Genomic DNA, 62,876 nt, shown 5'->3' on the forward strand with positions numbered 1-62,876 from the left:
ACCTGCCCCGGGCGGGGCGCTCGCTGCATCGGGCGCGGCCCCCGCGGGTGCCCGGGCGGGCAGCGCGGCACCTCCGCCGCGGTGTTGAACGGCAGCGCCGTGCATTCAGCTCTCGCTGCCATTGGACCCGGCGCCTGGCTCCCGTCGGCAACGCGGCGGTTGCGGGACTCCTCCTGTGAGCACTGTGTGCAGGAATCGTGGTCTCCTTTGCCGCTGGGGGCTTCGGGGTTTCTGCTTGTTTGTTTCTCGTTTTCGGTTTTGGAAATAGATTTTTCCCCCATCTGATTATTTTCCTGCTTTTAGCACGTCTCAGCGCAACTTTCGAGTATTTTTTGCCACTGCTGCCTAGTTAGATATTGCTCCTCGAATATAAGGTCTGCATATGGGTAGAGGAAGGGATATATATGAAGCAGATTAAATCTTCATTTCTACACTAACAGATTTTCTTGAAACAGTGGATTAGAAACTCCACGCTGTAACAAAGTAGAATTGTGTGTTTGACCAGGTGTAATAAAATGTGTGAAATTGTTCTTGTAATAGCCCATGTCAGTGCTGAAATAACGTAGCTTTTGGCTATTGTAATTGCACGTGATCACATTGTAACCACATGCGTCTTTGACTGGATGCTGTGAACAGGGCTTATGGTAGAAATAACTACAGTGGTGCAATGTTTCCAACTTTAGACGTTGGAAAACAGAAATTGTGACTCAGTCGCTCTTTCTGTGCATAGAATTTTTGCTGAGTGGATGTTGAGCTTTCTTGAATTTATTTCTGGCACGTGTAGAAACTACCTCAAGTAAATTTAAAGTTGCAGGCGATCTGCAGATCTTAATCCAGATTTAAAACCAGTTTGGTAGTGTATTTCCTTCATGAGCTAATACAGTTTTGATGTGTATTGCACAGCACTGATATGAACTCACTTTATGATTGTATATTTAATATACATCTAAATGTGCTGTATTCATTTATAGATAGGGTAAGTTGGAAAAATCACATACAGCTTCGGATCTCATTTCTTTCTCCCCACTCCATCTGTTTGATTTATATTTCTGTTGTGTTTTTATAGATGAAGGTGAAGAAGCTTTTGGGGGGGGGTAGCTTTTTGTGTTGCTGGCACTTAAGATGTGCTCTATTGAAAAAGCAGGGCATCATTTTCAAAAGCAGCCTCATATTTTCTATTTTAACAGCTAATGAGTTTTGTGTTCTAGGCTCTGCCCTGGGTGATTGTGGGTGTTTGTGGGGAAAGTGTTTCATCCTTAAAGGAAAAGTGAAAAGCAGATCTTGTTATTCCACAGGTCTCAAAGCCTGTACAGAACAGTTTGGGTTTTTTTCCCTCCAGTTTAACTTTTACATAACATTTTAAAGTGCAGAGTTTAAAGGTTGGAAGCAGATATTTTCTAGGTGTCAAGAACCTTTTCATGGAATATAAATTGCCTGCCTCCTGAGCTCTGAAGTAGTTTCCCACATGCATGTGGCAGTTGGCTTGTGCAGTGTTTCCTTGAGCAGTACCTCAGTCCTAGCATCATAAATGTGTCTTATTAAATGCCCAGTTCAGTTAAAACTTGTGAATTTGAGTTAATTCTTTGTAAAGAAATATAGTTGTTCTCAAGCAGTTAACTCCTATTGATGGTGATTCACTCCTGTCCGTGGTTGTCACCAGCTAGACATTGATACCATCAACTTGTATTTAATTCCATACACAATATGGAACAACATGCAAACATCTGAAAGGGGGGAATGGCATTCAGAAGTGGCACCAGAATTGCTTATTATAAATTCTCACAGTGAGAAATGTTCAGGCTGCTTGAAAACATGAAGTTATTAATGAACTGTAGTTAGTGGTGATGTAATATTTAACCTTTGAGATAGACACACAAAAGTCAATTGTATATATGAAGTAAAGGTAACCCTCTTTTTTAATTCCCTAACTGGTGATGAGGCTAATCATAACACTACAAATGTTTTCTTGTTTGATTAAGTTATTTGCATGAGTTAGAAGTAGCTAAGGTTTTGCCTTGTGCTTTGCATTCATTTATTTAATCTTAGCTGCATGGCCTTTTGGGGGGTTAGTCTAGTTTTTTTCCTCAAGCTTACTCTTAAACTGGTTTTTCCTTCTTGTTTTTTGTTTCTGCCTTATACAGATATTTAGAAGTTCCTGGGACTGAGGTGGGGGGAAACAAAGAAATCCCAACCCCACAAACTTAGTCTTCTTTAGTAAAGATATTTGGGGAAAATGTGTTTTTTATTTAACATTTTATTTTCCCTTTCTTTCTCCTTTTTCATTTGCAAGAAGTTTTGGATGTCTGGGAGCTCTTCCTTTCTGGCCAGAGCAAGTGACATCTGCCTTTCTGTCAGGGATGTGCCATTTGTCCTTCTGAAAACTTCTGCGCCTTTTGCCAAATGCTGTTAAGAAAATGATCTGAAGAGTTGGGCCAATATCGGAACAAAGCACTTCGAAATATCAAGCAAAGTAAGGAGTCCTCTTGTGGCAAAGCATTCTAAGGAAATGCAGTTTAAAGGTGTCATAGCTCTCATGTCTATAAGGCCTACTTTATATACACACATGCAGCCTGGATTTGTTGCCTCTTCCTAATTGCACTCTATAGTACTTGTTAACTTTTAAGTTTTTAATGTGGAGAAGTGTTGGACAAAGGATTTCTCATGAGACTTAATTACTCAGACTGCATTGGAATAACTTTTCACTGTGTTTTCCTTTCTTTTCCAGAATGGTGAACACCCATAGAAGGCTATCAGAACTGTGTAGAATTTGCATTCGATTTGAGAGCTTGTAAGAGTACTCATCATGGAGAAACAGCAGCTTGTCCTGGGTAGCCAGGACAGTGGGACTGTGTCTGGTGCAGCGCCTGCTTTTTTTGTCATCCTGAAACAACAGCAGGGAAATGGTAAAGCTGACCAAGGAATCCTAGTAGCAAATCGTGATGCTTGTGCTCTTGCCAGCAGTGTATCAGCTCCAGTAAAACCCAAAGTCAAGACCTGTCTCCCAGCTGACTGCATCTCAGGGGGCATTACTGTCACCCTAGATAACAACACCATGTGGAATGAATTCTACCATCGGAACACAGAGATGATCCTGACGAAGCAGGGGAGGCGCATGTTCCCATACTGCCGATACTGGATTACAGGTCTGGATGTCAGCCAGAAGTACATCCTAGTCATGGACATATCCCCTGTGGACAATCACAGATACAAATGGAATGGCCGTTGGTGGGAGCCCAGTGGGAAGGCAGAACCCCATGTTCTTGGAAGAGTTTTTATTCATCCAGAATCCCCTTCCACTGGCCACTACTGGATGCACCAGCCAGTATCATTCTACAAACTCAAACTTACCAACAATACCCTGGACCAGGAGGGTCATATAATCTTGCATTCTATGCACCGCTATCTGCCACGACTTCACTTGGTGCCTGCAGACAAAGCCACAGAAGTCATTCAGCTCAATGGCCCAGATGTCCATACATTTACCTTTCCACAGACAGAGTTCTTTGCAGTTACAGCCTACCAGAACATCCAGATTACCCAGCTGAAAATAGATTACAATCCTTTTGCTAAAGGATTCAGAGATGATGGGTTGAATAGTCGACCTCAGCGTGATATGAAACAAAACAGTAACCTGGACTTGGAAGGAGGTGATATTTTTAGTGCTGCTGGCATTCATGGTCGTCCTTCTGATGCATTAGATTTGCATCAGAGAAGTTTAGATGCTTCATTCATTGGTCAAAACTCATCAGACACTGACATGGACAAAGATTCCTTTAATGCAGAAAGGGACTTCCTGGGTTTCCTGGACACTGACCTGTCTTCGGGTGAGATGCCAAAGCTAAAACAAGAGGTCTCTGAAAGGTGGGTTAACATTCTTTTTCTTTAGCACAAGTACTGGTTGGGTGGGATATTTGGTGAGACACTAATAACAGGATGATCAGTATCCAGAATTTCAAGGGTTGCCTGACCTGAAATGGCAGAACACTTAGTATTAAAAGCTTTTCTTAGCTTGAAGTCTTCTGTCAGTGTGGACTTTGTAATGTGTCTGAGGAGAATAAAAGTTTGGTATTTTTTTTCTATGTTGCTCTATCTCCCTTTGTAGAGCAGCGTTGAGGGATTTCTCTTAACCCTCTTAACATTTTAGAAGACTAATTTTTCACAGTTGCAAACAGCCCATTGTAGTCATTGGAACTTTTTACTGTGAGTGTGGTGAGGCACTGGCACAGGTTGTCCAGAGAAGCTGTGGCTGCCCCATCCCTGGCAGTGTTCAAGGCCAGGTTGGACGGGGCTTGGAGCAACCTGATCTAGACAAAGGTGTCTCTCTCCATGGCAGGGGGTTGGAACTGGATGATCCTTAAGGTCCTTTCCAACCCTAACTATTCTGTGATTCTATGAAAACGTTGTTCTTTTTAGGATTGTTTACTACAGCAACATGCTGCCCTGGTATCTTTGTCTCTCATTAGAGAATGGTAGGGGATGTGTGGCGTGTATGGATATTTAGGTTGGGTGTGTGTAGGGATTTCTACAGGGCAGTTCTAACTGGCAGCACACCACTGTTTTGTCAATAACTGCTTGTGGGAATTTATTCCACAAAGCAGCATGAGGTAGCCTGCCTGTTGGTAGTCAGTTGCCTCATGTTTGCTCTGAGGTAAGAGAATCTGCACCTTAGGGAAGTACTTTAGAATAACTGTTACACTCTTCACACCATAATTTGCTCTGTGGTGATTTTAGGTCTGTGTACTTATACAGTATTGGTTTTTTGAACCATTCTGTTCATATCACAGAAACAGTAGTAAAGCAATCTAAGTGTATATTGGGAGTCTACCTGTCGCATGGAACCTGCTAGCTGTGTTTGTGTAGGTAAAACAAGCTTGGCAGAACCTATTATTTTACTCTACTTTCACTTGGCTTCCAAAATCTAAGCAATAAAATAGAGCCAATCTAGTAAATAGTGAATCTGTGTCAAGAGATGCTTAGAAATACTTTGAACCTGAACATGAAGAAGTGATTTTTTTAAAGAGGTTTCTCTCCTGCCATATTTCTTCATTCTGTTTGTAAATACCAGGCTTAATCTGCCAAAGATTTAGTGACAAAAGCAGCCTTATGTAGATCAGTACACCAAGCAGTTATTCACCTGCAGGATATCAGGATGATGTTAATGGTGTAATTAGAGGTCAGTTCTTGGCGGAAAAAAGATATAATTATCCAATTTGTTTCAAAGGCTGTATTACTATACTACTTCAGTGTGTTTTAAAGGGGGCTGCTCAATGGCTTTTCTCCTTACAGAAAGCATCTCCTTGGCTTTTGTGTAACTGAAAAACTTCAAAGTCCTCCATTCTTCAAGACTTCATTAAGTATAGTTGTAATAATTCTTAAGAGTACTAGAGTTGTTTTGGGATCTAGTGTACCCTCACCTCTCTTTTGCAGTGTTCTGCAGTGTTGCTGTATTAGGCAGAAGAACATCCTCTACACCTCTTACATTCTCCAAACATATTGTTGTAAATTCAAGAGAAACCCACCTTGAAGACTGAAAGTACACTGATTCTAGAGAGGATGGGCTTTCCTGAGTTCCTAAGAATACAGCATGGAAAAGTGTTTAGATAACTGCATATTGGAATTAAACCAGTAAAACTCTGAAAATAATTACTGAAAGGTTTATTTTCTCTTCTAAGTGATATTTTGTTTGTTTCTTTGGGGTCATCTGCAGTTGAAAAAAATTAATATTTTGATAATTCTGTTTGCCTGAAGAGGGTCATTGAAGCAAATTATTTGGACAGCTGTTTGAATTGCACAGCTTGGGGGTTCTTTGGTTCCCTTCATTCCCAGGGAGTAAACCCCCATGGTTTTAAGGACTCAAGAACAGATGATGCAAGTTGGCAGACTTAATTTCTTCTGGTCCAGAGCATGTTAGATGCATTCCCTGGTTTCACATCCAAGACAATTTATCTCTGAAATGCGCTAAAAGCTGCACAGACGAGGAGAGGTTATAAAGGGCTTTTCTCTGTTCTTGGCTTGGAAGCATCTGTCATTTGATGAATAAATGTTACCACCATCCTGGAACTCTCCTCAAGCATTGCCCAGCTTTTTGATTTATGGTTTTGTGATCTGTGGCAGCCAGATTCTGTGCTTGGAAGGAGAAGAATTGATCTCATCCAAGAAACAGAACTGTCTCTGTATGTGCTGGGGACTTTCAGAGCATCAGTTCTCCTTTTTCCTTCATATCTGTTCACAATGTTTTCATGCTGTGCAGTTGAGATCCATTCACAAACATGTCAACCTTTCAAGGACAGTGTTGAGTGAGTGGCATTTTTCTTTATGAAACCAGACACATTAATACTTGCATATTAATGAAGACTGAGCAGTTATTTTTTTGTCATAGGCAAGCTATTACTGTTAGTTGATAGGCACTGTCTCGCTTTCATACAGGGTAGTGAGTTCTGCTGAGTTTAGATTTGGGTGAGAGTCAGAAGCTGGGAGCTGTTGCCTCCCAGATAATGCTCACTAAAGGTAGTGGAGTTCCTAGTGTGTGGTATTGCCCACCAAAGCTCGGTTTTTCTGACACTTTTGAGAATGAAACTATTGTAAAAGGTTGTGTATACCTGAGAACAATTCTAATCTTGAGTTAGGAGCCCACTTTGGAAATAAAGGGCTATTTTCTTTATACAAGGTAGTATGGTTGGTTGGTTGGTCTTTTGTTTGTTTTCCCTGTGGCCTGGTAGTATGTTCAGTTTCATCAGATGTATTGTAAAGAAAAGAAATGTTTAATTTGAGTTGTGAATGCTTCTGTACAAATGGTTATGCTTGGAACACTCAGATGTTGGGGCCATGGAGGGAACCACAAGGAGATTTCACTGGTTCTTAAGTCTAGCAGGCTGATGTACCCTTTGTCCCTTCAATGTCTTTCAAATTTCCTACTTCAGCAATACAAATACTTAATGCTCCATTAGTCTTGTTTTTCTAATTTGGTTGTCTTGTGTTTAGTGTGAATTTGCTTTTCTTCCCTCCTTGCCTTCCTTTTGGAAGAAGAAGGCAATTGACCTGACATCTAACCTAGAATCATAGAATATTTAGGGTTGGAAAGGACCTTACTTCCCCTGTTCCTTCAGTTTGAACCCATTACCCTTTGTGCTGTCGCTACAGCCCCTGATGAAGAGTCCCTCTCCAGCATCTATGTAGGCCCCTTCAGATACTGGAAGGCTGCTGTGAGCTCTCCACACAACCTTCTTTTCTTCAGGCTGAACAGCCCCAGCTTTCTTCGTCTGTTCCTTTTGTACGTAATACATTGTTATCACAGTTATGTTGTTATATTTGAAATTATTATTATTATTATCATTAACAAATATTGTTATTTTTAATAAAATAAGATTAACAATTTGGGTAATAGCATCCTTAAAATGAAACATCATGTCTCATTAAAAATACATTTCTATAAAGGGAGTATTGGAATACTACCTGATATGTTTAGTAAATAAGTACTGGCTGTTGTTTGATGAGGTTGTCTCCTGGGTTGACCCTGGCTGGACACCCTGTGCCCACTAAAGCTGCTTGGTCACTCCTCCTCCGCAGCTGGACAGGGGAGAGAGAAAGCTCCTGGGAGACAAGGACAAGAAGGGTTCATTCACTGGTTACTGTTGTGAGCCAAATAGACTTGACCTGGGGAAATTAGTTTAATTTATTACCAACCAAATCACAGTAGTCCTCCTCCCACTCCTTCCTTCCTGGGCTTAGCTTCACTCCCTAATTCTTCACCTCCTCCCCTCCAGCAGTGCTAGGGAATGGGGGTTGTAGTCAGTTCATCACATGTTGTCTCTGCCACTCTTTCCTCCTCAGGGAGGACTCCTCACACTCTTCCCCTGCTCCAACATGGAATCCCTCCTGTGGGAGACAATCTTCCACAAACTACTCCTGTGTGGGTCCTTCCCATGGGCTGCAGTTCTTCACAAACTGCTCCAGTGTGGGTCCCCTTGACAGAGTGCAGTCCTTCAGGAACAGACTTGTTCCAGGATGGGTCCCTCCCATGGGGTGCAGTCCTTCAGGAATAGACTGCTCCAACATGGGTTCCCTGTGGGGTCACCGCCTCCTTTGGGCATCCCCCTGCTCTGTCATAGGATCCTCCCTTGGCTGCAAGGAAATCTCTGCTCTGGAGCACCTTCTTTCCTACTTTGTTGACCTTGGTGTCTGCAGAGCTGTTTCTCCAGTACAGTCTCACTCTTTCTGTCTGCAATGGTTGTTGTGCGGTACCTTTTTCTGCTTCTTAAATGCATTATCACAGAGGTGTTACCACCATTGGTGATGAGCTCTGCCTTGACCAGCAGCAGGTCTGTCTTCGAGCTGGCTGGCAATTGGCTCTGTTGGGCATAGTGGAAGCTTCTAGCAGCTTGTCACAGAAGCCACCCCTGTAGATCCTGCCCCGCAACCAAATCCTTGCCAGGCAAACCCAATACAGGTTCATTGTGGATTCAGGTTTCTGGTCTTATGCCTTAGCTACTTCCTGTTGTGATAAAGAGCCAGCTTCTGAGATGCCCTTAACAAAGCTCTGACTGCAGTCTTTTCACTGATGTATCTGTCCCTCAAAGAAGCCTATCACTGGAGTGCAACTGGCCGCACTGTTAGTCTCCAATATCTAATGCATGGTATGTCAAATTCTGCTTAGGTTAGTGCTGGATGTAAGATGGAGCATAATTCAATAGGATATTAACATTGTGTGAAAGTTCAAACAACAGTTGAGCTTAGTTGTCTGAATGTGGCTTCAGGATGAATTAACTAGAATTTTAGTGAAATCCTGTAAACTGAAGAGCATAAAGCACTCAGTTTATTATTTGCAAGCACAGTGGCTTCAATATGAGATACACAGCAAACTAAGGCCACTTCTGAACACTTAAAACATGATAGCTTAGCATGAATTCATGCTGAGTCTCAAATAGGAGGAAGTGCAAATGTCACCCTGATATTCCTGGGGAAGGAAATTGTGCTGCTGCCTTCAGATAGGAGTTGGACTGGTTTTAATGATGGCAATTTCTTCTTTTTTTGGAGCACTTATAAAAATATAAGCTTGTAAACAACAGTTTATTTAGCAGACACATGTTTTGGAGCATTTTGGCTTTTTATTTTTGCAGTATGTAACCAGGGACTGTGGGGGATGAGTTTGGGTAAAGGAGGACATTTGATGAAGATTTTGTGTTTTGTTTTTGTCCCCTCCTTCCCACTCCAGTCCCATTGCGAGCAGTTACGAAAGCAGTTCCCATGTGGCATCCCCGTTGGACCCAAATGGACACTTTAATGTAGTCGTTAAAGAGGAACCAATAGATGACTATGACTACGAGTTGGGTATTTGCACACAAGGAGTAAGTGTGAAGCAGGAAGAAGACACAGATGAAACGGATGAGTATTCCAACACTGATGATGATGATCCCATCCTACAAAAACACCTTATGAGACATGATGAAACAGATGGAACTGATGGGGAATTCAGGTCTAGGAAGCGTGTATTAAACAGTCCTTCAGGTGTTGCCAAAGCAAAAATGTTAAAGTTGGATAGTGGGAAGATGCCTGTGGTCTATTTGGAACCTTGTGCAGTCACAAAGAGCACAGTGAAGATATCTGAGCTGCCACAGACCATGCTTTCCTCTTGCAAGAAGGATAAATCCCCTTTTAGTGCAGTGTTGGATCCCTTGCCTGTGTGTTTTGAAAATCACAAAGGCTCTTGCTCAGGCACAGATGCTGTTACTGAGGAGTTAGTTATGAAAAAACAATCTTCTGGAAATAAAGTGTCAGAGAAATACTCTCCAGTCAGAGAGGCCCAGTGGGCTCTATCTAAATCACCTAATTTTAATGTCAGAGGCTCAGTAAGTTGTCAGTTTTCAGCTAAAGAGATCTGTGGAAGAAAAAGGTCTGGCATACTGAAGAGCCGTATGTCCCTGAGAGGCTCTGGTAGCAATCAGAACACCCTCTCATCAGTTACAACTAAAAGAGGAAGGCCACGGAAACTGAGGATTTCCAAAGCTGGTCGACCACCTAAAGGTATAGGGAAAGCTGTAATAACGAGCAAGAATGCCTCACTGGGGCCTGGGAATATCCTTCCAGATGTTAAGCCAGACCTTGAAGATGTTGATGGAGTCCTCTTTGTGTCCTTTGCATCAAAGGTAAAACCTAGCTGTTTTGAGTAAGATACAAAACCTTTTAGAATGTCTCATTTTTAAGCCCTTTGTACTTCCAGCTGAAGGTATATTTTATTTTAAACTGAGTTTTGAGATTTAGGGCATCTTTCCAAATCTGTTCTTATCCTCTCCCTATATTAATCACAACATTTTCTAACTTAGCATCTTGGGGAGAAATAGTGGGATCTGGAGTTCTGTATAGGAGAATGAATGCGTACTTGTTTGTTAAGCAATCTCATGTTTTGATTATGTTGGTGATTTGATGTGGCTTAGTTTGTATCTAAGTCAGTGTTTAAGTATCTTGTACTTACTCAAGGCTCTTCATGTATGTAGGAAGCTCTTGACATTCACACTGTTGATAAAGCTGGAGGAGGAGAAGAGTCACGGAATCTTCAGGCTCCCTTGTTGACGAAAAATGATCCAGGTACATTTTTGTGGGTTTTTTGTAAGTGGCTATTCTGTGCAAGAAGGGAATTTGTAAAAACACACTGGAAAATTAATATTTTTAGTCAATTATTGGCACAGTAAATTTTTTTTTGTATATTCTTTCTTTTTGAACTTTTGAGTAGATAGTCAAGCAAGAATACAGGTACTAGAAAAGGAATTGATGGAAGAACTGAAGACATTGAGGCATAAGCAAGTAATACATCCTAGCCTTCAGGAAGGTAAGTGAGCAGTCTACATATTGTTGCACCTCCTTGTATAGTATACTTAATCGTGCTGAATTGGTATTTTCCTACTGGATGTGATACTGTTTATGTTCAATACAGCTGGGATCTGGATTTGGTTTCAAACACGGGGAAGTGTAGAGATCTGTATGTATAAATGTGAGAGTAAGAAAGGAAGTTTGTGAAGTATCCCTCTTGCCATTTGTGGCAGTGAGAGAAAATCTGTGGTGTCTGACCCATTTTGTTTTATGTAGAGGCTTTAAAAGTAGTTTTTGCCAGCCAGTAAAGATGTTCTTGTTTTCACACATTCATGTTGCAAACTAGAAGAGGTGACAGAGGCAGAAAATGACTCCTGAATCTCCATCAGCAGAGGAAGACGCTGCATGTCGTTATATGCCTCTTGCAGAAGATGCCAAGCCTTCAGACTGCCTGTTCTGTAGTGAGCTAATCCTTGTAGAGAGCGGATGGAGTTGGTTTTACTCAACCATAGAAAATAGCCATTTCCTAGTAGTAGAGGTGCTGGAGATCCAGAAACACTTAACTAAGACTGCATTTGCTATGTTTAAATCTGTATTTCTGTGAATCACTGTAGATCTTTGTTGGGGACTGTAGTGATAGGACAAGGGGTTCAGACTTAAACGGGGGAAGTTTGGGTTGGATAAAAGGAAGAAGTTCTTTACTGTGAGGGTGGTGAGGCACTAGAATGGGTTGCCCAAGGAAGTTGTGAATGCTCCATCCTTGGCAGTGTTCAAGGCCGGGTTGGGTGAAGCCTTGGGTGACATGGTTTAGTGTGAGGTGTCCCTGCCCATGGCAGGCAGGTTAGAACTAGATGATGCTGAGGTCTTTTCCCGCCCTAACTATTCTATGATTCTGTGATCCAGTTCACTAGTCACATAAAGGGTCCAAGCAAGCATGTGATCTTGTATTTATATACAGTATTATCCTGAGGTTAGATAGAAGAAGGTCAGATCAACACAGCAGAACTCAGTCTTCTCTCTACTGATGATATTGAAAGACTTCAGCAATAGTAGTCCTGAGACCAGTGGCATTAATATAGGCTTTGGGCAGATAATGAAGGAATTGATCTGAATGGCAGTGTTGCACCTCATGCTCTTGTGGTCCTGGGCCTGAATTTTTCAAGCATCTAACTGTAGGGATTGAGATTCCAAATAACCAATTGAGACTCCAAAGATCTTTGCTCTGATACTAGTTATTTTGGGTCCTCGCAGAATTTCTACTGAGAAGAGGCCTTGATTATCCTGAATCCAGAATGGTTTATACATGTGGTATGATAAGAACTAGCCTGTCATCTTTTGACGCTATTTAAAAGAATGCCTTTGTGTCTTGCTAGTCTTGAGCTGACATTCCTGTCTTCCACCTTTGCAAAACAGTCATAAGAAAGGTATTAGAGAACTCTTGGAGCTCTGTCCTAGATGTGGCAGCAGTGAAACCAGCTAACCCATCACCAGCCAGGTTGTACCTCAGTGGATGTGTAAATGCAGTTTTTCTCTCCCATGATTCTGGCAATAGGCAGCCCTGTTTTCTAATGACCCCTCTGGCCAACCTGCCCTCACAGGTCTGCATGTGTTGTCATACATTGCATTAGCACCATGTTTCCAAAAACGGTGGTAAAATCTCCTTTCTGGTCGGCTGCTGACAGTGCTAGATACAGCACCAAGCAAATGTTGTAGTCATGTTAAGGCTTTTTTGGTTTATATTGTGGGCCTCCTTGATAATATTGTTACCCAAGAAAAGTAATAAAAATGATGGTTTATTGGCAACCACTACACCAGCAAGGGCTGTTTCACTCATGAGAGAATCCTGCAACAGGGAAGATGTAAAACCCACGTAGTTTTCCTCCAGCTTCTAAATACGTGGTGGTGAAGCGTGTGTGGTACCTTCTGAGGGGTGTTTAGGACTTCACAGATAGTACAAAATGGAGAAGAAAAGCATCAGGCTAAGGAAGAGGTCTGAAGAATTTTGACTTTCTTGAACACTTGTGACTGTCATTTCCAGTGTTGGATGGTAATCTGCTGATCCTGCTTAATGGTGAAATCATAATTCAGCAATGAAGAGAATCACCCTCACCTGTCTTAGAGTGAAGTTATGTGAAAACTATTTGCAGCAAGAGTATTATTACAGATAAGATGCAGATGTAATTAGATTAGGCTGTGAATTACATTATATATACTTCTGTTGTTACACTTCAGCTGCTGCATGTGAACTGGACTCTTTATTCAGTTTACCTTCAGCTTGCAAAAAGCTAAAGACATAATGATGGTAATGGAGATATCATCAGTAACACATAAGAAGGTGGCTGGAGAGTACCTCAAGGCCACACTTAAGGGCTGTATCTTTCTCCAGACATACTAATTCTATGTAGCATCCTGGAGCTTGGTGCACCCTTATTAGCCTTCTTGATTCTTATACTTGTTCTCCAAAGTTTCTTGGCGACAGATAATGACTAATAAAACCACCTTGTTATCTACTACAGAACAGGCAAAGGGATATGGCTCCCTTCTGTCTGAAAGATGTGAAGTGCATGTTTCTAAATGTGCTTTCAGCCATTCTGTAGAAGCTTTCTGGCTTTCTGGTCCTCACAGCAGTATGGGAAATGGACATAGCAATTCTGACTGATGTTAACTCTGGTTTTGGACAGTGTAGTTGAGAAGCGCAAGTATCATTTTGGAGATGTGTTGGAGCTGTACCTGAACCTCACAGTTGCTGTTGATTTGTGACATTAAGGAAATGGTGATTAGGGGTATCCAGATCTTGGAGGAACCAGGACTGCAGGAAGAAAGTGCTTCAGAAAGAAGGGAATTCAACTTGAGCATGTTAGAAGGAAGGCTCCTACTGAAGTGCTGCAGTGCTATGGGATGTCACTTCTATCTGAACTAATTTGAATCCCTTATATTCAAAGGCACTGTTGTCACACATCGTATTTCAGATTTGGCACCTGCATCTGATGGAGAGGAGAAAGATCTTGAGGTTCTTCATTTGCTACTATTTGATTACAGCAAGTGAAATATAGCAATACTCTAGAATGTTAGAAATTAATAGAAGTGAATTCACCTGTCATATATGGTGATGTCTCCACTGACGTAGTACTTGGTCTTACTTGTTGTTCTCTTTAGGCTGTCTGCATTCGTTTCGTGTTACAGCCTCTTATTTTTTTGTCTCAGTGTTTTTTATTTCATGATGTGAAACTGAAAGAATAAATACTGTGTATGGGTGATGTTCTTATTTTGGTTTGAGTATTAAACAAAGCAAGGCTTGGTTTTGGAGATGATCGAATGATTCAAAGGGAGTGTCAAGAAAAACAAACTGTACTCTTCCCATTTTAAATAGAGTTTGAAAAGAAATGGATGACATCTTGACATTTAGCAGTTGACATGTTTTTATACAAGATGCTAGATTGACTTGGCTTGCTGCTCATTTTGCCTGTGTAGATTTGAAAATTACATCTCACTAGACTGTCTTTGATAACAGGATCTGTTTAAACACCCATCTTGGAGATTTGTTCCATGTCGATTGTTTTCAGGCTGCCAGTAATCAGGTCACTGTGTTGCCACTTGGGAACACGAATGTGTACCACCAACACAAGATTTCTGCTGTATGCGCAAATATTGCTTTATGTGACCTGAGCCTTGTCATACATTTTCAATTTCAAAACTCGCATATTTAATAGATGAATTTCAGACTTGTTGGCAGCAGGAGCACTTAGCAGTAGGCTTCTATAGCTAACAACCAAAATAAACGTTCTCAGCTCCAGACTGCAAGCTGAATTTGATTGATAACACTCATTTCTTGTACTCAGCATAGCAATATTTTCCAGAAGAGGTACGAAGTTCCTGGCTTTTTTCCCCTCAGCATTTCTGTATCTGTATTTGTTTTGCCACGGAAAAAGATAGCATTTGTGATCAAGTAAAGTGTTTCTGTTTGAGTATTTTTGGGGAGTTGATGAAGGAAGATGCTATAGGCAGTTAAACATGAGCGGTGACACCAACAAACACCTATTGGTTAATTTCTTTATGGGCACTTTTCCCTCTTGCTTCAAAAGACAAAAAAGAAGTTTTATTGCAAAGTGCCAAGCTTGGAAGACAAATAACCTGCTGGTATCTGGGTTTGATGAGCTAGTCCTGAGAGTGCTGTCTGAATACAGCTTTATTTATATCAGAGTTTCCAAACACACACATTTCAGATCTAAAAAGTGGTTTGCTCTTGTCTCATTAGTGGTTGAAACTGGTGCATGCGGTGTATGTTCTTTTGCAGGAATAGCTTTCCATAGAGAAGGGGATGCGTAAGTACTGCTGGCAGGATTGGTGATTTATGTCTCAATATGCAATAATCTCAATACCAATAATCGGCAGAGTTGGGTTCAGGCAGTGACTCTGGCCTTTAAGGATGTTAAGTAGTGCTCGCTTCCGAAAAGGAACAAACAGAGATGTCCATCATGAGAACTGTCACAACACTGGCACTTTGGTTAAGAAATTTCTGTGGAAACTTCTATAGTAATCAAGAAAACTATGAAAAGGAATTAAATTTTTCCTTGATTTTCCCATTCCCAAAAATACTCTTTAAAATGTTCGTTAAAATATTCTTTAAAAAACTCATACTTGCTGCAAATCCAGCATAAGTAGCAGTTACAGTTGCTAATGCTGTTTTTCAGGTCTCTTAAAATGGTGGGTGAATGCTAGAAAAACCTGTGTATAACTTAATGGTTTCCCTTTTAGTAAGTATGTTGACTTTGTTTCTCCCAGTGTCTTGGTACATTGTGACATTGACTGATACTTGCCTCTTCTAGTGGGACTGAAGCTGAATTCTGTGGACCCAACAGTAAGCATTGACTTGAAATACTTGGGTGTGCAGCTTCCTCTTTCCTACTCAAATTACTCTGTGTGGAGCTACCCAGGAACCAATCCCAATTCTCCAGGTGGGTCGAATAAGAATTTGTTAAAATCTCAAGCATTACTTTTTTATCATCGACAATCAGAAGGAGGGAGTGGCCATTTAGTTCAATGTGGTATCTGAAAGCAATTGGAGCAGTATTAATAGAGTAAAATGGGAAACCTCCTTAAATCATCATATGGTTCCTGGCCAAGGAATCCTGAGTAATTCTGGCCAGGTTGTCTTCAGCCTTCCCTTTTTCTGGTGGTTGTGATCCAGTAATGGTATCAGTCTAGTTCATTCTGTACTGGTATGTTTTGTCTACTTGAGCTGAATTTTCTGAGTGTGAATATACACATCAACTACTCTCAGATTGCTCAGAAGAAGTTTAAGCAGTCTGCATCTCTCTGTTGCTCACATGCAAAGCAAACAAAAAGCTGTCTTACAGAGAGCCCTGAGAGAACTTTCCAGGAGAAAAGCTTGAGGCAGCACTTGGGAGCTAACCTACAACTTCATCATCATTATTTATTACAGAAGTGCTGACCAGTTGTGCTTTTTAAACTTACTCTATATCCAGTCTCATTGTACTGTGACTACTATTCTAATACTGTTGGTCAATATTGTTTTTAGTAATAAACTGGTTGGACAAGATATAGGGGTGCTTATCCTTCTACTTACCTTTTTCTCCTACTTTAATATTCTGTTTCTTCCTTATTCTGATGCTTTTAGGAGCTGGTAAGGAGGCAGATGTATCTCAGCTTTTTTTCAGTGCAGAGGAGGCAGGTTCAATTCAGAAGACCTCAACCAGCTCAGTGTCAGATGCAGTTGTTTCTAGCCTGGCAATATGTAGAACAGCCACACAGGTCCCTTTTAGTATTTTTATGTTCTAGCTTAGTTTCCGTAGCTGATGGCTAACTTGGCAGAGATGATGTTGTTCGCCTTTTGTGTTTATTCCCTGTCTTTACCCCTAATTGATACTCATCTGAATCTGACAGAACAGCAAACATTAAATAAAGTTTCTACGGGTTTTACGAAAGTCAATGGCTCATTTAAGGGAGAGACTCAAATTATTTTCCTTGTTGAGAGAGGCGGTAGTGTCAGTTCCAAACCTTCCTGTTCCATTTTAACCTTCTGAATGGCTGATTCACCCATTTGAGTTTTGGAATCAACTGCTTGCACCATTGCTAAGGAGAATAAAACTGAATCCACAGGAGAAGACATCTTTTGTATAGGATAGCAGGTGCTCTGCAGGAAGCTTGGTTTTGTTAAGTATTCTGTTAAAGTTTGTTCATTCAGCCTTTTGATTTACCACTCTTCATCAGTCCCTGAAGAGAACTGAGAGAGTTTGCTAGGATATTGGTACAATCAAGCTTGGTTCATAAACTCAGGCTACCTTTCTTCTTTCCCAGATACTGGATTTCCTTTTGTTTCGAGGACAGGAAAAACAAATGATTTCACAAAAATCAAAGGCTGGCGAGGGAAGCTTCATGGTGCTTCTAGAAATGAAGGTAAAAAAGAGGTCAATTTGGTGATTGCGTCTTAAATAGAAGCATGAGGGGTTTATATCAAAACTGTTGAATTTTTTGTACTGCTTCCATGGTCAGAGTGGAGATTTACAAGGGAAGAGAGAAACTTCCTCTGAGGAAGATAAAAATGCCTGTGTTCTATTTTACACAGAAGGCTTGAGTGAAGATCATAACTAAGAGTATTGGGTTTGTTTCTCAGTTTTGAGTTTACTTGGAAGTATGATAATCCCAGAAGTCTGTTGCCCCAGAGACCCTAATGAACTAGAGTAGTTTTCATTTATAGGTGGTTTCTAATTCCATTTAGAGTGGGTATTCCTTACACAATTGATCACTTTGCTCTACTTCAGGGAGCAATGGATATTCAGCAATATCCCAATTTTTGCTTTATATTTAGGTTAAATATTCATAATGTACTTTCTGCACTTCCATTCAGTGTTGTGTTGGGTATTTCAGATGTGGTGTACTGGGTAGGCTGGGTATTCAGAACAAAGTAAGCTGCACAGAAGCACTGCCTGTTGAGGACTTACTGGTTTTGTGAACAAATACTGTGTTGAGTCTGGCTGGGATGGGACTTGATGTTCTCCATGGCAGCTAGAAAGGTGTTGGTAACACACCAGTGTTTTGGCTGCTGCTGACCAGTGCTGGCACAGCATTAGGGCTGTCTTTCCAGTGTTCTCCCCTCACTAGCAGGCTGAGGATGGGCAAGATCATGGGAGGGGATATGGCCAGGACAGCTAACCCAAAGCAACCAAAGGGATATTCCATACCGTGTGATGTCTGCTCAGCAATAAAAGCTATGGGACACACACACACACTCATTATTAGGGTGTTTGTCTTCTGAAGCACAAATAGAGACTGAGCAAAGAATGGATTGAGAGCAGCCCTGAGGAGAAGGACTTGGGGGCCGGGGAGGAGCTGGTTCATGAGAAGCTCAACACAAACCAGCAGTGTTGAGGCAGGTGATTTTTCCCCCCTACTCCACTTTTGTGAGGCCCCCCTGCAGTCCTGTGTTTGGCTCTGGGGCTCCCAAGACAAGAGGAATGTGGACCTATTGGAGTGAGTCCAGAGGAGGCCATGAAGATGATCAGACAACTGAAGCACCTCTTCTGTGAAGAGGGGCTGAGTTGGGATTGCTCAGCTGAGACCTTATAGCGACCTTCCAGTACCTAAAGGAATCCTACATGAAATCTGGAGAGGGACTTTTTACAAAGGCATGAAGTGATGGGACAAGGGGGAATGGCTTTAAACTGAAACAGGGGAGATTTAGATTAGGTATTAGAAAACAGTTCTTTACTGTGAAGGTAGTGCGACACTGGCATGGGTTGCCCAGAGAAGCTGTGGCTGCCCCATCCCTGGCAGTGTTCAAGGCCAGGCTGGATGGAGCTTGGATCAGCCTGGTCTTGTGGAAGGTGTCCCTGCCCATGGCAGGGAGTTGGAACTGGATCAGCTTTAAGGTCCCTTCCAATCCAAACCATTCTATGGTAACTGCTGTGCATACTGAAGCCCTACTTCCTGGTTCAGACAGCTGGTTGTGTTTCAGAATGGATTATGTTTGGCATGCCTGTGTTGTACTTCTCTAAAAGAAGAGGAAATATTTTGTTAAGAGAATTATTTACCTCTTCTATAATGTTGAATTTTACAAGATTTGTCAGTATGTTCTCTTAGGAGCTATATTGCTCTTTATTTATTTAGGTGGCAGTTCAGAAGCTTCCTTGAAGAATCGCTCAGCATTCTGTAGTGACAAGCTGGATGAGTATCTGGAAAATGAAGGGAAATTGATGGAAACGAGTATGGGATTTTCTTCTAGCGCTCCTGCTTCTCCTGTGGTGTATCAACTTCCCACTAAGAGCACTAGCTATGTGCGAACACTCGACAGTGTCTTAAAGAAGCAATCCACCACAATTCCATCAACATCTTACACGTTCAAGCCTGTTCCTCCATCATCTACCTCTAGGAAGACAAAGTCTCAAAACAGACAGGCATCTACAAACAAAGTAAGAACATCTTACAAGCCTATACTGCCTTCACCTTTTACTGCAAAGCAGAAACAGAACATTTCAGTATTTGGGGAAAAGGCTGCTAAGTTTGCCTCAAATATCAATGTGACTAACCAAGCAAGTGGTTTCCTGATGTCACCTGTGGATGAAACCACACTTCCAAAACAAATTAGTTTGCGCCAAGCACCGCAACAACAACAAGCAGCTCGTCCACCAGGTTTGTCTAAATCTCAGGTGAAGTTAATGGACTTGGAAGACTCTGCTCTCTGGGATGGCAAACCACGGACCTATATTACAGAAGAACGAGCAGACATCTCTTTGGCCACCCTGCTTACAGCTCAGGTAGATCTGTAATAGCTTCTTTCCTTTCTGTACTGCTGATTTCCAGGTCTGTCCGCTTACTGATGGTGTGTATAGATGCAGAGAATAGGACCAAAGCTGCTAAGGAGCACGACAAAGCATGATGTTCCTTTGTGGTGTAGTCTTCACAGTGAATGTTGAGAAGTGCTGACTTAGTAGTATGTGGAAATGTAATTACAATAGTAGCATATTGGTACAAACCATTAATAATTTGAGCATCTCAGATTTTCACCATCAAAAATTCTGGTTAATACAGCTGCTGTTCATAACTGCATTTCCTTACTATTTGTATGTTGAACTAACTGCAAAAACATCCTGGTCTCCTAATTTGGTTTTCACATGATAGCTTCTTCTGCTTTCTTTACATCTTACTTATTACCACGATAGTTTAGCTGTCTCAAACTGCCTCTCAGATGACTTCAGGTACCAACCCTCCTCTGTTCTGTTTGTTACAGTATAGATGACAAATTTTCCAATTTAAACCATGTAGTTGGAGGAGTTATTCTAAATTAAGTTGCAATAGTAATTTTGTATATGCTTGATTTAATCTTCCTAAAATTTGAAGCGTCTGCTTCTTTACATCTTTTCTTAGGCTTCTCTCAAAAACAAACCTATCCACAAGATAATCAGACGACGAGCACCTCCTTGCAATAATGATTTCTGTCGACTGGGTTGCATATGTGCCAGTCTGGCAATGGAGAAACGTCAGCCGACCCACTGCCGCAGGCCAGACTGCATGTTTGGTTGTACGTGCTTGAAGAGAAAAGTGATGCTGGTGAAGGGAGGATCAAAACATAAGAGAACAATGAAAAAGGCTACGCGTGGAAGTGTTACATTCTATGGAACACAAGAAGACCAGCAGGAGGATGAAGATGGGGAAGAAGAGGGTGATGGAGGAGATGAGCTGAAACAGAAAGAGAGGAAGAAGAGAAAAAGGGTGGAATACAGTGAGTATTGCCGGGCAACAGTGGTTATTTACAGCTCTGCAAAAACCACCTGTCTGTAGTAGTGATGCCATTTCTAAATCCAGAAATTATGACTGAATTCCAAGAGATATCTGCAACATCTGCTTTCATATAGCTAACTAGCAGGAAATAACACCTTTTCCTTTTATTTTAGCTCGCTCTTACCTGATCAGCATTTTAGGCACTAAGTTGTTTGTTGTAATCCAGTATCTTCAAAGAATAAGGATGTGAGATAATTACTGCTGTCACTGTTGGTAATCTTCACTGTCACAGTGCTGTTTTCTTCCTCTTTCACCAAGTGCCTCGAGTTGTATATGCAGTTGCTGTGTATAGTTGCATGGTTGCTAATTGTTTTATTTATGAGTAAGTTGGGTTTTTTTTCTTGGTTTTTCTCTTTTTTTTTCAGCTATTTGTGACTCTGAGCCAGAACAGCCTATTAGGAATTGCCCATTGTGGGTGAAAGTAGAAGGTGAAGTAGATCCAGAGCCAATTTACATCCCAACACCATCTGTTATTGAACCAGTTAAACCTGTGGTACCACCCACCCAAGAAGTCTTGCCTTCTAGTAAGCATAAGTCTTCCAGTGGAATGAAAACGGGCAGAGTCTATACTCCTAAGCCCAATCCAGTGGTAAGAGAGAAAAAGATGTGTTTGTTTTCCTTTGTATTGAAAACTAAACCAAACACTGTCAAGAGCTTCTGTACTAGGCTGTTTTAGAAGAAATGTGAGATGAAAGCCTGAGACTAACTGCACATAGGTGTGTTTATAAGCTAGGATGAATTAACTGTATATAAATCTTTAACTGTGTCTGTCATCTGTTGAGAATTACTGTAGCAATACGCAGATGGTGAAAGCTGCTCATGATTCACTAATGGCCTCATTTAAAAAATGCTATAATATATGCTATTGGTGGCAAAATGATTGCTGTTCCTGTAATGTTTGTGTAAGTTATTAGGCTACATATATGGTGAGGTACTGGAATGGGTTGTCCAGGGAGGTTGTGAATGCTCCTTCCCTGGCAGTGTTCAAGACCAGGTTGGATGAAGCCTTGGGTGATACGGTTTAGTGTGAGGTGTCCCTGCCCATGGCAGGGGGGTTGGAACTAGATGATCTTGAGGTCCTTTCCAATCCTAACTATTCTATGATTCTATGATTATGCAGCCAAGTAATGAATTATTTGGCAGAGGAGAGGATACAGACACAGTGATCAGTGTAGCTCTGGAGTCTTTTTTTTTGTCCTTTTTTGAGGTTTCACAGCCAATGTTGGAAGAATATGCCTTTGCCTCTTCCCTCACCTTAAGTATATAACAAAAGCAGCAGCAATAGAGCCTAAACTTGCTAGCAGATAAAGTCAAACAATGCATGACAGTTGGGACTTGTTTCCCCAATTAAAATAATACCTGAACAGGTTTGGGTTTTGGAGATGGTGTTCTGTTGCATTCCTCTCATCCCCAGAATGTAATTTAGAAGCAAGATACATACTGGGCTATGTGATACTAAGAGGGCAGGTTTAGCTTTAAATGCCAGTCTTTTGTTTTGACAGTTACTATTAAAGCATTAATGCTGATGTGTTGCTAGGAAGCAAAACTGTTTTGTGACTCTAACGTGCATTTAGAACAGAGAGGTTTCTTTCTGTTTTAATTTATTTCCTTTCTTTGTAGATTCGAGAGGAGGACAAGGATCCTATCTACTTATACTTTGAAAGCATGATGACCTGTGCAAGGGTCCGAGTGTATGAACGCAAGAAAGACGAGAAAAAGCCAGAAAAAGTCAAAAGTGATTCCCAGAGTCCTACAGTGAAAGTAAGAAGTCAGACTGTAAATAGCATGTATCATAGAACAGGCAGAAATATTTAAAATGTTGAAGTAATATTTATCCCAAAAATTTCTATGTGATACGGCATACCTTTGATGGTGATAGGGCTGTGGAGCCTATCCCCTAGCAGTGCTGATAAACTTTTGCCCTCTCACTGTGATAGAAATTGTCTTGTCTGTGGAAATTCCTGGTTGCCAAGTGCATTATCATGTAGGACCTAAATGCTGATTGAGAAAAGAGCTCGTTTAAGATAAACTTCTAGTATTGTCAACATTGGCATGTTTTCTGATTCGGGGTGGCAGTATGATGGACTAGTTTATTTTGTGATGTGGAAGAGACGTCCAGAGGATGATTTTCTTTTCCTTGCATTTCTTTCCTCTAGCAAGAGCCTGAACCAGACCCTCAGCCTCCTGAGAAAGCAACCTCTGAGGCAGACAAAGACACTAATAAATCAGGAGGTAAGACCCAAGTCTTGAGTATAATTCGGCCTTTTGGTAGTTCCGCATTTTTGTGGGGTTTTGGTAATGGCTTTATTTTTTATAAGGAAGTTTCAGATATTGATAAAAAGTCCATTTTCTGGGGGAGTTGTTACTGTTGTCAATAAAAACCTCATGATGTGATTACAGTTGCCTGTTCTCTTAAGCAGTTGTGTGTGTGATGTGGGAGATACAGCAGTCTAAATATCCAGTTCTCACTGTTACTTTTAAGGTTAATATGACCAGTATTACAGTAGCTTCTTCAGCAGTAAAAAACAGTATTGCACAGCAGACTTGTCTTCATGAGTGATAATTAGATATTTGGGAAGGAATGGAGGTCACTGGCTTTGGTTTGTCTCGGTTTCTTTTTTTTCCCCTCCTTATTATTCGTCATTACTGAACAATAAATGTGCAAGTGGTGCTGGGAGGATGGGATCATTAGAACCATATGGGACAAGGAAGCACTTGTATTTTGCTGTTGAATTCTAGTTCAAGTTGAAAGGTTGAGGTTTTGTTACATTATATATACACCAAGCTTGAGGTTTTAGTTTATAAAGTAGTGGGCTAGACATCTGTGTTCTGAAGCGTCCCAACTCATGTTATGAAATTTAAAATGAGATACACTACAGGCATTGTGTCATCCATTAATGAAATATAGGTGCCTTTTGGAGCTGAATTTTATCATTGCTTAATGTCTACAACAGCACACTCTACATTTAAAGGATGGGAATGGAAAAATAATACAACTAGTTGAAAATGCTTGTGAATTGGTAGGTGAAATTAAAATGGCCAGGACACAGGGCTCAACATCCTTGCAGTTTTTCAAAAGGTGACGTTGGATCTCTGACAACAAAAGGTCATGCTTCTCTTTATACATCTTCTGGAAAAGCCACTTCTGCTAGCAGCATGTTTGCCCCTCATGCCGTTCTAAGACACTGGTCCTTTTCTGACTCCAAAGTGCCATATCTCAAATAACCAGCAATGCTTTCTACTGCATGTTGGTGTTGCTTGGAGGTCTTTCATCCATGTACTGAAACAACCCAGCTTTGTTTAGCTTGTGATGCAATGGCTGCAGGGAATGAACTGAGAAATAGTTACATTAGTTTTTGAAGTGAGTTTTTGATTGCTGGTGAAGCTCTGCAGGGGGAAGTGGTGTTTTGAACAGGTCTTTTACTTGTTGCCCTGCAGCTGAGACAAGGGTGGAGGTGTGGGCAGAATAAAACTGTTTGAATATCCAGGTGATTGAAATGCCACAGTATTGCAGAAACCTATTTCAATTCTTTCTCAGAGAAAAGCTGGTGTTCTTCCCGTAGCGAGGGGGACTCTTCCTCCACCTCCTATGTTCATCACACCACTCCAGGTGGACCAGCCAAACTTATCAAGATTATCTCTGACTGCAATTTGGATGAAGATCACAATAAGATCTTGACCATCTTGTCACAGCAAATCAAGAGTAAGGTGCCAAAGTGCCTCAGAGTGGGTAGCTTCACTATTGAATGGGCTTCGGAACCCAAGGCCAAGGATGAGAACTACCCTCCTGTCTACTCCAGAATGAAGATTTCAGTGTCATCCTGCCAGGAGAAGGATGGGAAACCTGAGATATCTGTCTTGAAGACCCCTGGTAGTGGAGAGCCATCATGCAAAAACCCAGAAAACTTAAAGGTCTTTGAGGGAGACCCACTGAACAAACGGGAGGAGAGCTTGCATGGGGTAAAAGGCTTGCCTTTTTATGCAGGGATTTCTCCTGCAGGAAAGATGATCGTCCGCAGTTACAAAGATAATATGAGCTCCTTGGGCTTTATTCAGGTGGGTCCCTCTGCCTTTACTGTGGAGATTAGATTCAGTTTCATCCAGTATCCCACAGCTTCTTGAAGGGGAGAACACTCTTTGATTTGTCTACCTAGTCTTGCCTGTCCAGGCAAGGATTCTTAGTATTTGGCGGTATTCCTGCCTCTCCATAAACTTGTCCCTTTCAGGATTGACTCAATAACAGGAAATCTGATTGAAAGTCTGAAATCTGATGGTTTATCTTGTCCTTTTGGTCATTTGGGTCTTGGTGGCCCAGTTACAGGATCTCTCTCAGGATCTTTTTGGTGTTTTGGAAAACTCCCTGCAGATGCATTTTGACAGACTATAACCTAAACAAATGGTGGGTAGGGAGCACAGAAAGCATCTTTTCTGAGGAAGTGTACACTGGGACAAAACTTTAAAATGAAATTGTAAGCATTAAACTCTGTTTTGCTGCAGCGTACTGTTAGCATTCACTAATAGTCTGCCTTGTGTTTGCAGAATAGATGTTGTTCATCAAGAGAATTCATAATACTAAGTTCAGCGAGTCCTTTCCCTGCAGCTTCATGCTGCCAGCTTGGTATTATGAATCAGCAGTAGGAACTGTAGGCCTAGGATGAAGATCTTTTGCAGTCAAAGGTATTTGTGGTTATAGTAATACCACTTCCAGGGAAGGCACATAAACCGGGAAATCAGAGTAATGTTTATTTTCATGGCACTTTGCAGATATGGCACCCTTAGAGAAGCTAATGGAGAGAGGAAAATGTAGGGGAGATTTATTAAAAGTCAGTCAGTGAAAAGAGTCAAGACTTTGTTTAGTCCTGTGTTTAAATACATTTGGCTTCTAGAAGGTATTATCAGACAACCTGAAAGTAAAGTGCAATACTGCCAAAGCATCCTGTTGACCACTAGGCATAAAACCTCATGTTAAGAAAGGTGCTCTGTTTTCTGCTCTCCCGTGCAATCAGTTATGACTGCAACTTTGAGTGTGAAGTTTGTCAACTCACACACCTTAATGACAGTATCAAATGACAGTACAGATAAGAAGAAAGGTAGTAAGGCTTTTACAAGCTGTTTTAGAGTTTTGTCCCAATGTATCTGACATAAGTATTCTTTCTTGTGTAATGAAAAATTTTATCTGATATTGTCCTGGAATTTGGCAACCCATATTTATTCAGGACCATAGTGTAAGTGAGGGACAGGAAAACTTAAGTCTAGCTTCATTCCATCTAATTTCAGTGATATCACATCCTCCTTTGGAGTTCTGTGTGGGAGTCTGAGTAGCATCTGAAAATCTGTTTTATAAAGATACAACAGAGTTGTTTGAAGTTCTCCCCAGCAATAAGGAAATTAGGAATTCCCATTCTGAACTGCAGTGCTTTTTTAAAGACACTTAGAAGTCCCATGGAATGAAACACCTCTCCAGAGGTGGTGAATTAGCATTCTTTTCACAAAATTTCCCTTTTCCACTTTTTTCAGGTTAATGATAAAAGGTTTCCTCAGGCCAAACTGCTTTTGGGACAGATGGGGGCATTGCATCCTGCCAGTCGGCTAGCAGCTTATATCACAGGCAGGCTGCGACACACAGTACTTGGTATCTCAGCCCTCAGTACTGTGATCTCCAAGGTAGATTCCACTGCTAAAGCAGCTGCTTCTGGGACACCATCAGTCCAGGTGCCCACAACATCAACTCCTAAAACTACATCTTCCACCAGCACTACTTCAACCCCCACTGTGACGACTCTGAAAACTCATGTCCCAGCACAGAGACAGATAGGTAGGTTGGAACTTCTTACTGTGTTTTAAATTGCGTGAAGCTGTAGTAAAAAGTGAGTGTATCCAGCATTGCTGTTGATGTCTGTGCATCAGTGCGTGCTGCCTTTGGCTGCATTGCCTACCTAAACTGTCTCTGCAATAAATAACCTCTTTAAAGCAGAAAGTTTTATTGTGGCTTCAGAATGAGATTACAGATGTTGACTATTAGTTATTTTATTAATGCTTCTAGAGCATTTTTCAAGAGATAAGGAAGTAGTGGATGGAGACACACTGAATGTTAAGCTTGGACTTTTGTTCTGAGTTTCCTTACTATGATTTTTAATTGTTTTTCATCAAACATCAGTTTAAATGATTAAAGGATTACTCTAATCTCTGGTTCTTCACTGTTAGTTTTTCTGATGATGTTGATCTTATAATAATTGGGATTCTTACGACCACAAGATGTGTGAAGCAGCAGTGAAAGACAGGATGGTCCAAACCTGGATTAGTGAAGCAACAGGTGTGCAGCCAATAACCACACCAGCATGTAAGCTCCTTGGATTTCACAAGCTAAACAGGGTTGGATTTAATCAGCACTTTGAGTATCAGAAGAAGCATATGGTACTTGAATGTGAATTGGTACTGAAGTGGTTACCCCAGCATGGCAAGAGAGGAAGTTGCCTTTAATTGTTACATTTTTCACAAGTTTCAGAAAACATACAGTAACATATCTAGTGCCCATCCACATATTCCCAAAGTTATTTAAGATCTGAAGAAGCTTTGCAAGAGAAGAGGATGTTACCTGTGTCCTGGCAAAACTCTAGTTGCTGATGTTTTGTTCCTTCCTGCCTAAATTTTCATTGCCATGTAAATGGGTGTGTTGTTTCTCTTGTCCCGTAATAAAACTTCTTGTTCTGTGTGATTATGCCATACTGTTGAAGAGCTGGCTACGTTTCATTGATGGGTGAAGTGACTGTTGCATCTGTGATTTAAATGTTCTGACATATTCTTGGTTAAAAATGCTATATGCATCAATAACTGTGGTATTTAAGTTGGGCTTGTTCCATAATCTCTGCTGTTGTACTCACCTGTAGGCATCTGGAGTTGTGTAGTTGCAGTATTCTAATCTCTTGGAGAGCAAGGGATTAGGGAAAGGATCTTCCCAATGGTCATTGTTTCCCACTGATCATATTTGTCCCATCCAGTCCTCAGCTGCATGAATGTTGCTGCAGTCAGAAGGGGACATGGCAGACTATCTCTCTCTCTCACCCTTTACACCATGGCTGTGTAAGATGTGGATATAGTAGAAGGGGAATGAAAACCAAGAAGCAGTGAGAAGAGGAAGATCACACAAGCTGTTACAGGAAGAATTTGAGGCTTAGAAAATAGTTTTGGGCCCATTACTTTGTGTTCTTTAGGTGTTTGTTTTCCTGTACTGTAATTAGGTTTGTTTCATGATAAATAACAGCCCCTCAAGACCCAATTCTTTGTGTGGCCAGGAAGAATGCAACAAAAAGCTATAAAAGTGTGGAATAAAGCAGACTTAATTCTAATATGTGAGGCATGTTCAGGACTGCCATAAAGCTTTCAATTTAATTACAAGGTACAAAGGAAACGGAGGCTCACTTGCATGCTGAAGTTACAGTTGTAGCACCTCATGAAAGGCAAAGAGGAAATCTATCACAATTTTGACCTGCAAGTTTTTATTTGCAGCTGCCCGACCCTCACCTGGTGGTGTGTTTGCACAGTTTGTGATGAACAAAGCCGGAGTTCTGCAGCAGAAGGTTTCTGGAGTGAGCACGTGCCAGCCCGTGTCAGGGCCACAGAAGTTCAGTGTCAAGCCTACACCAATGATGGCTGTCACTCCTGTGGTTTCCTCAGGGCTATCTGCAGCTCAATGCACAGTCTCTCCTGGGACCACTACAGTCACCACCACTTCTCCAGTTATTGTGGAAAGTATCAGTGCAGCAGCATCTTCTGTGACCACTCCTGGCCAAACAAGAGCTAATGAACCTGCCTGCTCTCCTGCAATTACAGTCACAGCTGTTCCTGCAACATCTGGAAATGACGTCTCTACTACTCCCTCATCCACCACACCAACTGCCACTGTGAACATAGGAAAAGCAACGGAGGCTGTTGTACCAGCAGCAACCACATCACTCCCTAAAACTGTAGAAACAACACCAGCGGTTACTTGTCCTGTTGTCACAACCTCCACTGCTACAGTTGTACTAACAACAGCTGTGACAGCTGCATCTGTGGTGACCACACCAACTCGCTCTGCTGGCTCTGTTCCGATTATACTGTCAGGAGTTAGTTCGAGTCCTTCACTGACTCCAAAAAAAGGTAAGACTTAGGTGCTTTGGGCTATTACTGCAAACACTTCAGGTTTTTATTCCGCCTCCTTTGTATCTGCAATACAGTCTGCAACTATAGAGCCTAATTCAGTTATAGATTCACTTGCCTCACCCTTCTTTCCAAAACTGGGTAAGAAATGTAATCTCTCTAAGTTGCTTGTGTTATTCCTGAACCAGTAGAGGAGGAAAAAAAAATGCTCTCATCTGGTCAGTGGCTGCTATGAAATGAGCTGGAAGTTTCACATCATTTGTTAGCCCATAGAAAAGTATAGCACAATTATGACTGCTAGAATTGCATGGCTGGCAGTCCAAGAAGCAAGTATGGAATTGCTCTTGTTAACATGGAAGTCTTGTGAGTCATAGTTGAGAAAATGTCAGTGGAACTGCATGAAAAGATTTTTCTGGCCTTACTGGTTGTATGTGTGTTCTGCGAATGAAAGAGGGAAAAAAATGAATTCAAGCAAATTTAAAGAGATACCATTGTTTCTAAAACACTTGTGCTTGTTTTCACTGAGGATAATGCCTGATTTATAGGCTGTTCTCTGACTTTTTTATGTAACTTTAAATGTTTCGGAAGATGCTACTGCACAAGCTATAAACAAGACTTCTCAGATGTGTCCTGGAACAGAGAAGCGTGTAGGACCTCGATTGCTGCTGATTCCAGTGCATCAGACATCTCCTGCTTTTCGACCGCTAAACAGCATGCAGTTTGCCCCGAGGCAGAGGATTATCCTTCAGCCTGTCAGGAACCCTGGTGGTATGAACCTCTTCAGACATCCTAATGGGCAGATAGTTCAGCTTGTCCCCCTGCAACAGATTCGAGCTACAGGTGCCCAAACCAGTGTGCACCCAGTAATGTTCCGCCATCCAGGTACGAAGTCCAGTGTTTCTTGACTGACAGATGCATTACCTAGAAACTAACAATGTAGTAAATGCTCTATCCATGATGCTTGTTTCCCCTGCTGGAAGTAATTGAAGAGGGTTCAATTTGTTTCTACATGAGTAACTGAAGAGCATAGTTTAATTCAGATGAAATGCAACTTAAACACCATGTGTCTAAGATCCAGCAAGTGCAGTTAATAGCTAAGTCACCAGAATCTGGGAGTCCTGTGCTGCAAGTGAAAGAGCCCCTGTGTGTGTGTGTATGTGTATGTGTGTCAATGGAGCCATGTCCATTGTACTGTTGTAACTTAAGTTGTTGATCTGGTCATTCGAAACTAATTCTTGTTGGAGATTCTCTTTAAAAGAATGAGCTGCTGTTACCTATGTCTCATTCATAGAATCACAGATCTGCTGCTCTATTTTTGTTTGGTTTGTGTGTTTGTTAGTGCTTTTACAGCAGATGTTCAGATCAGATGTTACACTACAGTACAAAATTGTTGGGGTTTCGCCTCTTTAGAGTGTGAGAAGAAAGATCAGTTTGATTTTCAGCTGATTGTAGTGCATAGTTTATAAGGAAGCATCTTGAGGAGAGGGAGGCCAAGTGGTGTTGAAAACGGAGTGGTGAGAGCAAGCATAGTACATGACAAAATGGGGCTGGGAGTAATCCTATGCCTTAGTTGAGGTTTGAACATGGAGTGTGCTAAAGAATCAATCAAAACATTCATTGACTTCCTTTCTGGTTTGGGACTTTTGCTGTACAAGAGAAGCTAATTGCCAGCGGTGGTATTTTCCTTCATGTTTTATGGGGTTCTGAAATGCCACAGAAGAATTCAGTAAGGAAAAAGGTTGTGGTATAATGGTGCCATCTTGTCATGGTTTTTCTCTGTGGAAGTATTTGCAGGGAGGGGAGGTAGAGCTGTGGTGTTTGTGGATTTTTTTGTAATATTCATTTTCCTGTTTTCCAGTAAATGGGAATGCAGAGAACTAACTAAATGTAATGCCTTTTTGACTGGAAAACTTAATGCTAGAGCTTACCATTAAATCTCTTCATTTTAGAGTAGCCACCTCATGTATTTTATTGGGAAGTTCCATATGAAAATGAAGCGGTTTATATGTCTGTGCAGTACCAGCTTTTTCATCCCTGAGAATGCTGGCTGCTTCTAACACAGCATCAATACTAAAAGGAAATAAAAATGCTTAGAGGAAATACTAGTTGATGTTTTGTTTACCTCACAGGCTCTGTTGTAGGAATCCGGTTACCTGCACCTTTTAAGCTTCCTGGGTCACCTGTGTATCCCGCTTACTCTGTGCCTCCGGCCCCAAACTCAGCTGCACGAACTGTAATACGCAAGTTATCCCCTATGTCTAACCTAACCATGCAAGCATCTTCTCTTCTTCCTTCAATACCACGTTTTGTGTCACAGGCAGGCACCCTGACTCTGAGGATCGCTCCTACTGGTGGCAGTGTGACAAATCAGACAGCCTCTGAGTCTAAAATAACCTGCAGCTCAGGTGGCCTGCCAGCTACCCCTGCTAATCTCATACCTTTACAATCTGGTAGTTTTGCTTTACTTCAGCTGCCAGGACAGAAGACTGTGCCAAACTCCATTCTGAACCATTTTGCGTCTCTTCAGCTGAAGAAGAATTACAGGACAATATGCAAGAAAGAGGAGCTGGATGTTGCTCAGCAGGAGTATGAGAAGGCTTTAGGCTTAGATGACGCTGTGGAGTATGAGGTCACAGTGTCTGATGAGAAACAAGAAGAAAATGAGTTGTTAATTAATCAGTCAAATAATGTTGAAGAGTCAGCATGTGGCACACTTGCACCTGATAGAAATTCCACTGCATTAGAGATGGTGGAGAAGGACTCAAAGGTGCTAGAGAGTTCTTGTGATGATGGCACTTCTTCTCAACATGATGTTTTCACAGATGTCATATCATCTGACCACACTTACATCAGTGAGAAGCCAAGTGATGAAGAAAATGAGGCTTTTGAGGAAAAAGAGGACTCTCTCACTTCTGAAACTGTAGTGAAGGCTGTTTCAACTAATTCTGAAGCTGTTTGTGGGTCATCAGATCAGTCTCTAGCTGCTCCTCTGGATAATGCACATCAACAGAGTCTTGAGAATCAGGAGAGTGCACGGTTGAAGAACCACGTGAATGAACAAACACGTGCTGAACTGGAAGAGAAACCAATAAAAGAGGAGGAAGAAGATGGATACACAGAGATGAAAGAGTACTACAAGGCAAGTTCTGAGCACTCACAGGGTCAACAAGAGCAAGGTACACAGCTGGAGAACAAGGAACAGAATGAGACTAAACTGTCTCAGAGCAAAGAAGAATGCCAGGGTGATGCTGTGCAGCCAGATATGGAAAGGAATAACACGGGCTCTAAAGAAGCAGAAAGCATAGAGGAGAAATCAGGGAGTAAATGGGATATCAGTTCTGCAAAAGAGCAGGATGATGCTGCAGGAGAAGAGCGTACAGTCAGTACCAAGGAAGGCAAAGCAAATGTTGCTGGGCAGGAAGGCAGTAGCAACAAAGAACAAGCTCCTTTTGATTCTCAGGAAGAACTGAAAATGGGTCATGATATTGTAACACATGTCAACAGTTCTTGGAGCAAAATATCCAGCATTGTACCACCTTTAGAAAATAAAAGTGAGGTGGATAACAAAGCTGATATCTCTGAGAAAAGTGACTTCCTGACACCAGAAGAGAAGACACAGGAACTTCGGCATTCCAAAATGCCCACTCTTGGTATTACTGCTGATGGTGGCGAAGAGGAAGAAGAAGATGATGATGAAGAGGATGAAAAAACGGATGATTCTGCTGATGAGATGCTGGATGGTGCTTCTGACTTCCCAAGTGAAGAGGAAATAGATGTTGAGAAAGTGGTAAGCATTTCACTATTTCTCAAGGTCATTTATTCATTTTAATTGACCAACTAACATGTCTCAAGCCATGGATTTGGAAGACACAGTATGATCTTTTTGTTCTTGACGTCAGTTTCTTTAGAAAGTCTGGATCAGGGTTCCAAGTGGGAATGTCTTCTGTTTCTTCTTAGTTGTATGCTATTATTATAGGTAGCATTGTAGTGGCCTTGTAGAGATTATCTGGTTTTCAGATAAAAGGAGTTCTATCGAGCAAGCTGTAACAGAACCATTGCATGTTTATTTACTAAAGTGGCTTGGTTCCTTGTAATATGACTTACAATCCTAAAATGTAGTAGCCCATCTAGTGTTTCTGTTAGTTTAAGCTGCTTCCTTCTACTTCATCTTTATATCCTTTAGTTAAAATTCACGAAGGAATGTTTGAATCTCTCCTTAAATTCCTCTTGAAATTTAGAAATACATTCAAGTAGTGCTTGAAAGCTGTCATTCCATATGCAATAGAAAGCAAATTGCTTTGGAAGTCACAAAATGAGAGTAGAACATTGTGTTTAAGTATAGTTAAAATATATTTAGACTTTGATGCTTATAGAATTGCCATCAAATTCCACCTAGAAATTAAAAGGAAATCCCACATGAAACTCCTTGATGTACTTTTGAGGTATCTGTATGTGATACATCAAAAAAAAGTGCATTGTTACCTAAAATCTATGAAGTTGTGGTTTTGCCAGTCAGTCAAGTGGATGTAAGAAATAACATAGCCCTTTGTTGGGATGAGATAAAAGTGGGAAGCGATTAAACTGGAGAAGAATTGAAGTACAAAGAAAGATGGAAGAGATTATGTTAGTGTCTTCAGGGCTTTGGATATATATAGTTCTCGTAGCTCTCTTGTCTTAATGTAGTCCTCTCACAGTTGAAAACCAAATTAGACTTCTTTTTCTCCTAGCCATATCCAGATTAACTCAGTTAAATCAGTAACTTGGGCTCCTAGATAACCTGTTTAATTTCCAGAAAAACTGACTAATCAGTTGATATTGCAGCTTGCTGTTCTGAGGCAAGATGATAGCATCTCAGCTGTATGAAGGTGAGGAAACTGGGAGCAGATGTAACTTGAAAGTTCTTTCAGGCTGCAAACTGAGCTGTTGCTGTCTTGTCTTTAGTCAGACAGTGACAGTTTGGTAACTCCTTCAATATCTTCAGCAGAGTTATCATCAAGTTTTGAGAACTGTGGTTAATTTGTGCCTGATGCTAGATAAGCTTTCCGTACAAGGTAGTCTTTATCTGTTGGTAAGCCAACAATAATGTCTAGGTCACGGAGTAGCCTGTTATCAGCATTGTTGTCTTCTTTTGTGCTGCAAAAGGATGATAAAGTGAAAAAATAATTAGAGATTACAAGAAATGTTTGTTTTGGAAGAAACTCCCTGTGCAGGTTTTGACTAGTACTGTTTGGTAAGCCATGTAAGGGTACGTGTTTGCCATAAGCTCACACAGACATGAGTAAGCCGGCTTTGGTTCTAGAGCAATAAAGCTGAGGATTGAGATTTCAGGGTACTGCAAAAACCTGTCTGGAGTTTAGGTGACTTCTTTGTTTGTTAGTCTGTGCTGCCTGCAAGTAAAGTTAGCATGTCAGTGCCCAAGGAGAATTCAGTTTTTAAATCTAAGTATGGAAGTCTGTTATTTTTCACTGGGGATGTACTCTTTTATCAGCATAGTGCTTACAGTCAGGCTGCACTGGTGTTGTTTGTCGGACTGGGTGAAGTCGATCAGATGAACAGACTACTAGAGGACATTTATCTGTTTCATTAAGCTAGTGAAAACATAGAGCAAAGTGTCCATCAACACTTCTTTTTAGTGGCAGTACTAATGACAGCTCTTTTCAGTACTAGTTTGGAATATAGACCGTTTAGTTGCTGAGGGAATACCCATTGAAAACTCCAGTGAGAGTCACTTTCTACCTACCTGTAGAAGCTATTAGTGTTTGGGTTTTTAGTACATTTGCCCACACTGGTTCTCATTGCAGTAATGACTTTACTGTCCTTAATTTTGCATATCAATGCTCTTCAGATTACCTTCTTAGCTTGTGCTGACTTTGTGTGCTTACAAGACTCTTGTAGACAACTCCTCAATGAAAAGAGAGAAGCTTCCTTAGATGGTCTCTTTGTTCTTTTTTATTTCTTACCCTGAAGTGCACCAAGAGAAGCTTAGGAAGGTTGATCGTTGTGGGTTTGGTGATACAGGGTATCTCAGAAGGTTTTATTTGTTAAGCAAACTATGTCAAGACTTGTTGTCTGAACAAATCCAAGTGCGATGGTCTGGGATGTGATGTTAAACTATTGCTCTCCAAAGCATGGTGATTGCACACAGAATTCCTGTTGAGAATGACTGCTTGGCCTGGGCTAAGTCACACACTGTGTCTGTGAATTGTTCTCATGAATTCTTTTTGGCTTAAGCCAAAACCATGCCAGGGGGTGTTCTAGTATTTTAATGGTACAGATAGAGTCCCATGGTCCCATTTAAGTTACTAGTCTAAACATAGCTTCTGTGTCTGGCACGTTATTTTAAATGTTATTAAAATGTGGTTTTCAATCATTCTTTTTCTGAGCTGAGCATGAAAATGATAAGGAACTATCATGAATTATAACATTGTAAGTTGAATAAAAACTGCAAGTAACATTTTATGGACAACTGAAGTTCTGACAGTCTTTTGCATGTTTTGAGCTTTAGGAACAGACCATGTGTGCAGTCTGCAAACACTGTAGCATAGAAGGCAGATCCAGAAATGAGGCATTTTTTTGGAAATGTCTTAACAGCACCCACTGTCACCTATTATTCCTTGTCACTGAGGACCCTCCACCACCAGGCAATAAGGGTGTAGGCTGCCAGGAACAGACAGATGAAAGTGAAAGGAGAGGGCTTAGAAAAAGAGGTGTTGAAATGCAGAGAGGAAAAAGTGCTGACCTTTCTGTAGCAGCCTTGGAACTTCTGTTGTAGTGTGGGATTGCTCCACTTGTGTCTCCATTCCTCAAGGTAATTTTTACTCTCAGAAGCTCAGAGGCATTTAGAAGCTTTATAACTACAGGACCTATGGAGAGACAGATGCTAGAAAGATAGGACTTGCATCCCCAAGCATCTTAAAAGCTTTGCACCCTGACAAGGAGTCATGCTGGGCTATGAATAGGGTTCAGCCTATGACAGGTTGTCAGAAAATGTGTAGGAATAGCTGTTCTTGTGGCAGAGCTTCACTTCTGATGGTCTTCACAATTGTCATGTTTTCCCTGTTGTTAGGAACTCAGGAAAGAGACCATCCTGAAGCATTTTTCCCTTTGTTGTTCTATGTAAGAACGACAGAAGTGTTTTGTTTTCCATATGTTCACATTCAGGATTTGTAAAGTTCAAGATGTGAAGTTCCTGATGGGCAGTGGAGAGGGGTTTTTCACTGTCTTTCTTCCTTTTCTCCATTTGCTATTTTTGCCATGTGTTTCATGATAAAGCTGCCACATCTCAAGTTCTGAATACCATTTATCTGGTATGAGAACATGCAGAAAGTTCCACCATGAGAACAGCTCTAGCTGGGTAGTTACTATCAACCCTTTGATTAGCACAGTGTAACTTGGCAGCACTCGGAAGCTTTACCATGATAGTGTTTATACAGCAAGCACGTTTCTTGAGGTTTTTTCCCCTTGCTCTTTGTATTGTAGCATCTTTTGAGGTACCCTGCACATCCTCCTTCCCTGCAGTGTAATGATGTCTAAATGTAGTTTAGATAGCAGTTGTGCCCACTGAAGAAAAGCAGTATGCATCTCCTGCATTTAGAACACAGCAGTGATACTATATAAAACGGAAAAGGTAGAGAAAATATCAGGAGGCTTCCAGCATCAAGGAGGATTTTTGGATGACCCAGTGGAGCAGACTCAAAGTGCTTTATGTATAATGAAATACAGCCATGTTGTAAAAGTGTGTCCTGGTAAGATTACATTAACCCTGTACCTCTTGCACCCATAATATTTCCAATGTAATGGCACGTATCTGTTTGGTAGATATGTAACTTAAATAGTATCTTTGAATATTAGTTGGTTTTCAGCCATTTCTTTTTTCCCCCTCTGGCTTTATGATGCTTTTCCTTCTCACATCACCTGTTGTAGTTCAGCAGGAGGGCTGTGTCTGGGGAGATGGTGCAGTTTTGATATCTTCCAACTTCTTCTCTTTTGCTTTGCCCTCCTCCACTCTTACCCCAGTTAGTAGACTTTAGAATCATAAAATCATAGAATAGTTAGGGTTGGAAAGGACCTTAAGATCATCCAGTTCCAATCCCCCTGCCATGGGCAGGGACACCTCACACTAAACCATGGCACCTAAGGCTCTGTCCAACCTGGCCTTGAACACTGCCAGGGATGGAGCATTCACAGCTTCCCTGTACAACCCATTCCAGTACCTCAGCACCCTAACTTTAATTTCACATTGAAGATTATGTTCTTCTCAGCTGAGGAATTTCTTGGAATGTTAGCACTCTGGGTCTTCTGGTACATCCTCTAGTTTGTTCTGTGATCCCTGGCAGAGCACTTAAAGACTTCCAAAAAATATGGGAATCTCCGGTTGTGTGTTTGATTTTGCTGCCTTTCTGTGACTTTGTGCAAATGGGTCAAGTCTCTGCTTTTCAATGGGGAAGCTGCAGAATTGACTTAAAGACAGCTTGGGTGCATCTGTTGTCTTAAGAACAAAATGACTCCTTAAAAAAAAAAGGCATCCAAAAAGTTGTTTCTGTTCACTAAAACTGGATCTTGACAAATTCCCGAGCAAGTAATGCAAATGTGAAGAGTTGTTGAAAAATTGCTGTCTGTTTGCATAGGAGATATTCTTAGAGTGAGATTTTACATCCAAGTAGAAGCTGGATTTCTGTGAGTGCATAGAGCCACTTGACAGCCATGAAAAAGTTGCATACTGTTCACAGGCAGTGTTTCAGAGCTGTTACATATAACATGATACCTATGCTGAAGTGCAATGTAGTCTTAACTCAGAATCTCAGTACCCCTATGTGTATGTGTTCTGGATCTAGGCTGCAAGCAGTATGTGGTTGGACCTCACCATGGTCCTAGGGACATGGTGTCTCCTGACTTTCATTATCCTGCTCTTTTGGGGAGCTCTTGACCAGCATATCAAGTTCAAAGTGATGCACTGCTTCCTTGGTTAAGACAGTTCATGTTGCTCTGTGCTTTACCTGGTCCTAGTGTTAACGAGTCTTTGTGAGAGCATACTTACAAGATGAAACAAATAAGGATTTTATGGGCTTTTGAACACAAAGAAACAGTACTTCCTTAAGTTCTTAACAGTGCCAGTACCATACTTTCAAAGTCAGATGAGAATTTGGTTTACCTCCATGCTGCTCCTTATAACAAGAACTGTCATGGTATAACCCAGGTTCATAGCTGCTCTGAAGGAAAGTTGCAAGAAACCCCTGAAGTTAGTAGTAGTACAATAACTTACTTACCTCCTTGCCAAATACAGAACTTACCAGAGATCAGAGCTGCTTTCCTGGGCAGGGAAGAATGGTGTCTTTAAAGTCAGCATGTGTTAAAAATATCTTTGAAAGATACTTCAAAGTGAGAGATTGATCTCTAAGTGTAGTAATTGCCCATCACTCTCCTTGCTCTTTTCTTTCTTTTTCAAAAGACATGACTTTTTACATGCAGTGAAGTAACATGGGAGTGTGCATAGCAACTTGCACAAGTGAGAATGCTTTTCTGTTCAGATCTAGCAGCTATAGCTGATAACCTGAGCATCACTTCCCTTTGTTTCAGCAGTAATGTCTTGATACTTCATAGTACAGGAAAAGGTGTCAGCAAGTGAATAGTTTAGCAGTTTATACCATGTTCTACACAGAATCTATACTACCAACACATTGTAGGATGCCTCATGACAGGAATGGAAGGTGATGGAAGACTTGGGAATATTTGACAGTTGTTTTATGTGGGGAGGATGCTGCATGGTTTGATTCTTCTTAAAAGACTGTAAGGTTCTACAGACAGTATTTCATATGTGTGTATGTATGTAGACACTAAAGTATATGTACTAGATACACACACTTTTATATGTATGCCCTTTTCATGTATATAAATGTGCAATACACTCACTATATACTTTACTAAAGGCTACATTGCTGCTAAGTGTATGTTTGCTATATTTTACAAAGGTTATATCCCCAGTGTAGCCTTTAGTAAAGGAGGGCAAATTTGCCTTATTTTTCACACAGATTCTGTTTCCAGTTTTCTGTAGTCTTGATCACACAGCCATGGGAGATGATGTATTTACTACATAAGCTTTAAAAAGTACTGATAATGTTATGGGGCACCATGATTCACAGTGGTGGCTACTGTGATGTCAGTAATGAAGGTGCTGGCATTTCTTGTGGCACTCTTAGATAACCCTGCTGCAGGAGCAGACTGTGGGGTTTGGAGTTGTGTTTTTATCTTTGTTCTGGTGAAGAAAAGGTTGTGTTTAGTCAGTATGAAGACACCAAATACTGTCTCAAACATTAAAGAACCTGCTTCTCTATCAAAAAGGAAATTACCAGCTAGGATGTAGTGTTTGGTCCCTTTAACTTAGCTACAGACTTCACAGGTGTGCACTTCATGACTGGTGTTTGGAAATGTGTATCCTTAGCTACTCCTTAGTTACACTTGTGTGGCAATTTAGGTTGCTCTTGTTTTTTTTTGTTAGTGCTGTATGTAGCCTAATCTGTGGTCAGCTGAGTTAGAGCAAGACTTTCTTCTTTCTAATCAGAGTTCGTTACAACATCAGTGCAAGTTGCAGATCACTTAAAATAATCAGTACCATGAAAAGCATTTATTAGAGGCCACTTACTGATCTAGTACTACATGTTACCTCTTTGCTTTCCTGTTCTGCACTTAGTGGTTTTTGTGATTCACTGTTTATATCAGTCTCAGGTAAGTATTCAGTTCACTGAGGAGGTTTCAGCCCCTCAAAAAGAAATAACAGAAGGACAAAGAGAAGGAAGGTGAACCAGAAGAGAATAGGAGGAGGATAAGATTGTGTTAGTTCAGGGAGCTGGGTGAAACAGAATGGAAGTATAATTACATTTTCTTACTTAAGGAGGAGAAGGAGTTCTGCATTCTGTAGGCAGACGTAAGGTTATAATAAAAATACCCACCTTCCATTAAAAGCTGTAATGCAAAAAAGTGATTGAGTAAGGTTTGTTGCAGGGGAGGGAGCACCTACAAATGGCCACGAGGTTGATATCTAACTCTTGTAGTTTTTACAGCACTGCGTTTGTTCTGTATCTCTGTCTTCACATACGGTAGCCAGTTTTCTTGGTCAGGCAGACACAGAGAAAAGGTACTCTTCAGAATATCATAAGTATTTAAAATAATGATTGGGCAGTGTTTTGGAAAAAGCCAAAATCCTACAGCATGTAAGCAGTTAACTGTATGACCCCAAGCAGCCTGGCTGTATGGTGTCTGACTGTTGCTGTCTTAGGTATGAAAGAGCATTAGCAAGGTGGTAACTATCCCAACTCATGTCAAAAAGAATGTGAATTAGCAAGACTGCAGTAGTGGGGTTTTACAAAGAAGTTTAATCTTATTTGAAAATGGAGACAGGAAAGCTCTGCCCTGTGAAAGCTTTTCATCTAAGCCATAGTAAAAGTATAAATGAGAGAGATGGGTTTTGCCCTTACTGAAGTTCATTGTGCAGAGTTGCTAGCGGGAGGAATTCCTGGAGGTGACAGTTACGATAACCACTTGCTGGCACTGTTTATTGGCCAGCATAGCGGGAGATGTTGACTTTTTTAAATGCTTCTTAATGTTCTAATGTAATCTCTTTTTGAGACTGAAGTGAAACTGTTTTGGCCTGAGCTCTCTTGCTAAGTAGATACTTATTTTAAAAAACAAAACAAAACCTGTTCCAGGAAGCGCATGAATACAGTGAGGATGACGAGCAGGTGGACATTGAGACCGTGGAGGAGCTTTCAGAGAAGATTAACATTGCCCGTCTGAAGGCCACAGCTGCTAATATCCAACCTTCCCAACAGAAGTAAGCATCCTTGGAGAGCACTAAAGTTTTGTATTTGATGGGTGAGCTGGCATTGAATGAACCCATTAAACAACAGGTTTAATGTGATGGTAAAGTAAAGCAAGGCTTGTGGCAGACCTTCTCGAGCGCTGGTTCTTCCCAGTGTCTGTGAGGATGGGGCTGTCAGAACTAAGAGTAGATTCAAGGTTATCTTTGCCCTCCCCTCTGATTAATTTGTTTATGGGGATGTGTATTTGTAATGTACATTTATCATTAATGAATTGCCACTTCCTGCAAGCTGAATATGAGTGGGGTCATCTTTGCTTTAAATGTGATTTTACAAGCCTTGTTTCTTTTGCTGGTGGACTTGTTATTTTTAGGCAGGAGCAGTCATTGGCTTAATCTCTCATCCTGTAAGTGAAAGCTTTGTCTTTGGGGCTGTTGCCTCAGCAAAGACAGTATTTTCTTATGCACATACAGTCTGCCGTGGTTGGGTAGCTTGGCTTTTTTTTGTTGTTGTTCTGGGTTGTTTTTTTTTTGCTTGCTTGTTACTGTTGCTGCCATCACATTTATAATGATAAGGTTCAAAGTAAAAACATGGCTTACTTGAGGTATGCAAGGATGGTCATGGCTGTTGCTCAGTTGCACCAAACAAAAGGATGGGGAATGTTGCATCTTCAGTTCTTTCTGTTTGAAGACTTTTTGTTTTTAGAAACTGAAAAATCTGTTGGGTGATGGTATATACATCCCACATTGTTCCTGGGTTTTTATCCTTCACCTTAGATAGTGACTTTACTGTAAATTGTGAAGATCTTTCAGTGAGAAACAGATGTCATGTTTTGTAAATGTAATTGTTTCAAATATGTATTGTTCTTTCTTTTCCTGAAGCTCCGGAGATATGAGAAAGCTGTTGTTACATATTAGGATAGTAAGAAATGTGAGGGTTTTGGTTGGTTGCTGTTGGTGGGGGAGGGATTGCTGTGCCATTTGTATCGAACCTCTGTTCTTTGTAAGAAAGAACCATTTCAAAAAGCAGTACTTTCTGCAGCTGACAGTCAGAGGCTGACTTTATTCTCTTTGGTATTTAGTGAAACAGTTTGTCTTTTTACACTATGGGTTAATTTCAGAACTTTCAGGATTATGACACTGGAGATAGAGTTCACCTTCTTGAGGAAGCTCAACTGTATCCTGCTTTTATGTCGTTACATAAGGAAGGGTTAATTTCAAGGAATGATAAATGAGCAAATCTAAGCTGTTGGAATGTGGTTAATGAGGATAGAGTGCATGAGATGAGTAGTGCTGGGAAAAACTTTTTACCTTTCTTCCAGATACCATGCTCGTAGTTCTTCGGATGAAAAATTATCAGAAAATCCTTCGAAGGTATATGTTTGATCTCCTCTTTCCTTTTGGTATCACACCTCCATTGTAAAGATAAACTTTCATCTCAAGTGCAACTCTTTAACGCAGTTTATCTACCTTCCATAAATCATAGAATCACAGAATAGTTAGAGTTGGAAAGGACCTTAAAACCATCTAGTTCCAACCCCCCTGCCATGGGCAGGGACACCTCACACTAAACCATATCACCCAAGGCTCTGTCCAGCCTGGCCTTGAACACTGCCAGGGATGGAGCATTCACAGCCTCCCTGGGCAACCCATTCCAGTGCCTCACCACCCTTACAGTAAAGAATTTATTCCTTATATCCAATCTAAACTTCCCCTGTTTAAGTTTTAACCCATTACCCCTTGTCCTGTCACTGCAGTCCGTAATGAAGAGTCCCTCCCCAGCATCCCTATAGGGTGCTATGAGGTCTCCACACAGCTTTCTCTTCTCTAGGCTGAACAGCCTCAACTTATGATTAGCCCCAGTTCATGATTAAATGCAACAATACAAATGTGTATTGGGGTGGAGCAGGGGCTCAGTCCAAATCTCATTAAAGAAAAAGGGCTGCTATTGGAAATAGTGGGTTTGAGACACAGCTTTATGTATGGCAGGAATATCTGCCTTTCATTTATTAGTACGTTTGCTTAGTTTTTGTGTTCTTTGCATAAATCATTTGTACAGCACACTTAAAAAACAGTGAGCAAGTGGAAAATTACTTTCCTGTGTTGAAGAAGACAGCATGTAGTTATATAGACTCAGCACTGGGCAAAAAGATTTCTCATATCAGTAGTTTAAATAATACGTATCTAGGCAGAATCCTTTCAACCCAAAACTCACTTCTGAAGCTTATGCTGTATTTTTGGGTGGCTTTGAAGCCAGTTGCACTAACTGTCCATGATGATTATCTGTGATGTACTTGATGTCAGATCTAGAGCTACCTGTTGTGGTGGGGTGGGCCTGGTGTACGTCTTATACCTTAGAGCAGACTGGTATGTATGCCTTTGCCTGAGATGGAGATGGGTTCCATGATGCTCTGCCTGCTTCACCTTCTCCATGTATTCTTCTCCCTGCCCTTGAATTTATGGCACAAGACCCTTCTGTGAAAGAAACCTAATGCCCTGTGAGAGTAATGATGAAATAACAAACCTTCAAATCTGTAGAGATTAGTAATTGTGCTTATTATTGCCTGTCAGCCTTTTTCAAAACTTAAGCAAATTCAAAATCAGAGCCTGCCTTTGACACTTCCTGTTTCTTGGTAGATGTCTGATAAGTTTCAGTGTCATCTTTCACATTCTTACTTACAGTGTCTCTTGGCCCATTGAAGCAAAACAGAAATCAAACTAATTTAACTCCAGGGAAGAATTCAGGCCTCCTATATTTGATGAGATTGCTTTATTCTTTAGTAGACTCTTTCTGACAAGCAAACAACAAGGATTTGGCTCAAAACATGTGTGATTTTGCCGTAATCCTATGATTTGCCTAAGCAGCCTTGTATTGCAAACAGTAAAAGCTTGTGTATAGAAGGAACTGCTCATGACCTTTTCCTTTAGGGCTGATGTGATTATTTTGGTCATTTTTTGTTGGTCAGCATTTCATGCTTATTGCGTGTGCTTCTGACACTGAAATTTCATGGAGATGTAACAGCAGAATAGCATGACATGAATCTTCAGGTGTCTGTATAAATCTTGTATATCGGGCATGCATTTGAACACTGCCTGCCATTACATTGGCTTTTTCATTTAAACTGGTCAATACGGTTACTTCTCCAGCAGAAATGTCAATCCTGGAATAGGAAGCTGAAGACGGCAGCAGAAGCCTTTGCTCATTACCGCCAGACGCACACAGCCAACGAACGCCGACGACGTCATGAAATGAGAGATCTCTTTGAGAAGCTGAAGATTGCTCTGGGCTTACACAGCCTGCCCAAGGTCTCCAAATGCTACATTCTAAAGCAAGTAAGTATGTTGAAGCGTAAGTAAGGAAGAGTTTAATATGGACAGAGTAATTAAGCTAATATGAACTCCTTGCGTGAGCCCCAGTAATACTGTGAATAGAGAACTTCTGTCACTTTACAGGACTCTAGAATAAAACAATAGCTGAAAGAATCTGTATCCCTGAAAAGCTTAACCTGATGACACAGACACATTTTTTCAGATTAGCCCTCTCCTTGTAGTCTTTGTGAATTTAACCAAGAAAAGTTATGTGTACATCAGGCAATTTTGAAATACATCAAAGTTTTCCCTTTTTAATGCAGAAGAAGATAGATTTCATTAAGTATTATATTGACATTAAAAACTTCATTGTAAACATGTAAATGACAGGAAACAGAATATAAGCTGTAGGTATATAATTATGCTTATCAGCTGCACCTTGAAATTGTGAGTTGTTTTTCTTTAGCTGTATTTTGGAGGAAGGATGAACAAGATGTTTATCACTTTCAAGCTGGCATTTAGGAAAAGCTGGCATTCCATGGTACCTCACATGCTCTCTCTGAGTCCTTGTTTTTCAAGATGATGAAAATGTCTACATCAATTTTGTAAAGGTTTCTGGGAAGGAAAATGATTCTGTTATTTTGGGTATCATTGGTTTATAAATCAGTTCCCTCATGCTCTTCTAGGCCTATGAAGAAATCCAAGGATTGACTGATCAGGCAGATAAATTTATTGGACAGAAGAACTTATTGATGCGCAAACAAGATGTTTTGATTCGAAAAATATCCCAGCTTTCAGGTGAGACTGGTTTTGGATATAGACTAGTTGGAATAATGAAAAAAGGCTTGTAATAGTAGGAGTTGAATAGAGGGATCCTTAGTGGATCCAGGTGAGTCATTAGTACACTTAAAATCTAGACTCTTGACGCCAAAGCTCTGACTCAGGGATACACTCATCAGGCTGATAAGAACTGCTCTTGTTTTCCTTTATGCTTCAAGGAAGTAGTATGATCTCTGTACCGCCAGCCACAGGATTGGGTTCTTGCACATTGGTTATGCTCAAGTGTGTGTGGGGAAGTCACTTCCTTCTGTCATTGACAGCCTGCTCAGTGCTTCACAGGCACACGCAGCTGTCTTTGATCAGCACCAAAACATTTGACTACTGTGCAAATAACTATCCTTGTACTTCTCTTCTGAGAATTAGTGTTAGTAGTGTCTGGAAGAAGACAGCTTTGTCTGTAGAAGTGCAGTATATTCTGAGCTGCTGCTCATTCAAGACAAAACTGGTGTATTTAGTGTGTCTTTGTGTCTCATTTGAAGGTGTAGGAAAGCTTGACACGTATTCAGCCAGTGCCAAAATGTATGCGAACAAGCAAAGCAATAAATTATTCTTCCAATCTTCTTACTGTCTGGGAATAAAACCTGTAATTTAGAAATGAAAAATACTTAAATCTTGTGTATCTATGTGAATCAACTCATGTATGTTTGAGGTACTCTTCATAAAAATGTTTAGGTGAGCCCTCATCTTAATCCAGAAGCATATGATGGGCCTTTTGCACAGGGAGTGAAAGCAGATAACTTCACAACGTAGTTTTGTGCTCTTTTGCATTCCTAGTGAAGTACCTCTCTCAAGAAGTTAGTTAACTATAGACTTAATTGGAGAGAGACCATGCTGAACCCAGGACATAGGACATAAATACTAAGCAGGAAACAAGCCAATATTGTCTCTTGAACGTTGATTGTATTAAATTGAGTGCATCTACAGAAAACAGATTGTATATAAAATCCTTGTGGTTGTTCAAGGTTACAGTTTTCATGCTAACGGTAAACTGTATATGAGTTTACCTCTAAATGTCATTTGAGTAGCAGGCTTCATTAATCCAGGAGGTTTCATACCAAGTAAACGTAATGTTTTGTCTGATGGTCATACAATAATCAGTAGAAGAGATGAGAGGTTTTTTCATAGCTGTGGATACTTTCAAGTGATACTTGCTCAGCAAGAGCTGTTGCTTGTCCGGGCTGGTTTCTGCTCATCAAAGTTGCAGATAAGTTCTGAAATGTGTGGATGTTCCTGAAGAAGTAAAAAGTGGGAATAAACATGTAAATGCTTCCCTCTGTTAGTAAGTATGATGTTTACTTGGTGGGGGTGGTGCTTCCTATGTTCAGTAGCTGAATGGTGTCAATAGATACTTAGTTCTGCCTTCTGCTCTTCAGTATTGGAAAGAGAGTTTGAAGTTAGGTTGACTCTTTGATAATTTTCCTGTAGGGAAGACTGAAGAGGTCGTCCTGAAGAAGCTAGAATACATCTATGCCAAACAAAAAGCAGTAGAAGCACAAAAAAAGAAACCAGTTGAGCCAGAGGAATCTGCTGTAACCTCAACTGCTAGCACACAGCAAGAAGAAACTTCAGCTGCCTCCAGTGAGCCTCCTGAAGTGGCTATGACAAATAGAAGAGGCAAGCCCTTGATACTTGCCAGGAAAGGAGTCCGTGCCCCAGGTGAGCTAAAACTGATGCATGTTTCACATAAAGGGGAGACACATATTGAAGCAGCACCCATGGGAGGTCAGGATGCTAGGCTGCTTGTGCAGGCAGCTTCATTCTTGAAGCACATTTGAGTACAGGACCAGGGAGTGTCCATCTAGTAGGTGTTAGAAATCATTTGTTTTCAGCAAGGATGAGACCAGCACTACTGAGGTCTTTAGGTGAATGTGACTTTGAGTTTTGGAATGATGGGAAATGTTCAAGGTCAGGTTGGATGGGGCTAGTGGAAGGTGTCCCTGTCCATGGCAGAGGGTTGGAACTGGGTGAGCCTTAAGGTCCTTTCCAACCCAAACCATTCTAGGATAAATGTAGGAAGGAACAAAGGGATGGCAGAAATACAAACTTCCATGGTAGTAAAACTATAATACTCTGTAAGGATCTGGTAGTGTTTCTTGTTTTGGTAATAATAATTAGACCTTATTTAAGTGGTCTCAAGCTATTACAAACAACCGATCATTCTCATTTACCAGGCCTTATTTTTATTCAGTCCTGGGGAAGTTTGGCATCAGAATTTGGATATCTGGGGTTTGTAAACCTTCTAGCTGGAGTTCCTTCCACAGCAGTACTAAACTCCAGATCACAAGTATCGTTTGCCATTGAGGGTGCTGTGCCAGAATGGATTAACCAATCTACATGTCTCTTTTTTAGAAGACACCAAATCCCCTCTCACACTAAATGCTGCAAGCCTGGTGATGACTCCGCAGGGGCAGGTGCTTACACTGAAGAGCCCACTGGTACCAGGGCAGGTAGCAGCTGTTCCTTCCACTCTGTTGCAAGCTGAATTAAACCCTCGAGCTGTCACTACTGCCATGACATCACAGCCAGGTACGATCACGTGAGAACATGTTGATGAAAATCAGTATAATGCTGTTCTTAGGTGTGCACAGCAGTTTAAAAAGTTAACAGGCTGTTAGATTTTAGCTTTCATTTTTGGGAGTTTTATTCACAACTTAATTGAGGTAGAACCTGACTCTAATAAGAGATCGGATGTAGTAATGTCAAGCTGTCAGTTATCAACAGGTAAGTAAAATCTGTTAGATTTTCACTATTTCCAAACTAGGGATACCTAGGCAAGATGTCTTAGTCATCTAATCAATCTATATTTCTACTTTTTACCACTCTCGGAGGATGTTACAGTGTAAACTCTTGTTTAGAAGTGCAAGGCTCTTATTTTCAGGCTTATCTGAGTATCTGAAAGGCTCTTGTTTCCACCTCACCCCCGTTCCCCTTTCTTGGATAAGGTATTGCTTCTGTGATGATTCAGCTACCAGGATCAACTGTTCCTGTCCAAGTAAAAGGAATCATAACTAACTCTACTGTTCCTATTACACTATCAACTGTTGCTGAAAACCCAGTGCCCTCAGCAGTAGTATCAGCTACAGAGCCCCATTCAGGTAGGCTCTTTTTCATGCATCTTTTTGCTCGCATGCAGGGAACTTTAGCCATGCAAAGATGAATGTAAATTGTTTTCTCACTGGGAAGTAATGGTAGGTATCATTGTCTGGGTATCCAAAGAAAATCGCTATTAGATGTATTGAACAGCTTGGAGGGGCCTCGAGGGGATTATAGATGAGAGCTTTTTGACTTTCCTCCACCTCCCTGAGCTTGCTTGCCCTCAGAGAGATCTAAGTAGGGACTGGACTGTGTCTGTGATGTAAGGAAGCTGCAGTGCCAAGTGGTGGTGGGGCTGTTTGCCAGTTACATCCATCCTCCTGTTCTGGCACAGCCCATTCCCATGTCCAGCCAGTTCTGCTGCCCCGTGGAGAGATGTTTCTCAGGGTTGAGTGCTGTACATGGGGTAAACTGTGGAGCTCTCCAGTTGAAAGTAGAGCTTAGTGTTTTAAGGCTTTGCTTGACCGAAACTGTGTAAGCAGTTAAAATTGCGAATACCAGCTTGCTTTAGGATCTGAAAGGGAGCAATTAATACTTAGGGGTTATCTCAATATCCAGCTGGAGACCAGTAACAAGTGGTGTCCTTCAGGGACTGGTGTTGGGATTGGTCTTGTTCAGCGTCTTTGTTGCTGATATGGGCAGTGGGATTGAGTGTTGCCGATGACACCAAGCTGTGTGGTTTGGTTGATACGCTGCAGGGAAGGAATGCCATCCAGAGGGACCTTGACATGCTTGTGAGGTGGGCTGATGCCAACCTCATGAAGTTTAACCATGCCAAGTGCAAGGTCCTACACCTGGGTCGGAGCAATCCCAGGCACAGGTACAGGTTGGGCAGAGAAGAGATTCAGAGCAGCCCTGTGGAGATGGACTTGGGGGTGTTTGTTGATGAGAAAATGAACATGAGCCAGCTTCAGTGTGTGCTTGCAGCCCAGAAAGCAACTGTATCCTGGGCTGCATCAAAAGGAGCGTGACCAGCAGGTCAAAGGAGGTGATCCTGCCCCTCTACTCTGCTCTTGTGAGACCTCACTTGGAGCATTGTGTGCAGTTCTGGTGTCCTCAACATAAAAAGGACATGGAACTGTTGGAACAAGTCCATAGGAGGCCCACGAGGATGATCAAGGACTGGAGCACCTCCTGTATGAAGACAGGCTGAGAAAGTTGGGGCTGTTGAGCCTGGAGAAGAGAAGGCTGCGTGGAGACCTCATAGCAGCCTTCCAGTACTTGAAGGGGGCCTAGAGGGATGCTGGAGAGGGACTCTTCATTAGGGACTGTAATGACAAGACAAGGGGTAACAGGTTCAAACTTAAACAGGGGAGGTTTAGATTGTATATAAGGATGAACTTCTTTACTGTGAGGGTGGTGAGGCACTGGAATGGATTGCCCAGGGAGGTAGTGAATGCTCCATCCCTGGCGGTGTTCAAGGCCAGGCTGGATGAAGCCTTGCATGTCATGGTTTAGTGTGAGGTGTCCCTGCCCATGGCAGGGGGCTTGGAACTGCATGATCTTAAAGTCCTTTCCAACCCTAACTATTCTGTGATTCTGTGATCTTGCAGTTAGTGTGGCTCCTGATAGATGCTGTTTTGTTTGGCTTTGCAGAAAGTGAAGATTCGTTCATGATGCCAAAGATTGTTAATGTAACATCACTGGCTGCTGAGGTAAGCATGGGTGAAAACCTGAACAGCAACAACAACTTTAATATACCAGCAGCTGTGGGTGCTCAGGCTTCAGAGAAATCGGTTGTAGCATCTGTGGAAAGTAGGAAGAGTGACAGCATCCTTTCAGAAGAAAAAGCTAAACTGTGTTCTGGTGACAGTGGCGGAGATGGAAGAAATACCACAGCTCCTACGAATGTTTTCTTGGAAAATAAAGATGGCTTTCTCCAGCTCCGAAATGTATCATGTACAAAGGAACCTCCTGAGTCCTTCTGCAAAAAGCTCTGCCTTGGTGAGTTTGTAGGGAGCCAAGTGAGGAGGAAAGATGGTGATCCTGGAGGGGAAAGGTTAAAACCTAAAGAATTGCCATTCCGCAAGCTGCAGATCAAAGATTCCAGGATAGAGATGGAATTGAGGAAAGTAGCATCTGCAATGGAGGAAGCAGAACTGGATGCCAGTGAGTTACTAAGCAGCATCGAGGAGAGCGATGACACGGATGAAACCCTCACATCGCTGCTCAATGAGATTGCCTTTCTCAATCAGCAGCTAAACGACGATGCTTCAGCAATGTCAGAACTACCCAGCACTCTGAACTCAGACTTCTCTCATGAAGATGCAGAAGCCCGTCGGGGAACATCTGGTGATCTCACCACTGCAGGTGGGTCTTCCTTCCAGTTTGGCCATTTGGGAGGCAGTTTTAAGGACCTTGCTGAAGTTCCAGATGGTGGTGGCTCTATAAGCCCTCTCCTGCTGCACCTGGAAGACGATGACCTCACTGATGGGGACAAGAACTCTGGGGAGCCTTCATCTGAAGCAGATGTTTTAAAGATAGTAATAGGTGCTGAAATGAAGGATCCACTTCCCAACCTGGCCGTAACCAGTGGTGGGAATGACAAAACTGTAACAGCCTTGGTGGAGACCACTAGTGTGACTCCACCAGTTTTGCAGATGAAAACTAATCCAGAAGCTAGTACTGCTGACGCTTTGTGGAGGCCCATGCCCAAGCTGGCACCACTTGGTTTAAAAGTGGCAAGTCTGCCAGTGGACTCAGAAGGGCAGAGTAATAAGGTGATGCCCTTGTTGGCACCTGTGGTTGCAAAACTGGCACCCAGTGGGGTAAAATCTTCATTACCTGCAGCTGTTCAAGAAGGACAGGGTAACAGAGTGATGCCAGCGTTAGCTCCTGTGGTTATGAAACTGACTACTACTGGGACCTTGCCTCCAAATTCAGCAGGCAAATAAATGCATATTTTTTTTATCAGAGACTGAAATGGAGATGTGGAGCAACGTGATCCAGGGTCGGAGTTCTGCAGCCTCCAGCGTTTGCAACGCTTCGTTTTCTGCCTGGCATCAGCACTCTGCTCAACTGAGGGCAGGCCCCAAACTGAGAACTAAGTGCTATGAAACTTAAAGCATGTTGGCATATTTTTACCTCACTGTTGTAATTCTGTGTGTTTTCTTTCCCCTTCACACAAAGCAAAGATGATTTATAACCATTGCTGGGCACATGGTATCCTTCCAGAACTGGGTCCTTCACAAAACAGTTTGTTAAAGGACTGAGTTAAAGTTTTCCCCCCCTGCAAGTGTGGAGGTAGCTGTCCTGGGCAGGGGGGGATAAAATCTGGATTACTTGGTTTTGTACCAGGCAAATGATCTATGCAGAAACGGGATTGTTCACATTTGCTGGTGTTAGTATTTGCAGAATATGCTGAATGTGCAGAAATGAGATTGCGGTTACTCTCAAACCTGTTACCTGGAGCAGCAGAAGGGAAGTCTGAGAGGTTGAAGTGTACAGTTTTTGTTCCATGGTGCTAGCTAGTTCTCTGGCAGAGACTCGTTTTAGGAGCTTATGCACAGAAGATTTTCATAAACAACTCTCACTACATGGGGAGGGAAAGGATATTTCCCAGTGTAATTAAAAGTAGGACTCTAATAAAACTACTAAGACCCCCCACACCCTTACTTTGGCCTCCTGCCCCTAAACAGATGCTCCCTCCCTGGATGCTTAAGGCATCTGGGAGGAAAAATTACAGAGAGTAGAAAGAAACCTGGGCACCCTAATTGCTGCATCCTTAAAGGCACTGCTGAAGTAGGATGAGTGCTTTCCCAGTTCTTGTTTTCTTTCCTCTGTTCTTCAAAAGGTGGCTAGGAATGATCATAGGAAGTGTTGCTTCATGAAAATGCAGGATGCTTTCTGGGCTCTAGTAGCCCAGCATAAATGAGCGAGGTGTATATGTGAATGTATATATGAAAATATGTGTATAACTTTCCAAACCTTCCATTCCTTTATAAATTCAGGAAAGGTACTCAGAGGTTTCTCACTGCATTTGCACAAGCTGTGTATAGCAAAAAATAAAAGTCAACAAAAATGCTCATTACCAGGGAAATAGGGCAGTATTGAATCGCAAGATGTATTTTTTATTCCTCTCTGCCACTGCTTACTCAATAACCTGTAGATGCTCTTCACTGTTCAGCTGCTGGATGGGAAGGGCCTACAGACTGTAAAGATATTTATATTTTTGTACACAGTTTTTGTTTTCAATAGTTTTCTTGACAAATGAACTTTTCAGCCTAGGAGAGATGATTTGTTAATGAGTGTATACACAACCTTTTCCTATCCAGTTTGTAAATAGGAGTTCGGGCGCACTTGAGGGGCTTCTTCACTGCTCCAGAAAGGTAAAACAACGTTGCCATGAAAGTGATACAGAGCTTGGTGTGTGTTTTGCTTTATGTATAGGAACGTTATCCCCCTGTTTTGCTGTTACAGCTGGTATTTTTCCCCTGCCATTCCCCATCTTCGGTGATGCAGTAATGCAGGAATTTCATCTTTCCATGTATTGAGCGCAATGTTCTTCCAGAGTTAGGGAGCAGCATTTGTATGCAGGGCATCCATACACCCTGTTCAGTAAGCTGCATCTTCTGGATGTGTCTACCTTAGATCCACGAGGGATACACCTATTTTGGGTGCTTCCTTATCTTTCTTATGGTTTTATATTATGCTGCAGAGGAGAGAAGCCCTTCAAGCTTGATGTGTGTAAAATTAACTCCAGACCCTGCCTAAAAAAGATTCTTCACCTGGTTATTCTAAGTGATGTGTTTTAAAGCATTATTGCCTTTTATGTATTTACTGTTTTAATACTTGATACAAGTCCCGTATTAGTGATTTGGCAAAGAGCATATGAGCACGAGAGTCAAGCAGGGTCTTACAGGTGTCACTGAATGCCTTAGAAAAGTGAATTTATGATGTAAATATTTAGCCATACATTGCTTATTTTTAAAGAATTTTAACCTTATTTTAAACCAGTGGGAAGCTGGAGTAACTCAGTTTAGTTGCACCACATCAGGCTTCAATGCTTTTACCTAGGAAGCTGGTTCTGAGTGTTTCCAATAGGCTGAATTTGCTTATTTTTTGCCTGTGGCAGTTTGTTTTGCCAATAGATTTCATTCTTCCTCTGTGTGAAATAGCAGCCAGGACTGTACTGTGATTCCTTCCCAATTCCTGACCTTTCTGCATTATCTAAAATGAGTGCTGTCCTTCGGTGAACAAAAGTTCACCAAGGTAGTGGAGAGTCCCTGCCTGTATCTACTGTTTGACACCAGGCAGTAGGGAGTTCTACTGCAATGAAGATACACTGTGTAACAATGACAGCAGAAACTTTCAGTCCCTGAACACAATGCCTAAGTTAACCAAGAACAGACCCCAAATTTGGCTGCAAAAGGTGGTAGTTGGTGCGCTTCCAAGAAGGACCTGTAATGGGTTCTACCAGTCAACAACACATGTTCAAAATGCTCATAGCTTTTGCTCTCCTTTTTCCACTGTCTCATATCTGCAGCTTAATGTTGTACTATGAATTTAAATGCTCTCTTCTTTTTTTTTGCTCTACCCTCAAGCTCCCATTGGTTTGGAACAAACTTTTAAAACTTATTTATGCTGTCTTTTAAGGCAATAATACAGGAATATGACAAGTAACAAAAAGATTTTACTGTCAGGAGAACAAAGGAAACCCCTGCAAGGCGCACATTCTCACTAGACCAAGAGACCTGGAGATTTTCTTTGGTTTTTTACACACATGTAAATAGACTGGAATGTTTTTAAGAATATAATGAAATGTCAGATTTAGCTTTTTTTTCCTTTTATATATTAAAATATATCTTTCCCTCTTTTTCTGCTTTTGAAAAATGGATATTTTTGTAGAAATCTAATGGTAAAGGACTCTTTAACTGTATGTGAGGGACAAAGTGTACAACTAAAATAAACCAATCGAGGTCAACTAGAAACTGGCTTGGGAAGTTTATTCCAGGGATGGAGAGGGAGCAGCAGTGACATTGGTGACACGGGACATTGGACCTAAGCAGATGATGCACACGTGTGTGTGTGTGCTCTGAGGAGTTTGGGCCATGCAGACCTGTGGGGTTTGGTTTGAGTTATGGGACAGCTCAGAGATTTCTTTCTTTAGCCTTGAGCAGCGCACAGGAAACGCTACTGGTGGTAAGAGGGATTTTGCCTTGTTAAATACAGAACTATTGAACGGGCTTTGCTTTCACCAGAGTGCATCTTAAGCAGGAAGCCAGTGGTATAAAAATAGCCCCAACAGCTGAAGATTAAGCCTGTGTAAAATCGCTTTCCAGTTGCCGAACCTCAGCGTGTTAGGTTAATCCTTTGTACCTGTATCGTCTAGTGAAGTGGTACCACACAGCTTTTGTCTTTGTGGGAACAAGCCAGAAGATCTGCCTCCAAGTGAAGGGTCAAATGAGATGCTTTCTTAGTAGAAATTAACTAAATGCCTGTAACCAGTCACTGTTTATTGCTTCCATATCCAGTAAATGGAAGATGACACAGTGAATGGTTTGGGTTTGGGCTGTATTTGTTTTAAAGAGCAAGATCAGATCTCACAGGACACAATAGGTAAGAATTGGTCATACAGTTGGGGAATGTATTTTTGATAACCTCTGATGAAACCCTTCAGCAAGGCCTCATCCCACGACTCCTTATCTTAAGGGGTAAATATATGTCTTGGAATAGAAAGGAACATTAACTGTAAGGTGTATCCAGTCAGGCTTGCAATGGAAAGAATTTTGTACCAAGAGTCCCCCTGATGATCTCTGTCTTCAGCGCATTCACTGTGCTCTTAGATATGCAGGTGATGGTACAAGTAAATTGAGCTGACTCTGAAAAGGTACAAGGAGCCTTTGCAATAACTGATTTAAGGCCATTTGAGTCCGTGAGCGCAGCACAAAATCCATGTGGAGGACTGGTTTATCCATAACTAGCAACAAGTGGAATCTAAATTACTGTCAGTTGGGATCATGGTAGCGGAGGAATTGTGCCATTGCTTGTCAGTGCAGCATCTGTTTGCCCTATTTACACATCACACCCCAGCAGCATGAAGTGTCCGACCTGTGCCAGTTGTACGTGATGCCCACGCCTTCCCCATTCCAGCACAGCCACCCTGAGAGCCCCTTGCTGACAGCAGGGTTCCTGTGGGATAAAGCATAGCCTAGGACCTCTCCTTGCTTTAGCAGCATTCCCTTACCTGGTTCATCCCGCTCTGATGAGGGGTGCCTGTTTCTGTAGGACTGTGCAGGTACAGGACTGTTCCTGGGGGTTGTGGCTGTTGGCCCTGGTTCTGCAGTGACAAGCAGAAGAAAACAAACGTGAGGAACTTGGAGGTGAGTTTATAACTAGCTGTTACTGTTGCCTTTGCTCCTCAGCATGAGCCTGGCAGCGGCAGGACCAGGATCCCCATGGGGTGAAGTGCAGCTGTGCCGGCCTGCCCACAGTCACAGCTATAGTGCTGCAGGAGCAGGGCTTGCTCTGCTGTGCCATCCCACTGGGACCAGCTCCAGTGAGGAGGAGACCGGCTCTGCCCTGTGTATTCTGGCTTCCTTCTCTCTGGAGGCCCCAGAGCCCCTGTAGTTCTCCTGTCCCATGGGCCATGGTGCCCAGGCCTCGCCTGCACCCAGGCAATTAAAGAGCAGCCAAAACCAGACACACCAACATGAGGTCTGTGCTGTTTGCAGCGGCTTTCAGCTGTGATTAACTCCTTACACAACGGCTGGATGGAGCAGGTGCCTGACTGCTCTGTTCTTCCTGCCCTGTTCCTCTACGGCCAAGCCAGTGGCCTGCTGTGACAGCTGGAGGGGTCGGGGCTGTGCAAGGCCTGCAGGCTGCTGTGGGTCTGCACAGCCTGTGTTAGCAACGGGCTCCATTGCAAGGATGTAAAATACATCACACCGCTGAGGTGCAGAAGGACCTGGGAAATGGGCTTTTGATCCCTGGGCTTCAGGTTTGAGTCACCTGTGATTTGTTATTAGGGAAAAAGATGGAAACCAACCCCATTGTTATCAGCAGTCAGAGTAAAGGGGCCAGAGTTTGTTTTTAAATTGTGCTGGATCCAGCTGACATAAAACACTAAATGGGAGAATGAACATATGACAAAAGCTCACTGGTTTCGGGAGCACAGCATAATGTTTTAATGGGAGCTGTGCAACTGATAACCCCTGCCCTTCCTATGGACCTTCTGCAGCCTGAAAACATGGAATCATGGAATGGTTTGGGTTGGAATAGATCTTAAAGCTCATCCAGTTCCAACCCCTGCCATGAGCAGGGACACCTTCCACTAGAACAGCTTGCTCCAAGCCCCATCCAACCTGGCCTTGAACACTGCCAGGGATGGGGAATGAACAACACGGTGTGATCAAGACTCGTTTGATTTGTGGCCACTTGATTGTTGTCATTAACAAGTGGGTAAGAGCTTTGCAGGTGGATTTAGTGCCCGAAGCACTGAAGGCCGTTGCAGCAGCACATGCTGCCACAGCCCACTTCAAGCCTGCCCAGGCTTCCCTGCAGCAGCAAGACCAGAAGCTGGGTCTGTGCAGGACGGGACAGGCAGTTTGGCAGGAGCTACTGAGGCTCTTGTACCACCCGTCCCTGCTGTGTGGAGACCCCGCTGCAGGGGCTGCACTTTCTCCCCTTCCTCCACCAGCCCCTCTGCTTGGGGCTGGCACTCTGAGTGCACAAGGAGAAGCGGTTCAGACCATGCTGCTTCCACACTGCACCCTGGCCTGCCAGGATGCACACAAGGCAGCGCCTCAGAGCCCAGGCCTATGGCTACACTCCCCTTCTGGCTCCAAGTCAACCAAGCAAATGTTGAGTTTCTTCTGCTGAGAGAGGACAGGAGCAGCCTCTCAGTGTGGCAGTGCTACAGCAGATTCCTGGGGACCGGACCTCTGGTTATCCAATACACTGTAAACAGCACCACAGCAGCAGCCTCCTTCGTATTCGGTATCTATCCAGCTGTGGCCTGGTTCCTTTCAGGTGCTGCCTTTCATGGCTTATCCCACAAACAGCAGAAGCCCATCTCTCACCCTGCCTGTGCAGAGCTTGGGTGGCAGCAGTATCACTGCGGGTCCTCTGCTCTCTTCCGTTTCCCTCTGCATGACTGAGGGCTTGGCAGCTGAGCTCTTGTTTTTATACACCTCCCACCCTGAGCTGTGCTAAAACAGTGATGACATTTCTGAAGGAATTCCTCCAGAGTTACTTTTCTCCTGAAGGAAAAAGCCCATTGGTGTCCAGGTGTCCGGTTTCTGTTGGGATGATGCCTGGAGCTGTTTGGGTGAACAGCAGCTGAAGATGCCTCTTCCTCTTGTTGCTTGGCATAGGTGAGGCTGTGTTGTCCTCAGCCATGAGCCGTTGGCCCTTCTGCATGGGGACTGCAGCTCTGTGAGGCAGCTTTGTCCACCCCTGCCTAACCTGAGGCTCTGGCAGGGCTGTGCTTTGGAAGTCTGTTAGCTGATGCTACCCCTTATTTCTGAGGCATGCTGGGCCTATAGGTGTTTATTACAGAACGATGTCATGGAGCTGTAATAAAACATGATTTGGTGAACCATGAGTGTCCCTTCGGGGCCTGGCTGGAGCCATGTTCTGTATGCTTGGCCTTGTGAAGGCAGCAGGGCCCAGACAAGGTGCGTCCTGCCCAGGCAGCAGGATGCTAGGGTGGTGGGGATGCTGATGGATGCCAGAAACCCTTTGAGGGCCTGGGACAGGTTACAGGCCTGGATAAGCTTGGCTAGGCCTTCATCAAAGTTCAAACATAGGTGAATGTATCCACAAAGGAGATGGGTAACACAGCAGGTAGGATTGTCCTGCACTGGTTGCCTTGGCGCTTTCTTTTAGTGATGTAGACCCGATTGTGTTGTAACTTGCATGAAGGTGACTGCCTGTAGAAGCATGACAGAAAAAGGAGGTGCAACAGTAATGATTAACTCATGTTCCTCAATCACTGCTCGCACTCCTAGCTTACAATGACTGTGGTTTTAAATCATGGCTCAAGCAGGCTTCCAGCTCGTGACTGCTTTGTAAAGCTTTGGATTTGCTTCCTCAGCTCTTGAATGTCCCTAGCGAAGAAAAAGAAGACAAAAGCGTTCCTGCAGCATCACCCCACAAACGTTCTGTGGCTCTGACGTGGGGCAGTCAATGTGAACCGGGAGGCTTTAGTCTGCAGGAAGAGAGTTTAATAACCAGCTCCTACCAGGCGAGCTGAACTGGTGGCAGCCACAGCGGGAATTGTTCACTACCGTGCTGCAGCACAGACAAGGCCTCATTGTCTGGCTTTGACATGGGGAATATGTCCAGTTTCACAAACTTTGCTGAGCAAGGGAGAAAATAATTATATTGCAGATCAGCTTACAAGGGACACATTCATGATTGGAAGAAAACTCGATTTTTATAGGGTGAGGAAGAGAGGCACAACTGCCAAAGGGAAAAGCCAGCGGCTTCGGTGACCTCCTAAGGTTGCCTCAAGTCAGAAGTTATTCCTGGCTGAAGGTGGGTCCCAGGGGGCTGGATCCTTGGCTCTGGTTGGGAGGCAGGAGGGAAGCATGTGGGAAACCGTGGAGCTGCTCCGTGTGTGCAGCCTGGCACACAGACAGCAGAGCCCTGGCTTGGCAGAGCCATTGCTGCATTCGGAGGCTCCAATGCCCTCGTGTCTCCAAGGTTCCCAATGGGCGTTTGTGTGTTCCCATCCTCTGCCTGCAACCTCAGGAGTTTGGAGCAACCTCCAGGCACTTTGGAGCAGGTCAGGTCAATGCTCTCCTCTCCTCCTGCAAGTCATGGACCCACGCAGTGATGGGCTGCCAGCACCACTCACCAGGTGGATGACACTGCTGCAGGAGCCAGAATTTGCCTGTTCTCAACTCCCAGTTTCGATTTTGTTCGCAGTGTTCGAGCAAAGCATTGGAAGCTTCTGCTTCATGTGTTTTTACTTAGGAGGACAACAGGGGGAATGCTGAAGGAATATGTTTTACAGCGCTGGGTTGGCAGTGATGAGCCACATGCAGCCAGGCCGTGCTGCTGCCTGGCTGCCTTCCCCTGGCGCTGGCAGTATCAGCTGAAGCCATTTTGGTTGTCTCCCCATGGGGAGGATGTAATTATCTTCTCTTTGCAAGGCTGCATGTCATTCCCTCCCCTTTATCTTCAAGAAAATCAGAACAGAAGCAGAAATGAGCTGTGTAATGAGCAGATAACCTGTTAATTCTTTCGTCAGATTGAAAGCAAAGCTCCAGTAAGCCTGTGTGCTCTAATAGCGCTATGGATCACCCTGGGTTTTGTGAGCATTTCTCCCAAGAAAGCGTGCTCTCTCCTCTTTGCAAGAAGCTTCGACACCAGCACAAACCCAGTCTGTTGTCATGGCAATGTCAGTAGTTGCCTTATCTCTATGCCAAATCATAGATACTTGTAGGATCGTAGGAAAAATTAGGTGGGAAGGGACATTTGGAGATGTGCTGTCCAGCATCCTACTCAGGGCAGGGTCAGCCAGGAGATCAGGCCAGGTTGCTCAGGGCTTTCTCCAGCCAGGACTGAAAAACCTCAAGGGATGGGGATGGTGCCACCCCCTTGGGCAATGCTTCTTGGCTGTTACTACCAGCCTTGCAGTTCCAGTCATTCTGGGAGTAACATTTGGCTTTGCTGTGTCTTTGACGTCTATTCCCTGTGCTCTCTATTTTTCACTACCTTGAGTCTATCCAAAAGAAGAATTTCCCTTCCACTTCCATTTCCTCCTTTCTTAGCAGGATTATTACACCTCGCTTCACTGCTCATGAACATCCTACCTCACACCATGCCACTGCCTTGCAGCCTTTCATCCGCTGAGGTTTTTAATGCCGTGCTCATCACTGTGACATCTGAAGAGTTTCTCCCATGAACTTAAGATCTGGCTATACTTTCATATTTCCCTCTCTTTTGGTCAGTCATCTTGCCAGATGACTAACTGTGTTTTCTTGTGTTTGATATTTGTTTTCTGCCCACATTGGCACTGCTTTAGGAAAGCATCCTTAATCAGAACAGTATTTGCACATTAGCAATGGGAACAAATGCATCCATACATACAAGTTGAATGTGGGCTTGACTGCTCTTCTAACTAAAGCATCTAAATATTGCCATTAATCCCAGTCCTTCCTATTTGTTGTCATCTCTCTAAAGCACACTGGCCTAAAGAAAGAGTGTGTGTGTTCATGTCTTTGTCCTGAAGGGCACCCACTTGCCAACTCTTCAGACAGGATTGTTCCATGAGTTTTGGGTTTCACTCTTCTCTTCTTTGCATCATACTTAGTATAACATGTCCTGAGGGCAATGTGGTCCAAGGTTTGTCCTATTTAATTGAATTACGGTTGCCACGGCTAGTGGAAAGGTCCAGTTTTATTCTGGACACTGAATTCTGCAAGCCAAAGTATTTTAGAGAAAGGGGAAAACCTGGTTCTTGAGGTCTGTGTCAAGGAGCCAGGACATGATATATATATGTGGGCTATAAAAGGGGTATATGGTAATTTGTTGCCCTACTTTCCAAGGAAATGCAGTTGGAGATGGGTACCAAATTTAGGCTGATTGGAAAGTTCCACAGCCAAATGCCACAGCTTTTTTAGTGCTTATCTCCATGCTCTCTGGACAGATTCTCCTCAGGGACAGAGTTATGCTTTACCTCAGGCACCTACAAAGTCCTCTCAGAGAGTTTCACTAGAGAACCAAGCACAAGCAAAGGGACTGACATAAACTGTGTATTTCTAGGCAGGGCTGGGCAGGGTACCACACTGAATTGATGTAGTGCCAGATTTCTGGCATTTGGTTTCCAAACAGCATGAAATGCAGTTTGCATTTCAGCCCCTTCAGTATCTCCGGGGTGAGAGGATGGAGCTTGGTGCTCAGAGATGCCTCAGTGCTGGGCCCTCCCCTCCAGGCTCCGTAACAACCCCTGGGACCTCCTTATTGAGCTGTGTCCAACCTAACGTACAGCCCTGAACCCAGCCTTGCCTGCAGGAGCGTGACACGGAGGTGAGCACATGGTGGGAGCAGCAGAACATCTCTGCGGGAGGCTCCAGGACACAGCAGGAAGTTTGGGGAAAAACTGTCTTGCCAGGGTTTGTTTTGATGTTGCTTTTTGGTTTTAAGGATGTGAAAGGCAAAAAGCAGAGCAAGTAAAGGGGATATTCATGAGGTGTCACCCTCCAGGCAGGACTTTGTGAGAACAGATGGGGAACTGAGGCAAAAGGCAGTGCTTGAAACCTGGCCAGCGGAGTGTTGCTCAACAACATGAGAGAGGCACAACTTGTGTTCTCCATTGCATTTGAGTCTCCAACGTTCAAACTGGAGCCCCAGCGGGGAGGGCAGAGTCGTGACATGAGAGGAAATTCAGAACGTCATCAGTGTGCTAAGTGTGACTGCAGGAGACACAGCGAGCAGCTGTGAAAGCTGATATGAACGGGTGGATTTCATGGCCTGCAATATAATGCTTTGACATCACTTGTCATCAGGGGCACTTCCATTTTTGCTTGATCGCTTACAGTCTTGCTGTAGTTCTTAATTTTGCCAAGAGTAGTAATAAGAAAAGGCATCTGTGGAGGGCAGGCACATTCAAGCCATGCAGCACATTCAAGTTATAAGATCTGTCATGCCATCTTTTCAGTGCAAAAGCCAAAGCTGGCTGAGTTCTGGTCTATGCTGTCAGCTTGCTGAGGATCACCAAGAGCAAGACTAACTCCAGCCTGGCCACTGTCAGCTTTGGGCTTGCAGAAAATACTCTTGCTACATTGTTCTCCTTAATTACTATTATCTGGAAACGTAAGGCATGGGATGCAGGAGAATGAAACAAACAGGCTTATTTAGGTCAATTACAGAAGTCCAGGCTAATTGCGAGCAAAGTGGTAAAACAGGAGCAGACGGGGCTCAGAGGAAAACAATGCCAACAGTGACCTACATACTGTCAGGGAGGGAGGGGGGTTACAGAGCAGGCAGTGGGGAATGCACAGCTCAGCACGAGAGGGGGTTTGAGTGCTTCTCTCCTTCCAGGTCCCTGGGCCAGAGCCAGCCTGCGTACTGAGCACTGTCCCTGCAGCCTGCGCATGTAAGAATATTCAGGGCCAAATGGGCCAAGTGATGCAGAGCCCTGCAGGAGCTGCACAACCTCCTCCCGGAGTCTCAGGGCAGACCTGGAAATAACAGCCCCCCACTTCCCATGAAGAACAGCCCTGCAGTGAAAATGGTGCCGTTTGTACGCTCTGGCTTATGCTGCCAGAGGGAGGACATGTGAAGGACAATCAGTTGCTTACACACATACCATTGAAGATATGCCGTGATCCCTTTCTGTGCCTGTAACGGTAGGGAGCTCTCTCCGACCTAACCTGACCCAACCTAACCTTTCTGAAGGAAACCATCCCCTGGGTGATCACAGAGCAGTCAGGCAGCAGGTTTCGCCCTCTGCTCAGTGAGTCCTTGTGAGCACTTTTAAGATGTTTGTGAGAAGTAGATGTTCTCTATTTACCTTTCAGAACCCCCTGAAACTCGCTGCCAACAGGCTGGAGTGTGCCGGCATCCACACCTCCACTCAGGGCAAAATGTTTATGGTCCCAAATGGGAAAGGTATAAAGTGACTGCTCTAAGGGAAACCTTAATCATTCCTGCAGAGTTCAATGGTAAGTTCATCCTGTGCTTTGTATTTCCAGAGAGCAGTAATTAAGGAGAACAATGGAACACAAATAACTCCTACAAAAGGCGACAAGGATTTGGCACCCCTTATCTAAGTACCAGCTCAGTCAAATGTTTTCAGCTCTGGACTCCCCTTGCAAGTAAGGACCTCTGTATCCAACATCCAATCTCTGTGTGCCTGCCAGTCCTGGCGCCTGGCCAGTCAGCCCTCTCCTATCTGCACGCCGCTGTTCTTGTCTCTACCCCCATCTAAGGTCTCAGCTAACTACTGTCTAAACCAGCCAGCGTTCGTGCAAGACTGCAGTTACACTGTGGGCTTTTGAGACTGTCAAACCACTTGGTCCTGTGTGTTTATCAGACCAGACTAAGATGTAAGCTTAAAGAAACCACCACAGATTAGCCAGAGTAACACGGTGCATCTGGGTAACATGGCTTATTTGATCAGCCAAAGTTG

The 62,876-nt window shown here is 42.6% G+C and overlaps 1 protein-coding gene across 1 annotated transcript; it reads left to right on the top strand.

The window, feature by feature from the left end:
- The first annotated feature begins 2,377 nt into the window (after positions 1-2,377).
- MGA (MAX dimerization protein MGA) lies at positions 2,378-50,849 on the top strand. The gene is made up of 25 exons (XM_031044513.2): positions 2,378-2,470; positions 2,726-3,861; positions 9,212-10,142; positions 10,491-10,581; positions 10,727-10,822; positions 15,630-15,758; positions 17,122-17,220; positions 18,931-19,577; positions 20,188-20,542; positions 20,967-21,190; positions 22,222-22,362; positions 22,758-22,833; positions 24,140-24,657; positions 26,119-26,416; positions 28,108-28,740; positions 29,329-29,622; positions 30,870-32,527; positions 40,443-40,567; positions 41,875-41,926; positions 43,700-43,885; positions 44,548-44,659; positions 46,127-46,357; positions 47,051-47,227; positions 47,644-47,796; positions 49,391-50,849. The coding sequence occupies exons 2-25, from the start codon at positions 2,804-2,806 to the stop codon at positions 50,686-50,688; spliced, it is 9,582 nt and encodes a 3,193-aa protein (XP_030900373.2). The 5' UTR covers positions 2,378-2,470; positions 2,726-2,803; the 3' UTR covers positions 50,689-50,849.
- The last annotated feature ends 12,027 nt before the right edge of the window (positions 50,850-62,876 follow it).

Source organism: Melopsittacus undulatus, chromosome 4, assembly GCF_012275295.1.
Source record: "Melopsittacus undulatus isolate bMelUnd1 chromosome 4, bMelUnd1.mat.Z, whole genome shotgun sequence".
Lineage (NCBI taxonomy): Eukaryota > Metazoa > Chordata > Aves > Psittaciformes > Psittaculidae > Melopsittacus > Melopsittacus undulatus.

Coding starts and splice junctions, on each gene's coding strand:
- MGA (XM_031044513.2), top strand. CDS start 2,804: ATGGAGAAACAGCAGCTTGTCCTGGGTAGCCAGGACAGTGGGACTGTG. Junction 17,221..18,930: donor TGGTGCTTCTAGAAATGAAG/GTAAAAAAGAGG, acceptor TTATTTATTTAG/GTGGCAGTTCAGAAGCTTCC. Junction 22,363..22,757: donor CCCAGAGTCCTACAGTGAAA/GTAAGAAGTCAG, acceptor TCTTTCCTCTAG/CAAGAGCCTGAACCAGACCC.